At 36.9% G+C, this 72,089-nt stretch overlaps 4 protein-coding genes and 1 long non-coding RNA gene across 9 annotated transcripts in view; 3 read left to right on the top strand and 2 right to left on the bottom strand.

Annotated features, from left to right (window-relative positions):
- The window catches only part of LOC132118415 (F-box only protein 25-like), a 6,173-nt gene extending 3,628 nt beyond the window's left edge, over positions 1-2,545 (top strand). The window contains exons 9-11 of one of the 2 annotated variants that reach the window (XM_059528243.1): positions 228-371; positions 1,422-1,448; positions 2,138-2,545. In XM_059528243.1, the coding sequence (XP_059384226.1) occupies positions 228-371; positions 1,422-1,448; positions 2,138-2,227 (261 nt within the window). In that variant the 3' untranslated portion in view covers positions 2,228-2,545. The remainder of the gene's footprint in view (positions 1-227; positions 372-1,421; positions 1,449-2,137) is intronic. The other variant, XM_059528244.1, reaches the window with a different exon arrangement.
- Positions 2,546-5,432: 2,887 nt separating this feature from the next.
- Positions 5,433-16,443, bottom strand: LOC132118414 (testis development-related protein-like). Its single transcript, XM_059528242.1, has 4 exons — positions 16,129-16,443; positions 11,830-11,877; positions 8,857-8,972; positions 5,433-6,039 (listed from the first exon to the last, which is right to left on the bottom strand). Exons 1-4 carry the CDS (start codon positions 16,216-16,218, stop codon positions 5,607-5,609), a joined length of 687 nt encoding a protein of 228 aa, XP_059384225.1. The 5' UTR covers positions 16,219-16,443; the 3' UTR covers positions 5,433-5,606.
- A 6,516-nt stretch (positions 16,444-22,959) lies between these two features.
- LOC132117761 (uncharacterized) lies at positions 22,960-24,873 on the bottom strand. The gene is made up of 2 exons (XR_009425840.1): positions 24,770-24,873; positions 22,960-23,525 (listed from the first exon to the last, which is right to left on the bottom strand). It is a non-coding gene; the product is annotated as an uncharacterized LOC132117761 (long non-coding RNA).
- Positions 24,874-26,566: 1,693 nt separating this feature from the next.
- LOC132118413 (cap-specific mRNA (nucleoside-2'-O-)-methyltransferase 1) lies at positions 26,567-45,740 on the top strand. 2 transcript variants are annotated; one of them, XM_059528240.1, is made up of 24 exons: positions 26,567-26,608; positions 27,943-28,081; positions 28,189-28,328; positions 28,414-28,572; positions 28,671-28,763; positions 31,701-31,772; positions 31,873-31,967; positions 32,045-32,117; positions 32,189-32,387; positions 38,575-38,693; positions 38,783-38,879; positions 39,792-39,924; positions 40,558-40,737; positions 40,827-40,883; positions 41,007-41,064; positions 41,235-41,303; positions 42,124-42,255; positions 42,381-42,506; positions 42,639-42,730; positions 43,917-43,985; positions 44,213-44,260; positions 44,330-44,442; positions 44,520-44,628; positions 45,041-45,740. In XM_059528240.1, exons 2-24 carry the CDS (start codon positions 27,967-27,969, stop codon positions 45,174-45,176), a joined length of 2,484 nt encoding a protein of 827 aa, XP_059384223.1. In that variant the 5' UTR covers positions 26,567-26,608; positions 27,943-27,966; the 3' UTR covers positions 45,177-45,740. The 2 variants fall into 2 exon arrangements, with proteins under 2 accessions (XP_059384223.1, XP_059384222.1); XM_059528239.1 differs by lacking the exon at positions 26,567-26,608 and adding an exon at positions 26,615-26,759.
- A 2,536-nt stretch (positions 45,741-48,276) lies between these two features.
- LOC132118412 (copine-8-like) lies at positions 48,277-65,208 on the top strand. Of its 3 annotated transcripts, none has more exons than XM_059528237.1 (7): positions 48,277-48,998; positions 53,938-53,978; positions 56,753-56,799; positions 64,294-64,397; positions 64,513-64,552; positions 64,956-65,011; positions 65,131-65,208. In XM_059528237.1, exons 1-7 carry the CDS (start codon positions 48,922-48,924, stop codon positions 65,159-65,161), a joined length of 396 nt encoding a protein of 131 aa, XP_059384220.1. In that variant the 5' UTR covers positions 48,277-48,921; the 3' UTR covers positions 65,162-65,208. The 3 variants fall into 3 exon arrangements, 2 of the variants coding, with proteins under 2 accessions (XP_059384220.1, XP_059384221.1); XR_009425895.1 differs by having other exon boundaries at positions 48,311-48,998; positions 64,513-64,673; XM_059528238.1 differs by lacking the exons at positions 64,956-65,011; positions 65,131-65,208 and adding an exon at positions 64,671-64,946 and having other exon boundaries at positions 48,278-48,998.
- The last annotated feature ends 6,881 nt before the right edge of the window (positions 65,209-72,089 follow it).

Genomic DNA, 72,089 nt, shown 5'->3' with positions numbered 1-72,089 from the left:
AATCCACATATACTATATCAATATTTCAAGTAGTTGTGCTTCAAATTGATGAATTGCCCATATATAATTGTCTGTTGAAGCACTTAATAATAATCATTTATCTGAGATTGTTTAATATGAATCTCTTTTGAGATTAAAAATAAGTGTAAGTTGGGTCAGTGACCTAATTTGACCACGAGATGGCAGTCAGACTCGTTCCTCACAGAGCACTCTGTTCGTGTGTTCAGTTCTGCAGGCACTTGATTCTGTCAGAGAAGGGCCATGTGGACTGGAAGCTGATGTTTTTCACACTTCAGAAGTACTACCCTCAGAGAGAACAGTACGGAGACACGCTGCAGTTCTGCAAGCACTGTAGCATCCTCTTCTGGAATGTAAGAAATCCTTATGTAAATGTCAGACATTCTGGACTGTGAATAAACAGCAAGACATCCCTCTTTATTACTATTTAGATTTAAGTGCTCTTCTCAAACGCTTCCCTTGTTGAAGCCCTGTACAGTATGTGCACACTTGATTGCTTCCACCCTTGCATGATTTTTTTTGTGTGTGCAAATATCTTCTATAATTGCAGTTTATGGGCAGAAAACCTTATAGCCACAATTATCAACATACAAGCATCAGTTTGTTCCAGTCATCTTTATCTAAAATATAGGGGACCGGTATATTTTCTACTGTTAAAACATTTGGGGTCAGTAAGATTTGTTAAATGGTTTTGAAATGTCTCTTATGCTTAGCAAGACTGAGCAAATGTTCATTTTTTTGGTGAACTATTCCTTTAAGGCCTCAGTCTCTATAAGCCTTTTTACTGGGCACAAAAAAAGTGAAGTAGTATTGTGCAAAGTTTAAATTAATTTTAAAATAAGGGTTGATTTATATTTTCAAATGTCATTTATTTATGTGATGTCAAAGCAAAATCAGTCATTGCTTCAGTCATAAATGTCAGAAATCCTTCTGATATGCTGATTTGCTGCTTAAGAAACTTTTTGTATTATTATCAGTGTTGAAAACATTATATATTTCTGTTGTGATACATGTTTTTCAGGATTCCTTGATGAATACAGCTCAAACGAAAGGCCTTTATTTGAAATAGAAATCTTTTGTAACATTGTAAATGTCAGTACTGTCACTATTGATCAAATGAATGCATTTCTTGTTGAAAAAAGAATTAGTTTGTTGAAAAAAATATTTCTTCTTGCCCCAAACGTTTGAACAGTAGGGTATTTAAAAGATTAGCTCATTAACATAAATGACAGAAGTTGAGAAAATGAAGGCTCACTTTTAACATACTTATGTTCATTTCGAAAAAGTTGAATTTCAACGGGTTATTTCTATTCAGTTTACACTCTGTAATATCAGCCCTCTACCTGTACCCTTTGACCTTTTATTTTTTTCCTGTTCTCCTCCTGGTCCCTTATCTCCTAAAGGACAGACACCTGGCTTTGATCTTTAAGGTACATGCTAAATCTTATATGAGTGTGCCAGCGTTTTGTCATATTTTTCTATTTTTTCTCACTCCAGTCCATTCAAATCAGCTGCACTTTATCTGTCTTTTGTGTGGACCTATTTATCTAAATGTGTTCTTTTTTTCCATTTGCTTTTTTTATGTCATCAGTATGTTCCACAACGTTATACACTAATGCTAATCACATGAACATACATACAGTGACCATTATTCTTGCTAATACTTATTATGAATGTAAACAAACCTCTCACGTATTACATTGCGGTGTGTAATTTACAGTGCTAGATAGTAACTGGTTATATGTAATCTGGATTTTGTTACGGTGTCTGTAAAATAATATAAAGTAATTTGTCAAAAATAATCTAAAAGTAGGCCAAATACATGATCTAAAATGTAATACTTACTACAATTTTACTAAGCACAAATCAGTAATGGGCTACAATTTGTGAGGAATTTACCAAGCACTGGTAACTCATCTTCTAGATTAAGATGTTTGTCACACTAAGAAAAAAAGGTTATTTTAAGAACTGTTCACTGAAAGCCTCTTCGGGAAACCCAAACTGGTTCTTCACTGGAACTGTTTATTTTTAAGAGGGAAGAAGGGACATTAGCAACCAACCAATGTGAGAGCGACTTCCTCAGAAAATGTTTTTAACTGATTCTCTCTTTCCATCTCAGGACTCGGGACATCCTTGCACAGCGAACGATCCAGACAGCTGCCTCACCCCCGTCTCTCCTCAGCACTTCATAGACCTCTTCAAGTTCTGAAATTCAGAATGTTCTCAGACATCTGACCTTCTGATCACCTCTAAGCAAGACTCTGAACTGATCAAATGTTTTCGACCTTTCAACTCTGTGCTCCAAACCATGTGCTTTCCTTTTTACGTTGCCCAGACAGTCATCGTTCAAATATCCAAAAATTTAACTAATAATTGAATTTTCTGTTGCCTCACCCAAACTTTAAGGGCTTATGGAAAGATGTCATAATATTAATGTTTATTTTGTATTGTCATCTTTTCTTTTTTTTTTGTTCCTCATTGCGTTTCATTCATTTGTTCTTTAAGCACAGAAAGATGAACAGCAAAGAGGTGGCATATGTGAAAGATTGTTTGTCAAAAAAGAAAAACAAACTTGCTTTTGGGAAAGACGAACTGAAGCGAAAAGTGGGAGATCCTAAGCAGAGGTTATCTTGTCTATTCATGTATGTGTTTTCATTTCTATACCAATGAAATGAACGTCAGAAGTAGTCGTACGTTACATGTTTACGTGGGTTCTCGTGGTTTTTTGTCATGCTGTGCGTATATATTTGATCCGTTAACACTAAAGTGTACATTTTCTGCACAAAACAACTTTTTACGATACACTTTTGTCAAATCTGTTGCGAGGGCAGACGTAAAATCTAATGTAGGCTTTGCTATTTATGAACAAATGTATTTTATATCCTTTCTCTGAACTTTGTAATATTCCTTTACTATTCCAGTAATATAAATGTCGCTGAAATGGGTTACATGTAGGATGTGTTTGGTACTATCAAGCCTTTGCAAGAAACATCGTTACCTAAAATAATTAAAACTTTTGGGAAATAGCCTCGATCTTGTGATTTTTTTTTTATTTTTATTTTTTTTTGGTGCCCAGAAAAAATGCTGATAGAAACCAAGGTCTGGAAATAGTTCACCAAAAATGAACATTTGCTTAACATTTATAAATCCACAGGCCATCCGAGATGTGAGTTTGTTTTTTCACCAGAACAGATTGAATGGGAGCCGTCAGAACGAGAGTCTGGACAGCTGATAAAAACATCATGATAGTCCACATCAGTACAGTCTATCAATGAATGTCTTGTTGTGAAAAGTTGTTTGTTTGTACAATACAAATCCATCAAGACGCTGTTACTTCCAGTTAAATTACAAGTTATCCAAAATATTGCTTTCTTCAGTGAAAAGTTCATGTCTGAATCAGGAGAGAAATATAAACAGACCGTGCTTGATTTAACTGGGAAAACAGTCCAAAGTAGCTCTAAATAAAATAAGTGGATTTTGTTCTTCAAAAACATTTTAAACAATCTTACCGACCAACATTTTTTATGTGGGGAAAAAGGGTTGAGTACAAAGTAACTTTTTATTCAGATTCACCAACTTATCTGAACCCCTGGAACAACATTTTATTATTTACATTTAAATCGTAATACAGAAAAAATAAATCATTCAGTAGTATCAAGATAATAAGATTCTTGCAAAGGCCCAAAATATAAAGAGCAAAATCTGAAACTAACAATTTGTATCATCTTTCAAAGTTAAACACACTGGTAGACTAATTATTTAAAGCTACTATGAACAACTAAGAGCAGCAAACACACTTACTGTACTTTCAGAATCCGATTATAAATAATCTTCTAAAATCAGCAATAAGACACTCAGGCATGTTCCTCTAGCAAACCAAAGACCTTAGGCAGTTCAATGGCATCAGCCAAAGGGTTATAAAATACATTTAAAACTGGACTTCTAAATGAGGATTGTCATTTTTATCATGTTGGGGGGTGTTAATAGAGAATAAGTGGTTAACATGTTGTGATCACACTACAAAATGAATTTTAAGTCGAGGCACAGCAAAGAAGAATTGCCTTCTTCATGATAAAATGGCACAGCTCTTGAGGTCTTTGGAAGGATTCAAATATTAAGGTTTGTAACAGTAATCGTTACCATAAGAAATCTGGATCCTCAAGCCAACCGGCTTCAGAACTTAGTTTTAATCCTATGTCTTTCCCAAATAAATCCAATAGCTATAATCTGTTTGATTAAAGCTCAAAATCTCCAGCGTCAGGACAGGACCGAGCACACACACATTCAATTTATAGCTGTTCCCTGTATGTCTCAAGTCACAGTAATTCTTCTTGTGACTGAATAGTGGCTTAAATTGTAAGCATGATGTTTAGGATTATAGTAAGAAAATCATTGCATAGAGTAATTACAGTACATTATGATGTGAAACAGCAGGCAGTAAATCTACACTGAGCAGTGGAAGGCGTTTCTACATTTCACATTCACCCTTCAACTACATCGCGGAATAAATTAACCACAAGTCACAAGTGAATCGAAGATTCAAGCACTTCATACAAAGCATCGCTCTCTTGTCAGGAGTGAGTTACTCTGTCTGTGACGATGGGTACTGCAGTGTGCACTAATAAAACATGGATTTAAAGAGACAGAGTTCCCCTAAAAAATGTATGTTCTGTCGTCTATTCACCCGTATGTCAACCAAAACCAGTTTGATTTTATTCTGTGAGAAAGAGAAGTTTGGCAGAATGTCCTGACTGACTTTTCATACAATGACTGGAGAAGGATGAATGGGGACTTATTGCTGTTTCTCACATAATATTTGAACTGTAATTTGGAATATGTATTATGATACTTTATTGTAATTTTGGCAGCTACCATGTCTACTGAATGGACAATAGACATTGGTCAGGTTAGTGCCATATTTATTTTTTTAACGGGGATAAAAACGGGGTTGTGAGGGTTAGAAGTAGCACGGTGCGTTCAATGAATTGTACCGCTATTTAAAAACATGCCGATTGTTAAGCCTTCAAAATGTCTTTCTGAAAAACTTTTGGTTGACAAAAATGTAATAAACAAGTTCTGAAAGATGTGAAATTAATGTGATTAGGACCTGTATACAGTACATACCATTGTAATGACTGCAAAGTCTATCCCTCACAGCCTCATCATCATCTGCATTAAATTGAATATGGCGTCTGACTTAGGTTTATGGTTCTTGGGACATTCTGCTATTCTTCATCTTTTGTGTTCAACATGACAGGTTTAAAGAACATTAAAAAAGTTTGGAATGAGGGTGAATAAATGATTTTTACGTTTTTGGTTGAACTCTCCCTTTGAGTGTTTAAATGTCTTTTATAGCCTTTAAAGGTAATGGGTGGTGATTAACTGAGTACATCCAGTGATTTTTCCAAAGGAGCTCCATTCAAAAGTTGGACACGTATTTTATATCAAATGAAAAAGTGACAATAAATCATTGACGCAGGCACTCTTGGTCTGAGGGTCCTACTCTTCACATCTTCACATCGGTGGGCTGTCCAATTAGAGTTGGTATACACGGGGCGTGGCCATCCTCACATACATTAATATGTAAATCATTTCAGCCCCTCCCAATTATTTTCTGATAGGCTGGCTGGACTTCGGCGACGAACGGCTGCTAATTTATCTCGCGCCCGAGCCGCCCACTGGGCAGGGCCACCCGTCTGTGATTCAGTCAGACTAGCGTAACGAGACGAGTCCTCCTCCGAACCCAAACCAACCCAGGACGGCAGACCCAGAGAATGTGGCAGAGACAGCGTCAGAGGGGAGGACAGCGGGGTCGAGTCGCTCCTCTTCTTCTCCGGCTCATTGTTTTCTTCCTCCATTCCGTCGTTCAGCTGAGGCGGTTCCCAGCCCTCAATCTTGTCGATCTTCTTTGTGGGTGTGATTTGCTTCATCGTCATTGTGATGCTGTCCCACAGACAGTGTGCTTTGTCTTTTTCTGGGTGCACTTTACTCTTGTCGTCCTCCCAGTTTTTCTTAGCAGACCTGAGAGACAATGAAGAATCCTGATTTATTATAGGTGAAAATGTTTTACCATAAAAAGTATTAACACCTCTGGTGCTGCTTGGATGACTTAAAAAAAAAAAAGAATCTATAATTAAACAAATTAAACGAATTCCAAGAAATTTCGGCAAATACATATTTGCATATATTTATATAATATATAATCGGTCAACCATTATCTTACTAGTAATTTTAAAATAATAATAATTTATAATTAATTTATAATTAAAATATAATTATAATTTATAATTAATTGCTGAATAAATTGATATTATTTTCTTTGCGCACATAGTATTCTCCTAGCTGCGTAAAATTATGTTTGAACCACTGATGTCACATGGATAATTTTACTGATGTCCTTGCTACGTTTCTAGATCTGGGAACATTGCAGTTGCATTTTTATCCAGGGTCAGAGAGCTCTCAGATTTTATCAAAAATATCTTAATTTGTGTTCCGAAGACGAACAAAGGTCTTACAGGTTTGGAACAACATTCCTAACTCCACTGTTGTTTTGGGTGAACTAACCCTTTCAGATTTGTACACATGGAATATACCAAAGTAGTCAAACCTGTTCATTAGAAGGGGGTGTCCCGAAACCTTTGGCAATATAGTTTATATACATATATTTATTTATTTTGCTTATATGAAAAGATATGAATTTATTATCCGTACGTATATTATGGTGTTTAGTTTTGTGTCATAATGCACAATGCAGTCACATGTGCTTCAGCGGGAAGGACAGAGGCCGGGCCACAGGGTGTGGTGTCCATTTCAGACACTTACTTGATGGTTGACTTGCTTATTTAAAGTTACACTATATTTATGTACAAAAACATATATGCGAGATATTCCATTGCTATGTAAATATATATTTATCTCAATTTTTATGGCAGAAAGTATGGATATGTTCATTTCTAGGCACTCAAAGGTGCAGTGTGTGGATCTCTGGTGTTAAAATACTTTTTCCTAAACTAACTTTAATATGCAGAGTCAACTATAAGCAAGCTATTGGTTTCCCCCAAAAGACTGACTGTAAACACCACGGCCCTGTGCTGCTCTTACAACATGGCTTTGTTTGTTTCAGCAGCCCAAAATGGCAATTTCTGGCTCAACTAATGGCATGAACTTGAGGCAGACCAAAAGATTTGGACAATGTGGTTTTGAATTTTCCCACTAGACCAGTGGTTCCCAACCTTTTTCCTTGGGGCCCCCCCATGTACATATTTAACAATCCGTGACCCCCCCATATATATATATATATATATATATATATATATATATATTAGTGCTGGGAAAAAATTAATTGCATCCAAAATAAAAGTTTGTGTTTGCATAATATATATGTGTGTACTAAATATATATGTATATATATATATATATATATGTATATATATATATATATATATATATATATATATATATATATATATATATATAAGGGGTGTAACGGTTCACAAAATTCACGGTTCGGTTCGATACGATACACCTGTGTCACGGTACGGTTCAGTACGTTTTTGATACAGCAAAAAGAAAGAAATGCAAGAGAAATTTCCCTGATTTCTTTTTTTTATATTAAAACTAACATAATAAAGTGTGATATTTTTTACTTTGAGTAATTCTGGAGCTATAATTGATTCTTCTTATGAGCATATAAAACAAAACAGCTTCTTGGAAAAAATTAAATATTGTAGTAGTTATAAACCAAGGTTTATTTTATTTCAGATTAACATTTGAGGGCAGCAATTGTATTCATAATGTCAAAATAAAACCGACGTAATGTTACTTGAAGGCATTATAGCCTACTATTCGATGCAGCGATGTTATTACTTCTGTGGCAAATTCAAATGCGTTCATTCCTGGATCTCTTATTAGCGCTGTGTAGTAACAGCGTCGCATGATAACGATCGGCTCGCGCTGCACTGGTCCAAACTGATAAACGGTCCATCAACCACACAAGGATTATGTTTGCCATTTGATGTTGGGCACTGCACTGTTGTGGTCGCGCCGGCATCTTACATTATGAGCGCGCTTGCCACGCGCAACGCGCCTACATTTGAAATAACGAAATTGTATTTGAAATCGGCATTATTAGCATATGATTTTTTAAAAACTTTGAAAAAATATTTTTATATAATATTATTAGTAGAACATTTTATGCATCTTTATTCACCTCAAAGCATATCCGCTCCCGCGCCCCCCCTGTGAACTCTGGCGCACCCCTGAGGGGGGCGCGGACCCCAGGTTGGGAACCAATGCACTAGACACAACCAATGCAGAGGCACATAAGCTAGAAACCATTATGTTCTATTTGAACGCCTTTGTGTGTGTGTGTGATAATCATCTCAAAACATTGAAATGACTTACATTCGATCTCTTAAACATCATTAAAACACCAACGGGTCATATTTAAGCTACTAAAAATTACTAGAAGTAAATAATAATAATAATAATTAATTTAAAATAATTTAATAATAATTCACCCATGTCTATATTATCAATTGGAAGGTGTAATGAAGCAAAAAAAAAAAACTTATAATAACAACAACAACAAAAAGCAATCAATACATGATTAAGTATAAAAAAAAAAAAAATGTAGGTTAACCTTTCAGAAAAGATAACTATGGCATAGCATATACTGCTACTGTAATAAAAATTACTCATACATTTAAATTATATGATTTTGGTTGTCCCACCTAGCCCTACTTACTGGGTATCATCTAAAATTATTGTAATCATCTAAAAAATACATATTGGAATTCTAAAGGCTTGCAAAACATGCTTCATTTAGCTTAAGCTTACCCTCTTCTGTGAGAGACCGTGACTCCTGTCAGCAAGATGTGTTCATCGTCCTGAGATGGAAACAACTTCTTGTCTCCTTTTTCTCGCTTTGATTTAACCTTCTTTAATTTTGAATCCTACAAAAGGTCAAAAACAGAGTCAGAAACCATACTGAAATCACTTGCTTATTCATAAGACGGGCTCTGCACACAGTAAAACAACTGTTAGTGTGTTATGTGTCAGAAAGACTCTCAGTGAGACAGAAATACCATCTGTGGTATAAGAGATGATTGCAGGTTTAGGCCTGGCACAAACTAAGAAAACTAATCACAAAGACACACTTCATCTTGAACGCAGGAGCAAAAAGCTGTTTCTGATGGACAGAAGGCATCACGCAGTAAAAACAGGAAAAGTCCATGTTGATTACAGATGGCTGCATGGACGGATCCCTGAGCAGTGTGTGTGTGTGTGTGTGTGTGCGCGCATGTTTTGGGTCATTTGGCAATCTGACACATTCCTTCAGACTCCCTCCTGCCTGCGTTCAGTGTGACCCTCAGGATTTGAAATACCGGCCCAGCTTTGCAGCTTATTATATAGGAGAGAACCTTTGACACAATTTCTTGCTCCCTTTCATAAGTTGTTCTTTTTTTCTGACCTGCCTCATACAGAATGTTCTCCCTTGATTTAAATAGAAAACAAAATGTAAATAATATTTGATCACACCATATATTGGGCCATATTTGACTCCACAATCAAAATGAAAAAAAAATTAAGAGGATACGTAGGTTAAGACATTTTTTTTTTTTTGCATATGATATACTTTTAAATGACAATTACTTTAGTTCATTAAAAAAAATTTTTGCACTCAATTATTATTTTACAGAAATAAGAGTTTTTTTTCTGCATTATGGTAAAACAAGTTTCAAATGTTTATATGGTAAATCATAAACTTCTTAAAAAAAAAAAAACATAAAATAACAAAAAATATAAATCATTCAAACATACAAAGGAGAATATTTTAACAACTTACTAAAATTGACTAAAATGATTACTTTCTTAAATGTTTCCAAAACATTCCCTGTCAGATTAAAAAAAAAAAATTCCCCCATGTTTATAATTTAGGATTTAAACTGTATTGTAGTATAAAAATAGCTACAAATTGTTTATGTTAATTAAAAAAAAATGATTTGATTCTGAAATATAACCCAGAAAATGTTTGTAAAGATCTACAAGTGATATTGCATTCATTTGTATATGATCCAGATATTCAGTAGTTGTTGCTGCTTGTCTGGAAGAATTAAAATGTACCAAACATAAAAAAAAGGTAAAAGCACGTGGTTGTTTTTATTCGGCACTCCCTGTCTTTGTGCTCAGTCACTCCGCTGTGCTAAAACATGCCATCTGATTATGCACCAACACATAAACGCTTGTTGTGTTGGGACCAGTTCTTATAATGAGTTCCAGCACATTTGCACATTTATTTAGCATTTATGAACATTAGGACTCTTAGGGCACATTATTCGTTCCATCGGATAAACAGAAGTTACTATCCGACTCGTCTTTGACCTCAAATAAAGCACAACACTCGCTCCATCGGTCTTGTCCTCCTCTCTCTCTGCTTGGTTAGGTAAAGCACGCAGTGGAAATAAACAACTGTCGCTTTAACTTGAGATGGAGCTCCTGCCGTCGCTGGAGGAAACACCAAAGCTCTCTGCAAAGCTAACTGTGAAATTCTCTATCTCTTATCCTCTATAAAGTGTTCATATCAAGGAAAACTGATTTCTCATGATCTACTGGCAATAAAAGAGTTCATTGTGCTGTGAAAACATACTGTAACTTTCAGAACACAAAACTGACAAAAAGAGCTATTACTTTAGCCATCTTAACTCCTGTATAATGTATAGTATTATAATAATAATAATAATAAAATCTTCTTTGGGAAAACATCTCTATATGTTGTCAAGCTCAATAAACAAACCAAAAATGTATCAACATTACAACCTTTGACTTTAAGGGGAAAAGTATATTAAAAATCAAGAAAAAAATATTTTATGAAGGAATGAACTACAATCATATGACTTGCATATATATACAGTATATATATTTATTTACAGTCATTGGTTGTGAATAAACTAATATATTTAAAATGCAACATAAACAATTTTTTTAATTAGACTAACATACTACTATATATAATGATAGTATGTTCATCGAACACTTAAATACTTCAGAAATCAGTTTTTTCTTTGGGAAAAACTAATGGAAATTCAAAAAATAAAAATAAAATAAAACAATTTAAATAAATTAAAATAAATAAATAAACACTCACTGTAACATAAATTAAATATTTGGTATTTATGTTGCATGGAACAAATAGTAGACCTAGACCTGATAGACCTGAGACACTATTGACTTTTACGTGGGGTAAATGTACACACATTTTCACAACACAAAACTTTCAATCCTCCTCTGTGGAGTTCTTGCCTACTGTAAGTTATTTTTGGAAAGATGTTTTGTCAGCCGAACAACTGGTATGTTGTTAAACAACAGTATAATCCATTGAACGTGTCTCATTTTCATTCCTGTCAGAAATCAAATACGGGTAGGGTCTACAGTGGAGCTTTTTACACTGCAAAAATGTGGATTTCGTTGCATTTACCAGCTGCTCATGCTAACAATACAAAGGTTAACCCCTGATTACACAACTGTTTAATTCTACTGTTCACAGAATAGTTCAGATATTTATTTGACAATTCAAAATATGAGATGACAGCAGCAGTCCACTGAAGGAAAGCACGCCACTGAATGTTTGCTAGTCTCAAGACGGCTTTTGCTATTGTCCAGATTGTTCTGAAAGAATATCAGGCTTTTCGCGTCACATCCTAACCATGCTGCAATGGTTTTATTTCTGACACTGTCAATAAATTTAGGCATTTCTGTTCAAAGCAAAAAAATGCGTGTGTGTTATGCGTGTGTGTATAGGTGTGTGTTTACCTTTGTTGAGGGACTCAGAACTTCCTCTGTTCCCTCAGAGTCTTTATCCTGAAAAGCAAAGGCCAAGGAGAACAAAACAATGAGAACATGCGCACACACTTAAACACATGATAATGTATACACACACACACACACACACAAATGCAATGAATATTTTTAGCACGCTAACTTTAACAAGGTCTTGCACATTTGAGGAGGAACTTAAAAATTATCTTGTTTTCTGTCATAACACAAATATGGTGAGGAATTATAAACTCCTCGTATGGATGTCCCACTAATAATCCGATCTATTAGTGTTAATGTAATCATAGATGTTGTCTATTTTGGGTGATCAATCAGAACTGCTCTGGCATTCAACTTCCTGTTAAGGGTCTAACCTCTTCCCCTTCCTTCCTGCCCCACCTGCACTACTGCCACCTTTTGGAAAGTTCTTACTCACTTCACATTTTCACTGCCCTACAAACCCATGAGCAAAGCATGCACATTAGGTGTGTAAATGATGCTTTATCCCCATAGGGAATTATGGGAAATGTAGTTGTCACAATACTTTCCCCCTCATGAACTGATGTATATTTTGGTAATGTTTTAATCACTATTCTTCATTAACAGTACACAAAATACAAACACACATTCATGATGAAAACCTAATTATGACTATATGGATATTTAATAATATATCTGACTACTTTTTAAGCCAATAATAAAAATACTAAGCAGCACAACTGTTTTCATCATTGATAATAATAAGAAGTGTTTTATGAGCACCAAATCAGTATATTAGAATGATTTCTGAAAGATCACGTGACACTGAAAACTGGAGTAATAGCTGCTGAAATTCATGTTAATATATATTAAGACAGAAAACATTATTTTATTTTATTTAAATTGCTTTATTTTCCAAATGTTTTAAAATGTAAAATATATACCCCTTGATTATGGCCAACACTTATGCCAATAAGACAAGGTTTAAAGAGCAAATCCAGAGTAAACACTTTTATTCTGAAATGGCTTGAAGGCAGAATATTATTCATACAAACAGAGAGAAAGAGAGAAAGATCAACCTCTGTTCTGCAATGTCCATGTCATTCCTCCCTCTACCCACAACCCTCTACCTCCTTCATTTCGACTCCCCCTCACTGCCACACACCTCCACCCCATCTTACCAAAGCGCTTGGCCTGATTACAGTGCGAATACTCTCTCGAGTGCTCATTTATAAATGAAGGAGTGAAGCTGAGACTGAGCAAAGAGCAATATATGGGATAATTGAAGTCTTTTACCCTCTGGACTATGACTGTGGCATATTAGAGACACTCAGACCTGACTTTACTGAAAACAAGCCTGTGATTGAAGAACACAGGGTCATAGGAGTCCATTCATTCTGCCATCAGTTGATTTATGAAGGAACTAACCAAAATATCAACAAGACTGTACCTCAGAATAAAGATGTTTACCTACTGGCAACCTGGCATGGTTTAAAATACAACCGACATTCATGAAATAGCTTCATATAAACCAGAGAGGATATTCATCTTGAGGAAACCTTGTTTATCAAAGGAAAATCAAAACTTTTTACTAAATTTAAATTCCTGAGACGACCTGAGCAGAACTGGAACTGACTGTAAGTGCAGGTCCGTTTGTCCTCATCCGTCGGGCTTCCTGCTCTACATACCAAGTTCTGGGTGAACAAACTGACTAGCAGCTGAAGGAAGCGGTCGGATCTCACTGAAATATCTCTTTGTAGACCGAATCAGAACATTCCTTTCCCTCTCCAACACACAATCCACAAGCCTATTACCACTGTTAGAATGAGCTAGAAGCTTCACTAACAAAATTACCATAGAAATAATAGTTTACAACAGCCATATCATGATTTTGTACTTTGATAGTACACAATGGTATTCTCTGTACCTTGCATAAACTACAAAAAAAGTACTGTGATAGAACATGGAACAGTATCAAATGGTAATGCTATGGTACTTTGACATATTTTAAGGTCCATAAGTTAATGTACCCTGGTATTTGCACAATGGTATTCCATGGTAGTTCCAACAATACCAATTATGATGGTATTTTTCGTACTTTTTTACTGTGTAAATACTAATTCAGAACCATGGTATTTTTTGGAAAGTACAATATGTTTGGAAATTGTAATAATGGTTATTTGAATATTTACTTCAGTAATACTGTGTTTTAGTGGACAGGTACTATGATAATACCATGATGTTTTTTTGAAGAACCTGTACCATGTACCATGGTGGTACATTTGATGCTATCAAGTGAAATTTAAGTACCATAGAATGATGGTACTCCAAGGTAAAACCATGGTACACATCCGAATAACATGATAGTACCATGGTAGGTTTCCAGTACTTTTTAAAAAGTGTGTAAATACCAATGGTAAACATTCAGTATAAACACCAAAATACCAAGATATTTGAATATCTTTGGAAATGTACAATTTTTTTTGACACTATCTTGGTAATAGTGTGTTTTTAGATATTGATATGGTTTAATACTACTAAAAATGATATTTTCCTTTATATAATAGTACAATGGAGTTCCTTGAAGCTCTTTCCTTTACTTACGTTAGTGTCGCAATGCCATGGTACAGAGATGGTATCAGATGTTATCAAATATTTATAAAATGTATATCAAATACTATGAAACTTTGAAAATTCCATGGTATTTTTGGTATGTTTGATAGTCATCCCATCATTAATTTTTGCATAAATTAATTAAATAAGAACATGAGTGTTCTTATTCAATCAAGGCCGTCTAAAACCACACTTGCCACAGAACGCAGTGGGAACTGGGAATCTTTAACATTTTAGTGCAAGTTTCTAAAATACATTTAAAAAAAGGGTGAGGGGGAGAGAAAGAACGCTTATCTGCAACCGTCTCCTGCTGTTACGCTGTAGAAACCTTATCTGACTCCTGAAGTCATACAGCTGACAGAACATTAGATCTTAAATGCCATGAATCTGTATTTAAACTCAGCCACAGCAAAGCCACATTTAATCCACCACAATCAAACTACATGATCATTAATATCGCAGCACTGGCTCAGAAAAATAGGGAAACATTAATATAAAACTCAAAGTATGATATGATATGTCATGCACTCACTTCTCATGACTGATCTGAACTCCAGTGGGAACCAATAAATACACTTCTAATGTGATCCTCACATTCTGCCATTCTCAGACTCTTGTAGACTCTAATTCTGCTGGTATATTACATATATTTTCATTGCCATTCTTTCATTCCACACTCATATTGCTCAACAGATATTAATGGTCGATGACATAAGCAGATGATGCATATGCAAATAAGGTGTTTACATGACCGAAATTTCTGATTAAAACAGGCCAGCTGATTCTATTCTAATTTCTAAAACCAAAAACTATGGCCTAATCGGTGTATGGTAATCTGGTTAATACACATGCCATTTAAATAACCAAAATATAACCCAAAACAGATTGTAAACACAGATACCATACCACAGGCTCAGTCCCTCAGTTCTCTTATTGTAATATTCCAATTTATATTCTCATTCTCCTATATCTGCATAACTCATTTTCCTATATTGTCATTGTCCATTTCTCTCCTTCCATATTCATACTGGTCAACAGATATGGGTTTATCAATAGCCGATGACGTAAGCAAAAACTAAGGAACATTCAGCTATGGTGTATATTCCAAAAATACACTTGTGTTCTCTACACTTATCACATTCTGACATTCTCAGAATGCGTTTCCATGACCCAAATTCGGATTAAAACGGGCCATCTGATTCTATTCTAATTTATAAAACCAAAATGTGGCCTTATCTAGATACGGAAATCTGGTTATGGCAAATTACATTTAAATAACCAAAATATGACCCCAAAAAGCTTTTAAATAAAGTTATTTTTAATCACACATTCCTATGTATAATCTCATTCATCCATACTATAAATACTGTCTTTTTTCCTCTACTTGCATAATCAAAATATTCCAATTTTCCGTTCATCGCATGATCCATATGCTTCATACTTGAATACCTCCAGAACTTCATACTGTCAAACCGGCGCGATTTCAAAAGTAGGGTGACACATTAATAAGGGGATTAAATTATAGGGGGAGATAATTATTATTTCGCTGCTGTTTTTATTATATCACTCACTGACTCGGGAGCGCATCCGCTTTGTAAACAATACAGTTACTGTAACGTTACAGGCTGCGACACAGCCAAACTATTCGACTCAAGCATATCTGATCTCTCAGGTTTGAAGCCCACGGGCAACATCCCAGCTTACCTTCCTCGCGTGATCGTGATGCCACGACACGTCTTCCTCCTCTTCTGACGCTTCATCCACCAGAACTTTGCTCTTGCTCTTCTTGAACATTATGCGCCTAGGGAGTTCAGCTGTATCTCGGAAGCACGGGGTTTTCCAAGCTCATGGGATGCGAGTGAAGACTGAGGGCGAGGAGATCGCGAAGAGGCAGCGGTTAAATCAGAACAATGACCCGTCTGTAATCGCGATACCCCACAGTCACACACACTTTCCTCCCGGCCACTGTCTTCTTCTGATGAACGGCTGAGCACACGGTTGGCTGGAGCACCTGGACCGCGGCTCCTCCTATCGTGGATCAGATTGCCGCTGATCAGATGGTTGTCATGGTAATGTGGGCGGGGCGATGGCCCCCTCGGACCCTCCCACCCGGACAGGAGGCTTAACAGCAGCAGTCAAATATGTCTTTAGAGGTTCAGTCAGTGTGGAAGCTTTTCATAAGCAGACTTCAGTGAGCCTGCAAAATTAGACACTTTACCCAGAGTTCAAAAGCTAGGTATAGCATAAATGATAAAATATCAAATTAGGTGGCTATTTAAGTAAAAAAATAAAAACATTTAATAAAACTAATTTCAAAAATCACAAGGATTTGTTTTAGTAGCCACAGGTTGGTTTGGTATCTTGTATTTTTTGTAATAGTGCACTGAATGCATTCATTTAAAGTGTGGCAAATACTTTTATAGGGCACTTTGTATAAATGTGTTTTATGGGCCACACACACACACACACACACACACACACACACACACACACACACACACACACACACACATATATATATATATATATATATATATATATATATATATATATATATATATATATATATATACCCTTCAACATTTCTCAGATTATCAAAGTTTATTCACTAGTTTAGAAATTGGTAATAAAATGTCAAGAACTCAGAGTTACACTGTGTCAGAACAAATCATCATCTTTATAATGTCAGATAACTTTGATAGAAAGGTATGTAATGAATAAGTAAATGTAAGGTAATGCAGGTTATGAAATGAACATAATTCTAATGAATTATTGTATAGCTGTCACCTATTAAGTTTAAGAACTCAATTAGATAATACCAATTTAGGTCAACCAATTACCGAGTACTGCTTAATTTTGTTCAGTCTGTGGTGTAAAAATGTTGCAATAGCAATAAAAAAAAAATATATATATATATATACATATACACTACAGACCAAAAGTTTGGAAACATTACTATTTTTAATGTTTTTGAAAGAAGTTTCTTCTGCTCATCAAGCCTGCATTTATTTGATCAAAAATACAGAAAAAACAGTAATATTGTGAAATATTATTACAACTTAAAATAATAGTTTTTTTATTTGAATATACTTTTAAAAAAAATAATTTATTCCTGTGATGCAAAGCTGAATTTTCAGCATTATTACTCCAGCCTTCAGTGTCACATGTAACATCCAGTCTATCACACGATCATTTAGAAATCATTCTAATATTCTGATTTATTATGAGTGTTGGAAACAGTTCTGCTGTCTAATATATTTGATGAATAAAAGGTTAAAAAGAACTGCATTTATTAAAAAAAAAAAATTCTAATAATATGTATTCTAATAATATATTTTCTTTACTATCACTTTTTATCAATTTAACACATCCTTGCTGAATAAAAGTATTGATTTTATTTAAAAAGAAGAAAGAAAAAAAATTACTGACCCCAAATTACTGACCAGTAGTGTATATTGTTATTACAAAATATTTATATTTTAAAACATAGCTTTTTTTTTTTTACTTTTTATTCATCAAAGTATCCTAAAAAAGTATCACATGTTCTGAAAAAATATTAAGCAGCAGAACTGTTTCCAACTTTGATAATGAATCAGCATATTAGAACGATTTCTAAAGGATCATGTGATAATGAAACAAAAAAATCAGCTTTGCATCACAGAAATAAATGATAATTTAAAGTATAATAAATTTAAAAACAATTATTTTAAATTGTAATAATATATCACAATATTACATTTTTTTTTCTGTATTTTTGATCAAATACATGCAGGCTTTATGAGCAGAAGAAACTTCTTTCAAAAACATTAAAAATAGGAATGTTTCCAAACTTTTGGTCTGTACTATATATATATATATATATATATATATATATATATATATATATATATATATTTATTTATTTTTATTTTTTTATTTTACCGGTAGTCCACTGTACGAAGAATTTTTGGGTATAAAATGTCACAATTCACTTTATTTTTCTATACTCACTTACATAAATGAAATATAGTGTCATGCATCCACTAGTAAAAAAATATAACAAATTATATCTGGCGTCTGAATAATTTTTGGTTTGACTGTATGTCAAAATTACAACTTGATTACAATTAGAAATTACACAATAAAAATACTGTATTCAAGTGACATTAACATTGATTTTTCTTTGTTGTGTCTCATATTTCATCTCAAGCACTTCAATGACATTGTTAATCAAGTACAAAAATCTTTTCATTAAATATTATTGGGGTAAAATTGTTAATCGTGTTGGAAACGTGAGGGATGGTTGTTATTTGGGATTTAATCGACTATTAAACAAGACATATTAAAACAAACATTGCACTTTTAATAGAACCTCTATTTAACAAAAATAAACTTTTCTATAAAAAATGATTCTTTGGACAATAAAAATGCCCCAAAATTGAAGAAACATCCATAAATGTTTTGCGTATAGATACTTTAGATGTGTTCACTCTAAATGGGAAGAATACACTACTGTGCAGTATATCCATGTGACTTCAATGTAAAGTTTTCCATTTTATAAGCCTGTTTAATCAATAATCTTGCGTATAACACATTACTTGGATGTATATGTATAAATGTGCTCATGTGATGTGAATGTTCCCATGCTTTAAATGTAAAGAATATACTCTTTGTTAACTGCTTGAAGAATTTAAACACATGCAGAGCACTTCTAACGTCTCCTCAGGGTCTTCATTAAGGAGATTATGAACTCGAGGGTTATGAAGCTGTTTAAGAAGTTGACCGTGTTTCCCTCTGTGAGTTCTGGCAGATTTGAAGAATAGCTTGGAAACAGCAGCTTACGCTATAATATTACAATTTACACACAACAAACAAGTCAGAAAAGCTGACCTTATCTGAGAAAACACAAAAAACGACAGATCAGAAGGGTCATCAGACATCATCTTTATACAGGCATGTTTACAGTAAATACATAAACAGAAGAGCGCTTGTGTGATAAGAGTCCTGTCTGATTTAAGATGTGAACAGAACTGATCTGAGAGGTGTAAAGGTGTTAAACCAAACATATGCATCTGTATATACTACCCCTCAAAAGTTTGTGTTCAGTAAGATTTTTTTTTTTTTTTTTTAAATCTGTACTTTTTTTCAGCAATAATTTTTATCAAGAACATTTATCAAATGGGATTAAAATTCATTTATGTTACGAAAAACATAATAATAATAATAATAATAATGATGGGACTAAAATGGGAAGTCGTGGCTTAGTGGTTAGAGAATTTGACTCCTAACACTAGGGTTGTGGGTTTGAGTCTTGGGCTGGCAATACCATGACTTAGGTGCCCTTGAGCAAGGCACCAAGCCCCCACTGCTCCCCAGGTGCTGCAGCATAAATGGCTGCCCACTGCTCCGGGTGTGTGTTCACTGCTGTGTGTGTGTGTTCACTGCTGTTTGTGCACTTTGGATGGGTTAAATGCAGAACAGGAATTCTGAGTATGCGTCACCAAACTTGGCTGTATGTCATGTCACATTATATATATATTTCAAATACAATGATATTTTCCTAAAAAGATTTGCACAAAAATTAAGAGGCTTAATCATTTTCAACATTAATAACAATAAAAATCAGCTGATATTTGAAGGATCATGTGACATTGAAGACTGCTGAAAATTCAGCCTTGTCATCATGACATTTTACAATATATTACAACAAAACAGTTAAATAGAAAAATAGTTCACAATATTATGGTTTTGTATTTTTAATAAACAATTTAATTTTATAAATACAGCCATGAAGCGACCATAAGGAACTCTTAGATTTTTTTCTCTTTTGACTTTTATTTTCAGAAATTAAAACAGGATATTCAACAAGACAACAAGTAGGTTTGGATCGGATTTTATTCACTGGCAAATGACAGAATCATTAATATAAGAACGATTAGCGCTAGCAGCTGTATTTAGTTTTAATGTATTTTGCGACTTTGAAGTCGTATGTTCACTGTCGTAAATACAGTGGATATCTGTTCATGTGCACGTTGCTGCCGTAAACCAATCCGCTCTATTCGTGGAATTTCATACCCGCAAATTACGCAGAACATGTTTTGGGAAAGAAACGGAAGTCTTTCGCTTTATTAGAATGCAGTCCTTCATAATGATTTGAAAACTGATATTTCAAGGTAAAAAAAACGTACATACAGTTGCTTTAACATTCATTTTGACTTCTAAACCTAATGTAGGCCCATGAATCTGCATTTTATTTTGAGAGAGAGTCGTGAGAGAAAGCTCTCTATTAATTTATAAATCTTCTTTCCGGCCACCAACACCCATATCAAGGATTCAAGTCTGATCACATGCTGACTCATCCTGAGGATATTACCCCTATTCTCTCTTTCTGCATACACAGCCGCTTATTTACACACATAAAGTGCAAAGGCAAAAGACCAGTTATCTTTAACGACCGGCAAACTAACATAATCAGATTGCCTTCGAGAAATTTGCACTGTTAACCTAACACACATTTGTGTGTGCAAACACGAAAGAGACACACACAGAGTTTAGGCACACATTTATGTAGGTTTGTGTATCCCTTTATTTGCTGTATGTGGTTACATGTATAAAGGAGAAGTAATTCGGACAGGCTGATCCTGGTTTGGATTTGAAGAGCTTAGTAACTAAAGTGGGTCAGTGCATTTGCAACATAGCTACGAAAGACCACAGGTGATTGTCTGGAAGATCAGACATTCATAAACAACTCTTATTTAGCGTTTTCTTTGTCTTACATAAACACAAGCATAAACAGTTTAGTAGGTTTAATCATATTTTAATGGATAGGTGTTTAATGCCTACTTTTAAAGTTGAAGTTATTGCTATTTTTAGAGGTTTTGGTGCAGTGCTGCCCCCTAATGCATGAATATGGAGTTTTGATTTTTGGACTATCAGTTGTGTGCATATTTTGTGCATACAGTATGAATGCGTTCACTTAAACTTACCAATAAATAAATAAGGTTCGAAATCATATCTCTGTTTTTAATTAGCTTTACATCAAATTAACAGAAATCGATACTGTGTTTATTTATATAGGTAGGCTACGTAACCATGCAAAGTCTCTTTAAGTGATTGAATATTTTATTTTGTAAATAAATACAGATATATTACAACATAACATATTCTCTCTTCTTTAAAAAAGAGCATTGAAAATACAATCGATCCTGCTGTCAAAGTGCAAAAATAGTCACAATCATAACAATCATTGTAGACAATCAACAATAAAACAAATCACTGCAAATCAGTCAGAGCGTTCACAAAGAATCTAAACCACACAATGTCCCTATTTGAGTGGCCAACTGTTTGTTTGCTAAATAAAAGTCTTTGACCTTACATTAACAGCCAACTGTAATTGGATGAGCTGATTAGACCCTTTTAAGAACATAAGCTCTTCTTCTTCTTGAGTGTCTGTCTGAGATGCCATGACATCATTACACTCATCACTCAAGTTCAAATCAATCCTGTCCCATTCACAAAACCAATGACATTTCGCTGTCGGTGAGACATTCATTACATACATCAATGCCAAAAAACACTTTTTTCCCCTCCATAAATAAACACTTTTATGAGATTGTTTTGATCAGATGTCTAGTTAGGAGAGAGTTTTCTGATAGGTCAGTGTCCTTCATGGGCTATTTTGGTGGTGCAAATTCACGCCTGCTGTCTGGGTGACACTGAGGTTGGCAGACCAGAATGCCAGACCCAAATTGGAAGAGAAAAGCCAGGTGAGGATTTCTGTACACGCTTGTGAATGGAAAGCCTGGAGGCCCATCAAAAAACACTGTCCTACTCTCAAAGCTAAAGAACTCATAAATATGTGACCCTGGACCACAAAACCAGTCAGAAGGGTTCATTTATTTATTTATTTTTAAATTAGATGTATACATCATCTGAATAAATAAGCTTTCCATTGATGTATGGTTTTTCTAGAATAGGACAATGTTTGGATGAGATAAAAAAAGAAAGAAAGAAAAGAATTGCCTTTAAAGTTGTCCAAATGAAGTTAGCAATGCATATTACTATTCAAAAATAAAATTTTGATATTTTTACAGGAGGTATATTTACAAAATATATTCATGGAATGGCATGTATATACACACACACACACACACCTAAAATGTATATAATTTATGCATTTTTAATTATATAAAGCGTTTAATTTTATATATATATATATATATATATATATATATATATATATATATATATATATATATATATATATATATATATATATATATATAAATAATCATTTCCTGACAGCCAAAAAGAAATTGTTTGCTTTAGACAAATGGGGTATTAAATTCTCAGTGTATTTTAAGGATGGCACCCTGTCCTGTAAATAGTGACTCATAGCTATGAAGGTGACCTGCAGATATCGCTCTCTTCATTAGAGCAATATGTATTTTAAAATGACTGAAGAAAATCAATAAACTGAAGTCATACTTCTGCATAATGTTTGCGCTGTGACAGCTGTGCTAGTTTTGTTGGCTGCTGGATTTTGGCTGGTTTGCCTTTACTGTGGAGCCTGTGGTGGTCTATGAACTTAAGGTGCACAAATGGGATTATATCAAAAATATAACCCAGTGCTAAGTGGACCCCTGTCCCAAATGGTGAACTGAAGAAGCCTTTGAGACATCCTTGAGGTCCACAAAGGCAATATAATATCCCCTCTGTCATTTTATGATTCAGAAGGATGCTCACTAAATAATTAGAAGTAAAAGCATTTAATTCACTCCATTGTTGCCAGAGAACAAGTTTGGTAGAGCTTGGCTGAGGATCGGCCATCCTCGCACCAAAAGCAAGACCAAGAGCTTCAGCATGATTTGGTAAAACTATAATGATGATATTTGGGTTGTTCAGTCCGTTTAAGAAAGAACGCACCTCTGAACAAAAGCAATGCGTTTTCTCTCCGTTTCCTGCATTGTGTTTCACCGCAGGAGATGTGGCGATGGCTTGTGGTATAAGGTCAGCTGGCGAGAGCTGTATCCTGACATCCCAATACCCACAAGGCCCAGCAACATGGCAAAGCGAGGTACAACGGGCCCCTCCCTCTGCAGGCCGGACCGCGCCGCTTGAGTCTAAAAGCAAAAGGTCAGAGGTCAGTGTTCATGGCCCTTCTATGAGCATGAGATGAGAGAAGATCCATCCAGGAAGTAGTTCTCAGAAACACTTGGTACATCAGACAAGTTTGAAAAGTATTAGTGAAATTCCTAGATCAAGATTAAGACCGGTAAGAAGCTTATCATGATAAACAAAAAAACGTGTGTGTGTGTGTGTGTGTGTGTGTGTATGTGTGTGTATATATATATATATATATATATATATATATATATATATATATATATAATTATAGTGCTTCTACTTTGAATCTTTCCTTGAAAAAGGAAAGAATCATTTTATATCATGTAAAAACATATTTGATGGAAACAAACACCAAAATGCCAAAGGAGATTAATTGCAGCTGAATCTGTTTCCAAAAATAGTAACAAAGTGAGATTTAGAGCAAGCATCTCATGTCATTGGGCTTGGTATCCAATTTTCTGTGGATACCACGATTCTGATCCAAAATCCCACAGTTAAACAACTGGAAGAATATTATCAGAATATTGCAAATATTGTATTTCAGTTTTTTTTTTAAATATATTATTATTGATTTTAAATCACGTAATAGTTAAACATTTGCTTTATAAATTAATAACAAATATTATTTGTATTTGTAAAAACTTAATACATTTTACTTGGTCTAATTTGCTCTGTTCTTTGCCTGCTTTACTGTTATTCATTTGTACCCTATATCTTTTACATGCTCAGTCACTTAAATTTTTTAATGTTTACTTGCATATCAAACTACAACCATTACAAAAAATACAACGCATACATGCTGGATGTTTGTTTATGGTCTAAGAGGTGCAAGGCCTTTTAAAAAAAAGAAAATTCATTAAAGAACACAGAAATTCTCTTTTAGGAGATTTTATTATAACAAAAGCATTTTTAGAATTTCAGACTCCATAGAAAATTTTTCTTGGAGTCCTAGAATCCCCATAAAACATGAATCAATACAATAAATTGTTTTATTGTGTTATTCTACAAAATATTTTTGCTAGAGTATGCTTTCTATAGACAAAGGTAATGTCACTAACTATCTTTCTGATATACTTAATGGATAAAAAAATATATAAACATGCATACATACACACAGTCAAACCATTAGGGGTTTGTAAGTGGTTTTGGACTAGCATTATTATATTTGCATAAACAGTAATCACCATTTTGGAGAACTGAGAACTCGTTTATTTTGCTCAGTTAGAAACTGGACACTCACCTGCAGGTATCGAATGTATCCAGGCGTCAGGAGAGGAATGCGGAAGAACATCTCAGCTGCCAGAGAAGCTCCCGTCCACACACACTCACACACACACACACACCAGACTGATCTGCCACTGCTCTTCAGACACTTGCAGACTTATAAAGCTTTGGGTGCTTATATAACTGGTCACGTGTCTCCATGAAATCCTGGCTATCTTTTTGTGAAGGGCCAGTGTGTGTGTACCCAATTCTTGGAAAAAAACCGGAGGGCAGATATTTCAGTTAAATTTACTGGTTTGGCCTACATAAATTGCAATTAGTAAATTGCATAAAATGCTGTTACTGTACTTGAGCCAACTTGAACTAACAAAAATATGTCATAAGAATATGTTGCTAATGTTCCCATTAAGTTATGTACACATCATTTCTCAATGTTATCTAAGAGTTCAAAATGTTGATTATTAAACATTTTACACATTTATTTTCTTGGTTATGCAAACATTAGAGAAGCATAGGAAAAGTTCAATTTGTTCACATTTATTTTCTTGGTTATGCCAACGTTAGAGAAACATAGGAAATGTTCAATTTGAAATTTTTCAAACGTAATGTTACTTTTGAATGTTTTAACATCAGTAATAACATTTAAAGAAAAAAACATTTCATGACCGATGAATAATTATATTTTTGTTATAATAGAACATTATTAAACACCTGACAACTTTGAACAAATGTTAATGTTACTGGAAGAACATTTGTTCATAACTTTGAGAGAACCTTAGCAGAACATTCTGAGCCAAAGTTCTGAAAACATTCGTTGTTAGCTGAGAGAAGCTTACTTTATCAGTTTATTTTCATTTTGGAGAACATTCTCACTTGTATGTCACTTGTAATTAATTTGTAAACGTGACGATTCTTTTGAAAGAATATTGAATGAGGTCTCAAATCATGTTTAACGTTTTATTTTAACCGAGGCCCACAGCTTCATCTTGGTGCCCCACATACCTCAGCTGACCCTGGATACAACTAATGAGTTTGGGGCACATCTTCTCTTATTGACAGGTATAATGCAGGGTTCCCAACTCTCACACATCTGGCGTGACACTCACGCTTTCAGCATCAATCTCACACTGAAGTCCAAGCGTGAGTGTCACGCCAGATGCGTGAGAATTGGCAACCCTAATGTGACGTCCCACCCTAATAATGGTTAAGCAGAGTCTAAACAATCTAAAGGCTAAATGATACTTTAAACAGTTCACAGAAGGGCAGCTTAGTACTGACAACTAGTCATGTTTGTGCCTCGTAGACTGGAAAATAACTCTCTGGACATCATAAACCCTGACCTAATGGACCACTGGAGCAAAAGAGAGGAACAAGAGGAAGAAATATAGGCTGTAAGAGAGAGAACAAAAGGGCTTAAAATCATAGGATAGCAAGTAAAAGAAACATGTACACACAGTATCACACTATCAATACAAACGTAACAATTTTTGGCCAATTGATATACAGGTATATACACACACACACACACACACACACACACACACACACACACACACACACACACACACACACACACACACGGGTACATATTCTGAAATATATGAAAATAATATAAAGAAAATAGTTGAGCAAATTATTTTCACGGTAAACAAATAAACAAAAAGCCAAGCCTGACTAAGCGACGATTGCAAATTTATTATTAATGAAGTAAACTTTAGCCATAAGAATTTTTTTTCGGCACAACCCATAGACCGTATAAAAAACAGGCGAAACCTTATTAATATTAATAATTAAGCTTTCACGCATTTGTTGTCCAACCCCATTGGTGACGTAAATATCATGCGCCAGAAACACGGTAAGACCCACTGAAAGTGGAACGCGGGCCAGATTTGACATTTGAAGTAGAACCTAAAGCAGAATTTGTCAAGAAATCGTACAGATTGGAGACAAATATGAGTTTCCATTTCAGAGGTGACTCGGGATTATAACTGCGTGTTTCCTTCTCGGTATGTTTACGAGTGCCGCAGCATTTCTTGTGAAATCGAAACCTAAAATTTCACTTTGTTTTTATGTGCCACACAGTTAGGTTTCTAAGACCATTAACTGTAAAATCCCCCAATGAATCTGAACATTTACGTTACAGAAATGCGATAGTAAGGACGATAGATCTAGCTTAATCATTTTATGGCACATTTGAAGCCGAAATAGACAATATCTTCATATTGTTGGAGCAGCTGAATAAAGCTTAATATTTAATTATAGCTTAATTTTTATATAAAGGAAGAAATAAATGATAAATGCCCTGCTTGCTGCCTGCTTACTATTAATTCTACTTATAGTTAAAAGATTAATAGAATAAAAAAAAATCCAGCTCATCTTTATTCACTTATATGTATAGTTGACGTAGGTGAGAAACTGTACTCAATGTAAAACTATATTAGATCGCATGTATTTCATCATTATTATGTTTATATTTATGATCTTTTTAACTATTTTGAGATATTTTGTTTTCATAACGTTTTCTTTCAGACTTGTATAGAAATTATGCAACGTATCTAAGTGTTTATTTTATTCGAGTTTATCTGCTACTGTTAATCATAAGACGTTTTAGTAGTCTTATTCTGATGCGCAAGTGTCTGAAATTTCAGTTGCACTTACACCATACTTTCTATTTTATTCCTATCTCTATTCTGAAGGTTTCTATCAAGGGATTTGTTCATTTAACTTTTCTGCTTGTTGACATTTATAGAGTGTGATATATAGAGATAGCCAAAACCTCTCTGTTAAAACCTTTTATATCTAATGCCAACAAAATGAAACCAGAATATTGAACATGGCTTTTATCCGATGTTCAAATTTCAGTTCTGGAAATGCATACAAATTTAATTTGATAATGTCTTTTTTTTCATATATGAATTTGACATTTCAGAAACAAGTAATACTTAATGATCTGTAATTAAACTGGGAGAGTATGATGAGGTCTAAAAGAGTGTATATTTTGGGTGCTATAAGTGTTGTTTTATATATATATATATATATATATATATATATATATATATATAAACAACTCTTATAGCACTTTTATATATTAATAGGAATGTTAACCTAAAATCTTGATGTTATGTGTCATGTTATGCATCTTTGTTATACGTTTTAATCCACTGATGTTGTGTTTTTGAATGAGTGCAGGTTCTTGGAGCTCTTGAATTTAAGATGAAGAGAGGGGCACAACAAGCATTGGGCGAGCCTCTGAAGAAGAGGAAGGCTGTCCGTGAGGACTCCTCTGATGAAGATGAGGAGGAGTCTTCTCAAAGAACCACTAGTCAGGGTTAGAGAGGAGTTTCCTTACGACACTTTACACTGTTCACACGGCCATATTCTTTTGCTGGTATAAGTTTTTGTAAGCATATTTTTTTTTTCTTTTTTGGCTCCCAGACTCAAGTCAGAGCGAGTCTCTCAGCGATGTTGAAGATCACAAACCCAGTTTTTCCAGACCTTCTGATTCCCAGAATGCCGAGGGCAATGATGCCTCTGCCAAATTTCCCATGTATAACAGAGTCTCTCAGAAACTCATGGTAAAATATTCACCTCCTGTCATTCTTTTACTCATGCCTATGATTTAACACATATTAAAATGGTCTCCTCCTCTGTTTCCTTAAGGCCAAAATGGGTTTCAGAGAAGGCGAGGGTTTGGGAAAGTTCGGTCAAGGACGGAGAGAGATCGTAGAAGCATCCACCCAGCGTGGGAGGCGAGGTTTGGGTCTGACCCTGAAGGGCTTCCAGGGTGACCTGAACGTAGACTGGCAAGATGAGCCAGAGGTACAGCAACACTTCCAGAATGTTTCCTTAATGTTAAAACCAAAACAATAGTAGTCCAGGACCTTTATATCTCCCTTATTTCTCATTTTTACTCTCAGCCAAGTGCTATAGAATCAGTGACGTGGTTTCCAGAAAGTTCTCCAGAGATCCCAGATGCAGATGAGCTGCAGGATTGGATGACTTTGGGCCAGGTATTGCAGCACATATTACCTGATGAACTGAAAGGATTAGTTTAGTTCTTTTACTTTCTATGGTAAAAGTTGTTTTTGCTCAGCTGTTTGTTGTCTCTTGTTCACATGGGTCTACTGTGCAAACAGTGTTTTATAATAATTAGCTTTACTAATAAACCTTTGGATCTCATAATTGGCTTATATAATGATCAAATGTTTCACCAACTTCAAATATTGTATAATTCTTGTAAAGTTATTATTTGCTGGGTTTCCTTCCAGATTTTGTCGATTTTTGTATTTCCATCTTGTTTATGTGCATTTTGACATTTCACCTTAGTGTAGTGCATAAACACTGTTTCTATGTGCATTTAAATGCATATCAAGTACTGCCATTCATGTTTTCTCAAGTGAAATGTAAAATTTGCATAAAAACAATTTCGATTGAAACCCACTTCTTCATGCTGCTTTTATGACCTTAGTAGATTAAATTAAATATTTGTTCTTTTATAAATGAACTTCTCATACTGTAGTACTTTTTGACATTTTGCAAAAAAGACACAATTAAAAGGCAAAAGAAAAGTGACAAGTTTCATTCGTATAGTCTGTATTTATTTTTAGCTTATGTATAGGTAAACATTTATTTATAGTACAACCCGAATTCCGGAAAAGTTGGGACGTTTTTTAAATTTTAATAAAATGAAAACTAAAAGACTTTCAAATCACATGAGCCAATATTTTATTCACAATAGAACATAGATAACATAGCAAATGTTTAAACTGAGAAAGTTTACAATTTTATGCACAAAATGAGCTCATTTCAATTTTGATTTCTGCTACAGGTCTCAAAATAGTTGGGACGGGGCATGTTTACCATGGTGTAGCATCTCCTTTTCTTTTCAAAACAGTTTGAAGACGTCTGGGCATTGAGGCTATGAGTTGCTGGAGTTTTGCGGTTGGAATTTGGTCCCATTCTTGCCTTATATAGATTTCCAGCTGCTGAAGAGTTCGTGGTCGTCTTTGACGTATTTTTCGTTTAATGATGCGCCAAATGTTCTCTATAGGTGAAAGATCTGGACTGCAGGCAGGCCAGGTTAGCAACCGGACTCTTCTACGACGAAGCCATGCTGTTGTTATAGCTGCAGTATGTGGTTTTGCATTGTCCTGCTGAAATAAACAAGGCCTTCCCTGAAATAGACGTTGTTTGGAGGGAAGAATATGTTGCTCTAAAACCTTTATATACCTTTCAGCATTCACAGAGCCTTCCAAAACATGCAAGCTGCCCATACCGTATGCACTTATGCACCCCCATACCATCAGAGATGCTGGCTTTTGAACTGAACGCTGATAACATGCTGGAAGGTCTCCCTCCTCTTTAGCCCGGAGGACACGGCGTCCGTGATTTCCAACAAGAATGTCAAATTTGGACTCGTCTGACCATAAAACACTATTCCACTTTGAAATAGTCCATTTTAAATGAGCCTTGGCCCACAGGACACGACGGCACTTCTGGACCATGTTCACATATGGCTTCCTTTTTGCATGATAGAGCTTTAGTTGGCATCTGCTGATGGCACGGCGGATTGTGTTTACCGACAGTGGTTTCTGAAAGTATTCCTGGGCCCATTTAGTAATGTCATTGACACAATCATGCTGATGAGTGATGCAGTGTCGTCTGAGAGCCCGAAGACCACGGGCATCCAATAAAGGTCTCCGGCCTTGTCCCTTACGCACAGAGATTTCTCCAGTTTCTCTGAATCTTTTGATGATGTTATGCACTGTAGATGATGAGATTTGCAAAACCTTTGCAATTTGACGTTGAGGAACATTGTTTTTAAAGTTTTCCACAATTTTTTTACGCAGTCTTTCACAGATTGGAGAGCCTCTGCCCATCTTTACTTCTGAGAGACTCTGCTTCTCTAAGACAAAGCTTTTATAGCTAATCATGTTACAGACCTGATATCAATTAACTTAATTAATCACTAGATGTTCTCCCAGCTGAATCTTTTCAAAACTGCTTGCTTTTTTAGCCATTTGTTGCCCCCGTGCCAACTTTTTTGAGACCTGTAGCAGGCATTACATTTTAAATGAGCTAATTAAGTGGATAAAAGTGTAAAATTTCTCAGTTTAAACATTTGCTACGTTATCTATGTTCTATTGTGAATAAAATATTGGCTCATGTGATTTGAAATTCCTTTAGTTTTCATTTTATTAAAATTTAAAAAACGTCCCAACTTTTCCGGAATTCGGGTTGTATATTTATAGTCAAAATTTGTCAGTAGGTTAGTTGTGTATAGGTTTATACTGTTTTACTAAATTGTTGTATGTCTGTACTTATGTAGCACCGTGGTCCTGTGAGGCACTGTATGTCCACACATGTAGCTGAATGACAATAAAGCTCAACTTGAACTTGAAATTATAGACCTTACACATTAAAAAATTAATATAAATTCCCTTATGCTTTGTCAAAAGTTGGGGTTTAGTAAATCGTTTTTTTATGTTTTTTAAAGTAGTCTCTTTAGTGTAAAAATACACTAAAAACAGTAATACTGTGAAATCGTTTAAATTTAAAATACGGTTTACAAAGCTAAAGACTAGTTTTCAATGATCCTTCAAAAGTCATTCTAATATGGTGATTTGTTGCTGTTTTTTTATTTTATTATTATTCATGTAGAAAACAATTAAATGTTGCTTAATATTTTTGTATAGACTGATGGATTTATCATTCCTTGATGAATAAAAAAATCAGCATTTGTTTGAGAGAATATTTTTGTAAAATTATCTCCGTTCTCTTTTCTGATTATTTGGAAGTCTTTTCGTATTAAAAGTATAAATTTCAAATAAAAGTATTAATTTCTTTTACAAAAATCCTTTGAATGGTAGTGTACGTTCATATAAAACATTTTATTTATCAGCTTCCAATGTTTATATGTATGACTGTACCTTTGCTTATATTTTTAGAAAAAATTAAAAATTGATGATGAAACTGAATTTTGCTCAGAGAATCTACTGCATCTCCTTCTTCGCTGCAAAGTGAGTGTCAAACATCTCTTATGTTTATTCCCGTTCTTACATAAGACCAGACACATTGTGCTCTGTGTCCTGTAATAATGTAACATGCATTTCTTTTCAGACTGTGTTTGATGACTTAGAGGGCGAGGAGATGAGGCGAGCACGTACTCGATCAAACCCTTATGAAACGATCCGAGGGGCTTTTTTTCTCAACAGGTGGGTGGCGTCTCCACATGCATGTAATAACAGAAGCATATCTTTTCTAAATTTCTTTCTCTCTGTTTTGTCCTCAGAGCTGCTATGAAGATGGCGAACATGGATCATGTTTTTGACTATATGTTCACTAACCCAAAGGATTCTCAAGGGGTGAGACCACAGTCACACAAGCTAGATATATGTGCTGTGATTATGTTTTTGAACTGGATGTCTGTGTGCAGAGGCCCCAGACGCGTGATAAGGATGGTGAGTTGCTGTATTTTGGAGACGTGTGCGCAGGACCGGGAGGATTCTCCGAGTATGTGTTGTGGCGGCGGCGCTGGCATGCGAAAGGTTTTGGGATGACGCTCAAAGGAGGCAACGATTTCAAACTGGAAGATTTCTATGCTGCTCCCAGCGAGCTCTTTGAGGCCTACTATGGTATGAGTTTCAACCATTTAAACATGAAAAAACCAACAATTGAACATTTGTACTGTACTGTACTGAGAAATATTAATGTAATAATGTGATATAATGTAATACCTACACTACTGTTCAGAAGTTTGGAATAATTAAGATTTTTCAGATTTTTTATTTTTATTTTTTTTAAATAAGTCTCTTATGCTTAACAATACTACTTTTATATATGAATTTTGTGAAATATTATGACAATATAAAATAGCTGTTTTCTTTTTAATGTATTTCTTCAGTGTCACGTGATCCTTCAAATCGTTCATGATTGTTCTGGTATGCTGATTTATTGGTGCTTAATTATTATTGGTACTTAATGGTTCTTCTTCTTATTATTAAATATTTTGAGCTTTTGCTTCTTAATATTTCATATCAAATTTGGAAATCATGATAGAATAGAAAAAGACCATTTGAATTTGAGATAAAAAAATATTTTGTAGCGTAATTAATGTCATATTTGAACAATTTCATAATTTCAGGCGGCGGAGAGGAACGAACCAATGGGGGCGCTTCGCGCCCATTGGACGTCAGAGCGCGCCAAAATAGGCGTGGCTGGAACTATATAAGCCACCGCTTCGCCATAGGGATCAGATTTCATCTCCTTCAGCGATCTCACCTGCACTTCGCTGTCTTCTCCGGAGAAGCCTCTACACGCCGTCGAAAAGCCTCTCAGCGGGATAGCACTGCAACGCAGATCTGAGGACGTCGGCTCGTGCTTCATCTCGATGCCGCCTTCAGCACTCGCTTCCTGCTGCGCCATCCGGCGTGACTATATCCTTTATAAAGCTAGTGTGTTTGCCGCTGCATCACACTTTTTTCTCCAAAATTCGAGGCGTTGTTTCAAATGCCTCGGGCCTGCGCTTCCTGCCGAGGCCCTCTGCCCAGCGAGGACCGCCACATCCTCTGTGTCTCCTGCCTGGGCCGCGAGCATGCTGAGAACGCACTCTCCAAGGGCGGCTGCCCTGAGTGCGACAACATGGCTATATCGACCCTGCGGGCTCGATTAGCTCAAACCAGCCACGATGCTCCACCCGCTCCGCCTCTTCTCTCTCAAGTGCCGTGTAAGAAACGTCGCGATCAGAGAATGCCTGAGCACACTGCTACACGCGAGCTCACGCCGGAACACTCCCCGCGTGCCTCGCCCGCTCTCTCTCCTTCGCCTGTCCTCTTCGTGGACGAGCAGCGCCAGTCTCTGCTCACCAGCGCCCCCTTCTCCTTCGGAGTGCCTGAGGTGGAAGAGGACAGACACGACAGCCTTTCTCTCGCCGCGTCCAGTAGTGAGGAATGGTCGGGCTCCATTGCGGACCCCCCCCCCCTCTACAGCCCCCAGCTGCACCGGACAACGCGCTGATATCGACGCGGAGCTTACTCGCGTGCTTACAAGGGCTGTCAGCGACCTTCAGCTCGACTGGTCTCCTCCAGACGAGCCCGCTAAAAGCAGGCTGGACGAATGGTTCTTGCAGGGGCGCCCTTCGGCCCCTCCGCAAAGAAACGCCCCCTTCTTCCCGGAAGTTCACGATGAACTCACGAAGTCGTGGAAAGCCCCATTCTCCGCACGCTTGAAAACTTCTGTCTCGTCAGCGCTCTCCTCTGTCGACGGCGCCCGAGACCATGGTTACGAGAGCCTCCCCCCTCTCGAGGAGGCAATTGCTGCACACCTCTGCCCGCCCTCAGCCGCAGGATGGCGGTCGAAGCCTGTGCATCCATCCAAACTGTGCCGCACCACCTCAGCTCTCGCTGGCCGAGCATACACCTCCGCTGGTCAAGCTGCTTCGGCTCTACACACCATGGCTGTGCTGCAGGTTTTTCAGGCCAGACTTCTCCGTAACCTGGACGAGTCTGCCCCAGATACCTATGACTTTAAAGATCTCCGCAGCGCTACTGATCTAGCCCTGCGTGCGACAAAGACCACAGCACAAGCGATCGGCCGAAGCATGGCAAGCCTCGCTGTTTTAGAGCGACACCTCTGGCTCACGCTCACGGAGATGAAAGACGCCGACAAATCCGCCTTTCTTGACTCTCCTATCTCGCCTTCCGGCCTCTTTGGCCAGTCGGTTAAGTCTCGAGACTTACAGTCTCGCCCAGCGACCAAAACCCAGCACCGCTCTTGCTCTACGAGCCGCAAACCGTCAGAGAGACGGGGACCTCGGCCCAGGATTGTGCTGAAACCCGAGCCTCCGAAGCCCTCCTGACCTTCGTGCTGAAAAGACCGTTGTTAAGTCCCGCTGCGGCCGGACCACCACACAAGAAACCTCACATACTTCCTCCAATCCCCTCACTAAAGGCGGTTGGAGATGTCTATACTGCAGTAAACGAGCCTGTTACAATGCACGCACGCCTGCACACAAACGCTGTTTTCACGGCGACCTCAATAAAGCACAAAAAGAGCTTTTTCTATGTAGGCAGTGTGCCCACTACACAGTACTCACCCCCTACATGTATACACACTCCCCCAAGTGTCACAAAAACACACTCGGGTCCCCTTTCATGCCCACCTTCCCGCTCGCGCCGGAGGTGCTCTAAATGTAGCGCGCGTGCCCACTTCTCAGTGCGCAACCCTACAAATAAGCGCTGTCACCACAGTGTCCCAAGCACAGCATACTCGAGCTACTGGTCCCCTCATAACAGGCGGCCAGTGCCCGAAGCACATTCAACCCATAGCCGCACGAGCCGCTGCATGGCAGGCCATCCCCGGCATATCAAATTGGGTTTTGAATATAATAAAACGAGGTTACTCGCTCCAGTTTGCTCGCAGACCGCAGCGCTTTCGCGCCGTGGTCGAAAACGAAAGTGAAAAACGAAATGACACATGTCCTTCGCGCCGAACTGATAAACCTTCTTGCAAAAGGGGCGATAGAAACTGACCCCCCTGCGCAGCGCGAGTCAGGCTTTTACAGCCGCTACTTCCTCGTACCAAAAAAGGATGGCGGTCTCAGACCCATCCTAGATCTCAGACGTTTGAACAAAGCGCTTATGGCGCGATCGTTCAAAATGTTAACTACCAAACAAATACTCGTGCAAATTCGCCCGAGGGATTGGTTTTTCTCAGTGGATCTGAAAGACGCTTACTTTCACATTCAAATAGCACCTCATCACAGGCCATTCTTGAGATTCGCCTTCGAGGGGCAGACTTATCAGTACATGGTTCTTCCATTCGGCCTCTCCGTAGCGCCCCGTACGTTTACACGGTGCATGGATGCCGTTCTCGCACCCCTGAGAATGCGGGGAGTGCGAGTATTGAACTACCTCGACGACTGGCTAGTTTTAGCCCATTCCGAGGAACTACTGACGACACACAGATCCTGGATCCTCAGCCATTTAGAATGCCTGGGTCTCACGATCAACACTGTCAAGAGCGCTCTGTCTCCCAGCCAGAGGATTTCCTTTTTGGGGATAGACATAGACTCTGTGACGTGTACAGCGTGTCTGACGTCACAGCGCGACCGGTGGGAAGAGCCCGGAGCGACTGTGGTCGAGCCCGGAGCGACTGTTACACATAAACTGTCTGGAGATGATAGCGGTCGAACTATCCCTGAAAGCTTTCCTCCCATTTTTAAAGGGCCACCACGTTCTGGTCAGATCAGACAGCATGTCAGTGGTGGCCTACATAAATCGCCAGGGTGGTGTCAGGTCAAAAACCTTGCACACCCTGACCGAACGTCTTCTGACATGGGCACATTACAATCTGCGCTCGCTAAAGGCAGCGCATGTACCTGGCATCCTGAACCGGGCCCGGACATGCTTTCCAGGGCGAATGTTCCCCCTGGGGAGTGGTCTCTTCACCCACAAACGGTTCAGTTGATGTGGAGCATCTTCGGCAGGGCAGAGGTCGACCTCTTCGCCTCAGAAGACAACGCTCATTGCCCAATATATTTTTCAAAGAGCAGGGACGCGCTGGCCCTCGATTGGCCCAGACGCCCGCTTTATGCCTTCCCACCGGTCGCGATGCTACCGCAGGTCATCGATCGGGTCAGGAAGAGCAGATGTGCTATGCTGCTAGTAGCCCCACTCTGGACGACCCAACCTTGGTTCTCCGAGCTGATGCAGCGGTCCAGTACAGCCCCATGGCCAATACCGCTGCGGAAAGATCTCCTCACGCAGCTGAAGGGCGCGCTCTGGCATCCCCACCCCGAACTTTGGGCCCTTCATGTATGGCCCCTCAACGGGTACCCGGGAACCTCCCTGAGGGAGTGTTAAAGACCATTACGGAAGCCAGAGCGCCCTCAACCAGGCGCCTTTACGCGCAGAAATGGTCAGTGTTCTCCACCTGGTGCGGGACACGGAACCTAGACCCTCACTTATGTGACGTGACGGAGATACTCTCCTTCCTACAGGAGCGTTTAGATGCGGGCAGATCCCCGTCTACGCTCAAAGTGTATGTGGCAGCCATTGCAGCTTCTCATGCTCCGGTGGCCGGCCTATCACTGGGAAAAAACAAACTGGTCATTCGTTTCCTTAAGGGAGCTCGTCGGATGAACCCTCCCCGACCTGTCTACGGTCCTAGAGGCCTTAAAGGGCCCCCCTTTTGAACCGCTTCAGTCTGTCGATATGAAGCTTCTTTCGTTCAAAACCGCTTTTCTACTGGCTCTGGCCTCAGTCAAGCGAGTGGGGGATTTACATGCGCTATCTGTAAGCGCTGACTGTCTCGAGTTTGGGCCTAATGACTCCAGAGTCATTCTCAGACCAAGACACGGCTATGTCCCCAAGGTGCTCTCAACACCGTTCAGAGCACAGGTCATCTCGCTGTCAGCCCTTTCCTCGCAAAGCGACGAAAGCAACGCGAGCTTCATCTGCCCCGTCAGGGCTCTCAAAACCTATATTGCGCGCTCCGCCTCATTCAGGAGGTCGGACCAGCTCTTCATATGCTTTGGTGGGCGCACCCGAGGTCTCGCCACCACGAAGCAGAGCCTATCGCGATGGATAGTAGACACTATCTCGCTGGCTTACAAATCTAAAGGCCTTCACTGCCCGTTCGGCATCAGAGCCCATTCCACCCGAGGTATGGCCTCGTCATGGGCGTGGTACTGCGGGATACCACTGGATGATATCAGTGCGGCGGCAGGCTGGGCCTCTCCGTCCACATTTATTAGATTCTATAATCTGCAAGTCCCTGCCCTGCAGGCCAGGGTACTTTCTATATAGACGTGCTAAGCCTTATCACGTCCCCCTTTTTTCGTTTCCTATATAAAGCTCACTAAGGTTGGCTGTTGGGACTGGGATTTCTCCTGCTATAAAGCCCCGGGCTCTCGCCTCGGGCTGTGACAGGTCGAAGTTCCCGAGCACGCACTGCGTTTTACATTGTGTTCCCATAGCGTAAGCTAGCTTACGCAGTACGAGAGTACTCTCGAAAGGGAACGTACTCGGTTACTAACGTAACCTCGGTTCCCTGAGATGAGGGAACGAGTACTGCGTAACCTGCCGTGCTATGTGCTCGGACCGGGTGATCGCTTCAGTCGATTTAAAACCTGATCCCTATGGCGAAGCGGTGGCTTATATAGTTCCAGCCACGCCTATTTTGGCGCGCTCTGACGTCCAATGGGCGCGAAGCGCCCCCATTGGTTCGTTCCTCTCCGCCGCCTCACCATAGGTTGCTGCAGTTGCCACAGCACAGCCAATAAGCGCGCGAGCCGCTTCACTTAGGTCTGCTGTGCTGCAGCACTGCGTTTTACATTATTTAAAAATTAAGGATAATTTTTGGCTTCATATTCTCGAGAAAAGGGGACCTTTTCCCATAGCGTAAGCTAGCTTACGCAGTACTCGTTCCCTCATCTCAGGGAACCGAGGTTACGTTAGTAACCGAGTACGTTCTTGAGCATAAAATCAGCATATTAAAATTATTTCTGATGGATCATGTGAAGAACTGAAGACTGGAGTAATGATGCTGAAAATAACCAGCTTTACCATCATAGGAATAAAAATATATTAAAATAGAAATCAGTTATATTATATTGTAATAATATTTAACAGTATTACAGTTTTTACTCTTTTTACCTATCATGTAAATGCAGCCTTGGTGACTCTTTTAACCACTTTAAAATTGGTTATTATTTCAATTCCACTTACCCCGGTGATGGAAATGTTTAATCTAGTAATAGAAAAAAAAAAAAGTAAATTAAAATATGAGTTTCTTTTGATTTTCTCACTACCGGTGTTTCAGGTGAGGGTGGGATTGATGGCGATGGTGACATCACGCGTCCGGAAAACATCACTGCATTTCGTAACTTTGTCTTAGACAGCACTGAAGGGCGGGGCCTGCACTTCTTAATGGCAGATGGAGTAAGACATGCTCTTCTCTGATTGGTTAAAATATGAATATTGCTGGTGTGTGATTGGTCGATATATTATGATGGTGTGTTGCTTGTCAGGGTTTTTCTGTGGAGGGCCAAGAGAACATTCAGGAGATCCTGAGTAAACAGCTCCTTCTGTGTCAGTTCCTCACTGCCATGTCTGTCGTCAGACCAGGTATCTTCTGCGATTTTGTTTGTATGCATGTAAAAAATAGGTACACTTAGAAAAGCTCAACAATCTTAACATCTCTTGTTTTCATGGGCCTTCAGTTGTTTGGACTTCTTGCATATGATTTGGCCATTTTCTTATTGGAAGATGCGTAGTCTTCCTGGTTAAATCACTCAAAATCCTTGTTTTCCTTGAGGATGTTTTTCATTTTCACTCAGTCTGTTTTTTTCTTCCTCTTTGCGAGTCTTCATTCCCTTAATGTTGAAGAAGTATCATTAAAGCTTGATCATGCTCTGCTCTAGGGACGATCAACATCAATAGTGCGTCCTCCATCTCTGTCATGACACACAGTATCCTCTTTTGGGTTACCATAGCTCTCACAGTCCCAGACATTCAGTTTTGGAGGACAGCCAGTTCTTTAACAGCGGTTCCAAATGATTTCATCTCTTTAATGATGTCTCTCTCAAGGCTTTGAAGATTATTTAATGCTCTTTCTTGCCTTGGTATTATTGTACAGCCTTGTCTCAGATCTGTTTGGATTTTATCTGGGGGTGCGCCCAGACACGAGTCTATTTATTCTGAAATCCTGTAATTAGGAACGTTATTATGTGACTACTGTATGTGAGAGAAGACTTGGCTACTTGAGAGCTAATTTTAGGTGTATCAAATCAATGGTAATACGTTTTATGGTTCTAGCATTGAAGAGCCATATTTTAAAACTTCTCTAGAATACATTGTTTTTCTTTTTCTGAAGTCCACCTTTTCAGTCAAAAAGATTCTCTTACCTTTTTATTTTAATAGGGTTTTTTTTTGTTACTGTGCTTTTAAGATTATGTAAATGACTTATGTTGTGATTGGTTGTTTTCTAATTTATGGTCACTTTTGCTTCCATTTCTCACAAAATCTTGTGTTTTACAGGTGGCCATTTTGTGTGTAAGACGTTTGACCTGTTCACACCGTTCAGTGTGGGCTTGATTTATTTGGTGTACCTCTGCTTTGAGAGGGTCTCGCTCTTCAAACCCGTCACCAGCCGGCCTGCCAATTCAGAGAGGTGTGTGTTCATTGTCCATTACTCATTTTGAAAGAGTGAGAGACCTTTGGGGATATGAGAGAGCTGCTGGCAGTGGACACTGAAACTATACCTTTATACTTTATTTTCACAGGATGAATTTTGAGTGTATCACGGCTTCCGAAAAATATTGACTGTTTTTTTTTAACATTGGTAATAAATTAATATTTCTTGAGCATCAAATCAGTATATTAGAATGATTTCTGAAGGATCATGTGACACTGCAGACTGGGGCAATGATGCTGAAAATTCAGCTTTGGATGACAAGAATAAATTGTAAAATATATTATAACATATATAGAAAATAGTTATTTTTATATCATTTATAATTAAATAAATGCAGCGTTAGTGAGCTCGAGAAGCCTTTTTCAACATAAAAACCCTATTTATTCGAAGAATTTCACTAGTAGTGTGTGAATATTATTATTATTATTTTTTATAATCAGTTATTTTTGTACTGGGTCTTTTTTTTAATAATAAGACTATAAAATAATAATTTAACCCTACTTATTAATGCACATCCCTGATTATATTACGCATGCTGTTATTATTGTTAAAAATCATTATTGGTTAATGAGCATGTGGTACTGATTTTCAATGTCGGTCTGCATGCAGATATGTGGTGTGCAAGAGTTTAAAGCCAGGCACTGATGCTGTCAGAGAATATATGTTCACCCTCAACCTGAAACTGAATCAGTTTCGACACTCAGACAGAGACGTTACCGAAGTCGTCCCTCTGGACATCATTAAAGGAGACACTGACTTCTTCCAATTCATGATCAACTCCAACGAAAGGTATCTTCATCGCCTCTTTTGTCTCGCTCTCTCGATGCATTCATTCATTCTTAGGTTTATTTATTGAACTCTGATCCCTTGTTTTGCAGCCATTGTGCAGTACAGATAAAAGCGCTGGGTAAGATCCACGCATACGTCAGAGATACGTGAGTCACACATTCTTCCTCTGGTGTGTTTCAGGGCATTCATCTCATACTCTCTTTTATTTGTTTGTGCGCACGTGCCTGAGTCTGTATGAGGGTCATTGACAAGGCTGTGTGTCTTTCTAGGACACTGTTTGAGGCCAAGCAAGCAGACATCCGCAAAGAATGTCTCAAACTGTGGGGGGTGAGTCCAAAAACTATAGCCACGAGCTTCATAGTGGACTGAGGTTTAGTTTAGTGCTTTGTGGTCCTGTTTGAAAGATTTAAATAACATTGTTTTGCATGGTTATCTGTAAGGAGAAAATGATGCTCATTTGAATGATTGAGACCTTGAACCTCTTTATCTTTGTGCAGATTCCTGATAAAGCCAGAGTCACTCCTTCAACATCAGATCCGAAAACAAAGTTCTATGAGCTTGTGAAGGTAAGAGTATGTGTGGGCTTTGAAAAGTTAGCTAGGAATGTGGTAATGCTCTTGTGGACGTGATGTTCTATAATAGAAGAGCTAAGTGGGTGAAGCAAATGGAGCCTATAATGTCAGGGTCATAATTCACCTTAAAAAAAAAAAAACATTCCAAATTAACAAAAACTTTTTCAAACTTTTTTTTGGATGTTTTCCAGTGAGATTATTGATTATATTATTTAAATTGTAAAATTTGATACTGTAAAGAAAATGTACTGTACAAGTTTGTTTTGTTTTATTTAAAATAAATGTTTTACAAAAAAAAGGAATCTAAAGTAGCTGTAAAATCAAATGATACTGTATATGATAAATTACATAAAGTGAGTTATGTTCCAAATTTGAAGTTGATATCACAAAAATCTCTTCCTGAGTTGTTTTTTTTTTCTGTCACAGTATTTCTTCTATCACTAAATAGTCACTAAATGTAACACTAAGTGTACTGTAAAAATTAGAAAAAAGGTTTGGTTATAAAATATTTTTTAAAAAATAGTAAATTTTGTAATATGACACGTGATGGGAGGAGCCTGGTAAATTGATTTTAAGTGCCATTTCTATGGTTAAACAATGCTCAACTTTAAATTGGGTTCCACAGGATGAATTATGAGTCTTTAGGCTTTTTAAATGATATATAACTTGGAATAATTACATAAATGTGTGATAAGAAAAAAAAAGGTTATAAAAAAACAGTGCCAAGCTGACAATTAACAGTTTAAAATAAAGTTTATTTTTTATATAAATAAACTTTAACTATATTTCTCTGCTTACTGTCTTTTTATGTCAGGGCTCAGATATGGACAGTTTTAATTCCAGACCAACTGCACTGAACTCAGGAAATCTGGAAAAACTACAGCACGTACTGGACTACAGGTGCATTGTGGGAGGAGGAGAGCAGCTCTTTCTCCTGGGACTTGGGGTAAGGAATATGTCTGTGTCTATGAATGTTATATTTATATAGCCTATATTTATATTGTGTTGTGTTGATGTATATCCTTATATACTACTTAAAGAGTGAAAAACCTAAACTGTGGGTGTATGCAGAGATCTCAGATCTACACGTGGGACGGCAGAGCCCCGTTACGCTGGAAGAAGCTGGAGAACTTCAAACTGGAGCTGCCCAGAGACACACTACTGAGCGCAGAGATCGTCCAGGAGCTGAAGGGAGAGGTGAACAGAGAGAATTAGTGTTGAGAGATAATTATTTAATGACAGCTTTACATTAATACTGTAAGGGGAAAGAGATTGTGTTATTTCAGTATGCTTTTTGTTAGAAGTTTTATTTTGAGTCTGTGCTTGTAGGGAAAAGCCCAGAGAAGAATCAACGCTGTGCACGTTCTTGATGCTCTTGTTCTCAACGGCACTGACGTCAGACATCAGCACTTTAACCAGAGGTCTTTGACTGAACCTATTCCCAAATTATTACATATAGAATTAATTTTTTATATATATTTTTCCTGTCTTTCACTAACTACAAAATCAAAAAAGAGGAGTTTTTCATTAAGAAGTTATTTTATTAATCAGGTTTATAAAGTGCAATCTTTCCACCAAGATACAGTTTGTGTCATGTAAACAATAACGGAATATTTCTGTGCATTGCTGTTTTGATTTAAATACATTGCTGTAATTCATTATTATTTAAAATACTTCAAAAGTTCTTAAACTTGAGTATAAAGTCCTAAATTCATAAAGTCATGGAATTAATATCGGCATGCACTGCAAACTTTTGTTTTCCAGTATAAATATCTGAGCATCCTTAAATCAACATTTACTTGAGATGCAAATTGAAGATCTGATGCAGTGTTTTCTGAGAAATGTAACAAAATTGAGCTTATGCTTAAAACGAGAACAAATATCTGTCAATGGGTAATGGGACTGTACAATTAATCAAAACACCTCCAGCGATTATGAAAATACATTAATCTAGTTATTTTAAATGATTATTGTGCCCCAGGCATTTTCAGCAGTGTGCTTTTGCACCTCCATATAAGCCCAATTTTATGTGCAAATCAGTAAAATCGTGTAACGTGACTTTTGCAAAATGGAACGAGCTTGATTTATTTAGGTTAATTAGATGTATTCATGTTTTTAACAGCACTAAAAAGAACTTGCTCTGGTCCTCAGGAGGAGGCTCCTGCTGCCAACTGTTTGCTTAATATTAATCCAACAACAAAAGACAGAAAAAATCATTCACTGCTCTTGACTGAAGGACTTTTTGTAGCTTTAATAAGAAGCATAGGAAGTTTAATTCTTACAACGAAGACTATGTTGTTTATTGGAAATTATATGTATTGATCGCTATCTTTAAATAAATCATTCATTTAAAGTTTTGTTTATGTAGCCTACTCATAATCATGTTAAATAATTGTGATTACAGTATTGACCAAAATAAATGTGTTTATGATTTTGTCATAATCGAGTAGCCCTTGTCTTTTGACAGATATTTGTTTTTGTTTTATTCATAAACTCGCTTCGTCTTGATCAGTTTCTCCACAAATAAGCTTTTAGTTTTTTTAATAGATATGATTGGTGTTTTGACCTCACAAATCAGAAAAAAAAAGAATCTTGTTCTTGGTGCAGAATCCAGATGGCCGAGAAGTTTGTGAAAGCTGTGTCCAAACCCAGCAGGCCAGACATGAACCCCATCCGGTAATATTCCTTTCTCTTTGCGGTTGTGCTAATTGCATGTCAGTGACAGCCCTGGGGGCCAGGAAGTCCTGTGAACACCGGAGGGTGCAGTATGCCAGATTAATGAAGATACTGTGTTTTACTAGAGCCTAGACAGGATCTTTCATGTTTATGATGATACTGCAAATCAGTCCGCTTGCTGTTTCAGCCACATTCATTCATTCATTCATTCTCTCTCTGTTTTTTAGAGTAAAGGAAGTCTATAGGTTAGAAGAGATGGAGAAGATCTTTGTGAGGTGCGTTTAACCACAGCATGTAGATTATAAAAAAATATATATATTAGATATTTTAATTGTTTCCCTCAGGTTGGAAATGAAGGTAACCAAGAGTTCAGGAGGGATGCCAAGACTGTCGTACACAGGCAGAGATGACCGTCACTTCCTCCCTAGCGGCCTTTATATCGTCAAAACAGTGAATGGTGAGAGAGAGAGAAAGGCGAAGTAACTGGATAAAATCTAGTGAGGTGCCTTGTTAAAGTCTGTCTCTTTTTGACAGACCCATGGACCATGGCGTTCAGCAAAAGCTCTAAAAGAAAGTTTTTCTACAATAAGCAGACCAAAGAATCAACTTATGAACTGCCACCTGGTTCTGTGGCACCTTTCCAGTAAGTATAATGTGCCAGCATGTAGCAATCCTGCATGACTGGCTCTATAATGGCAACCAATTTTGGATTGAAGCCCCTGAGCAAGAAAAATTGCATTATATAGCTAATATTTTCAAGAAGATTTTGCATAATCTGCTCTGCTCATAATTCTGCTCTCATTTGGTGCTCAAGAAATATTTCTTATTATCATCAACGTTGAAAACATTGGATATGTTGTTAACAGTTAATATTTTTGTGTAAACTATGATGCAGGATTCTTTAATTAAGTTCAAAAGTATTAATTGCTTAAAAAAATTGTACCGACCCCAACTTGTGTGTAATGTAATGCACTCTCATTCATAGATCACCTGTATGCTTTCTTACTTCATAACTTTTTCTAAAACGTGTTTCTCTCTTTTCTCCTGTTTCTCAGTGCATGTCATCAAGACAGGCTGTTTTGGGCTTGGGAGGAGGGCGTCCGAGTTCATGACTCCCAGACACGGGTCAACCCTGACAAACTGTCTAAAGAAGACGTGCTTTCCTTTATCCATCAGCACTGTCAACATTAAAAACACATGTACACATCACAATCATGCAGCACCACCGAACATAGCATATACTGTACGTTCTCCTCACCACCAGGGGGCACTGTAGCTTTCACCAGAATCTGCTGAGAAACATTCAATCCCGGTTTCTACACACTTCAAGGCTCTCTCCAAAATAGCCCATGTGAGTTATACGACAGGCCGTGTTGGTGCTCGGTGGTGTTTATCTGCGTGTGTCCATTATCTTCTGAGGAGAAAGAAACTCTTGTCCACATGTTTTTCTCCTGAACTTCAAAACTTACTTCCTCACATGAATTATTCCTCCACCCATCGATCAGATGTATAGCTGCAGATTCTATTCATCAGTGCACACCGTTAGATAACCATGTAAAACAGCATGACAGTGTGCATTCGCTCTACTGTGTGCATGTGTTGCCTTGTTTTGCTCAATTCGTTTTTTCATTGTTCAAAAACATTAGACTGGGTATTACTTGGCATTTCTGGTGGTTCTGGAAAAGTATTTGAATTTTAAACCTGTTCGTGATGTTGATTACATTAAACCACTGAGGAAGTTTATTCCTTGAGTAATCGTGGTCCACTTCATCATTTGTCTCTATTGGGTTTAATGTCACAATGAAATGGAAGCAGTGACAGCTGTTTTTGTGCATGTGAAAAAGAAAAAAAGAAGAGTGGTGGGACTACGTTCTTTTCATTGGTTGTTGATTGGATTTTGAGATGTGGGTGTGCCACTCAAAAGCGTTTTTTTTGTTGTTAACAAAAGCTGAGAGATCACGAAGAGCATAACACTTGAGTTTATGCTCCATTGTAGGAAAAGAAAACTCTGACTGAAGATTTGGAGCTGGGACCTCTGCTGATTTGTTTCTGCTTGATTGAGAATCCACACAATCTGGAAGAACAGACTGTCTGAATGAAGTGTTTGACCAATGAAAACTTACAAATGCAAGAAGAGAACTAGATATTTTTTATTTATTTTTACTTTGTTTCTTAGTCAGAACAGATTGGGTGAAATTTAGCTTTGCATCACTTGCTCATCAATGAATCCTTTGCAGTGAATGGGTACCGTCAGAATAAGAGTCTAAACAGCTGTCACAATAATTAGCAAGTAATCCACACAACTACAGTCCATCAATTAATGTCTTGTAAAGCAAAAAGCTGTGTTTGTAAGAAATACATATATGAAGATGTGAAAAAAATGATCTCGTTTTGAATCAGGAGAGAAATATTCACAGATCAAACACGGCTCACAAAAACTGTTCAAAATAAAATACACATTTTTCTTTAAACCTGTTCAGAAGAAGAAACATCATCATCTACATCTTGGATGGCCCGAGGGTGAGTAAATTCTGAACAAATTTAAATTTTGGGGAGATCTATTCCATTGTTTATTTAATCAAAAAAATGTCATGCTTTACAGTTGCACATAGTTTTGTGATGATACATGCATTTATACACTAGCGATTGGTGATATAGTATAAGTCACTTTTGTTGCAGTGCAATAATATAAATAAATAAAAAATTGTATTTTGTGGTTATGGGATTTGGGTGGTTTGGGTGGTTGCAGATATTCTGGTCCCTAGATGTCCCTTCTTTAATAATAAGTCCATGGGACCCCCCCCCCCCCCCATTTCATCCACCACCGGTCTGGTTGTGTTTTTCATGTCAAACGTAGTACTTTAAGCTTAGGAGTTTCTTCACATCTGAACCCCAGGTTTTATGATTCAGGACAGCGATGCTGCCTTCGCAGGAGGAGGGAAAGATGGAGCATTGTTAAGGCAGGTTCAATTTATTTTGTCATGTCATATTCAGTAGACTTTTATATCTGTATTTTGCATCTCTAGAACAACAATCCACGAACTGTCACCATGACTGACACATCACTAATGAGCATATTGTGTATATTCCTGTGTATTTTCATTTCTTCTCTGAAGCTGTAGGTTTCTGGCATCTCAAGGACAGTGGGACACAGGCGGTCTTTTGTATGCAGGTGTAATGAGAGTCGCCCACACCCTGTTTCCCTATCCATCTCTTGCATTGAGTTTGTGACTGGAAGGCTAAGCAGAGATTCACCTCAAAGGACAATTAAATTTCCCTTTAGATGGCTTCCGTTAGAGAGGTTCCTCTCAGCCGAGGGCTCACTTGCTCGGTAACCAAATGGGAACGTATACAAACTGTTTTTCCTCCCTCCCCATCTCCATTCACACACTCTCTTTCTTTTCTGGCCAAGAGGTTCAATGTGCCATCTCCCGAAGGCAATTGAGCAGCGCCGCAGCAGTACTGCCCATCACTAGCCGGTGGGGAAAGCATCCAGAGGATATAACCGTATTCTATCTACTCTGGGCACCAGAGTTTTATTAAAATTAAGGTTAAGTCTGGTCATTTCGAAGATGGCTGGAAACTCAAATTAAATTGACCGAAGGGGATTTAATTACAAAAAAAAAGAATAAAAATACCATGACACTAGCAAGGCTTTGATTCGAAAGTGGCACTAATATATATATATATATATATATATATATATATACACACACACACACACACACACACATACATATTTAGAGATGTTCTATAATATTACCATAGAAGTTGCAACATGGTATCATAGTAATGATATGTTTTTTATAAATATGTTATTATTATTTTATGATAATGCATAGTCCACAGTTGGTTATTTGTTAGTTTACCATGTTTGGGCAATGTAAGTGCATTTAGACATTTGAATCAGTCATTTTGAAAGTTTAAATGTTTGGTAAACTTCTCTTTACGAAAAGCATTGTAGTGGTATATCCTGCTATGGTAATGATAATATTTTGTAATGTGACTGATATATATCAAGTTACTAAGATTTCCTAATTTTTATTCATGTCATTCCATTTTAAGTAGTTTAGACTGTATTTTTGAGCAACTTAAGCCAAGATTTAATCATATGATACCATATATATATATATATATATATATATATATATATATATATATATATATATATATATATATATATATACACAACATACTGATGTGTCAGCAAAACAATAGCCTACTAATTGATAAAAATAGAAAACATTTGTGTTTTTGGTAAATTTAGACAGCATTTATAAACATCATAGATGGGCTTAGATGTTTAAATCGAGCATTTGATGAGCAAAAATGCTGTTTATGCAGACAGCTCACTACATTTTGAGACCGCCATAATGCTTTTCGATTTATCAGCAGATTCAGAACTCGTGTATTGACTTGTGGTGCTGAAGAGTAGGCTACTTGAGTATTTTTGCTATTTATATTGCGCAACATCGACGTTTAACCACAGCTCAGCCGGATTTTAAAAGCCGTGGGCTTTTGGAGGACTGAATATTTGAAAATAGTTTCCCCACTTTCCCCAATAGATTAAACGTCCTCAAAGGTTTCAGATCCATATCTGACACCACGCCTCATAAATATTGGATGGCTTCTGTAATATTAACAATTGATGTCCTCAGTTTAAGTTTTCAAAGCGGAGTCGGAGTGTTCTCGCTGAGGGAGGGCAAGAGGAGGTCCAGTCAGACTCTACCTGCCGATCAAACGCGCGCTGTCTCCTCAGGTGCGCGAGGGGGTCAGACTCAAACGGACCGACGATGCTCGCTCTGCCAAAATTGTAAGGAAAGCCAGATTTCTGCGCCGGTTTGCTGGGTTATATTAAACGTGTGACGCCTGAGACGAGTGAGACACAGGTTTTGGAGTCATTTGAAGACTTATCTCAAACTCCAGAGGAGCTGCAATGGCATCGATCGGGGAGTTTGATCCGTTAAACAGCAGCGTACCTGCCACCAAAATAGAGATTACCGTCTCGTGCAGGTAAGAGCGAATATATCTTATTATAATATCCATAATTCGGTACGTCTTAAAAGCGGTGTGTCTTTTCTCTCTTTGCTTTCGCTGTGAAGGTTTTTTTTTCGTTGGAAAAATGTTAGTAACTATTCAAATGCGTTTGAATTTGGCCATTTAGAAGATGTCAATATACCAAGTGTCTTAAAAAAATACACAAAGCAGCGACTGAGGAGTTGAGCAAAAAAATAAAGTATTGGAAATGAGGAGTAGACTATGCATTTGCGAGACACGTATCATTCTTGCTTGAGGGGAATTTGAGTTTCGTATAAATACCATGGTACATGAATATGGTAATCTTTCAGCACCGTGTTAGGCTATATAGGGCAGCAACAACCATACTCTTACAAAACAGTACTGTGGCAGTACTATGGTACAGTCAGGTAATACCATGATACATGTCAGAAAAACGTGTCAGTACCATGTTACTTCTTCTTTTACATAACCAATAAAAGGGACATGTCCAATATTCAAAATAGTGGTCACTCCATTTTCCGTCCATGTTCCATGTCATTAACTTTGACATATGGTCAATTTAGAATTTTTGATTAGGTCTATATATAGATGCTATATATTGACAGCCATGGGATTACCACATTTTATTTTTTGTAAGGGTTTTAGGTGAATCTGTTTGTCTGAGTCGTCTGTTTGCATTCATGACTTGCATGCTGTGTCTCAAAATCTAGTTCCCTATGTAGACAGCATTTTTTGGCATTGTGCGTAGGTGCATTTCGACCGCCTTTCTTGGTCATATGTGATTTGTGGAGTTAGATGTCATAATTATGTTGATCTTTGAGTCATATTTCATTTTTGTTGTCTATTTTTGCTTAACTTTCATGTTGAAAATAGCTCGTCATTTTCTTCTGCTGCACGTCAAGTCTTTGCTGCCAGAAGAAATTATTGTTTAGAGGCATGTTTAGAGTATTTTGCATTTTATGATTTTTTGCCTTTCATAGAATGTAAATTAAACAAACAGTTATAAAATTCAAAAAACAGTTTAATCTGTGTTAATAAAGGGCAACCTTTTTCAATGCCTGGCTGACCTCTTCCCTTGCTGTGTCCCTCTGGACCGTTCTCTCCTTGTTGGACAGACACCACTGGCAACAAACAACAGCACAGACTCTTTCCTGAATAATGAATGTGTTGACTGCTGATGCTGTCTGTGTGTTTGCATAAAGCCTTCACTTCAGACACTGCTTGCCCAAATATCCAAGGGAGGTCTCTTTATACATGAGACACATCTGCGGCTGCCAGGCTCTGCCCGCTGAGCCTTCAGCGGTAATTTGGCTGAGGTGGAAGATGGGGGCAAGAAAATAGAGCAAGTGGTACCTCATGGTACATATTTCATAGTAGCCTACTGGGATATGAATGCAACAGATCAGGATTTATGAAAAATGAAATACAGCAACGAAATAAACTCCGCTTCTAGATGCCCAGTGGGTTTCTGCTTCACTTTGAGGCAGTGTCTGGTGGCATGACAACTCAGTGGTAAAAGAAAGTGTATCCGGACACAGAGTACAAATGACTTGAGTTTGTGGACTTAATACACTACGTGGCTGAAAGTATATGGACGTCCTGTTCAAATTCTACTGAAGGGAAATATTAAACGAACCAAAAAAACTAAAATGTAAATTTACTGGAATTTTAGGGGCCATCAGGCCGTTCACGATGTGTAGGAGTTTATTATTCATTGCAACAGGTTTGGAGAAATTTAGCATTACATCACATGCTCATCCAATGGCAGTGAATGGGTGCTGTCAGAATGCCGTCCAAACACCTGATGGAAAAACATCACAGTAATTACCAGTAATCTGTAAACTCCAGTCCATCAATGTCTTATGAAGCAATAAACTTGTTTTTCTAAGAAACAAGTTCAAATAATTGCTTCCGGTTAAAGTATGAGTCTTGTATCCATAATATTGCTTTGTTCAGTGAATAATTTGTCTCATCTGTATTTGAAGAGAGATTTGCACAGATCAAGCACTGTTTACAAGCGAAAATAGTCCAAAACAGTTCTAAACATACAGAGGATAACAGGAGATTGATTTTTTTTCACTGTAGAAAGTGTTGTTATGGATTATGGTTTATTATGGATATTTTGGCCGGAAGTGATGGTTTAAGCAACAAACAATTTTTTTTCCAAATATCCTCTAGTGTTCAGCAGAAAAAAATATAGCAAGTTTTTTAATTAGGGTGAGTAACTGATGACCATATTTTCTTTTTGGGTGAATTAATAATTTATTTTACATTTTTAAAAACGTTATTCTACCTACATTTTTGCAGAACTCCAAAAATGAAGTGATGTTTAATTCACTGCATGAAATGCCTGCTAGTAGCAGTAAAACACCAACAATGTTTATTCCTTATCACACAAATTATGTTTACAGGGACAGATTATTATTTAATATACTTACTTTCACATTTTATTGTGCAATAATGTGTTATCAGTTTAAAATACTTTTACTATATATTGCACGATTTGTAAACTAATACATGTTGGCGTGTACATAATCGGCTCCATATGTAAGGCTCTTCTGATTTAGTAAACTTGCTGGGTAGCTCACCTGGTACAGCATTGCACTTGCGATGTGGGGCATCCCACAGAAAATGAGTAATAATCTGGGTTCTGAACTGACATTCTAACTTTGTTGTAATAGTTTGTTGCCCACCAAGGTCCTCAATGGTGTAGGCTACTCATAGAGCCTTCAAGAGAAGCAGACCACTCATTAAAATGATATCTCGAGCCCTTGTGAATTTTAGCGTCAGCTCTTTATACTTGGGGTCCACATACCTTTGGCCATTTTTAATTAGTATTTGGCATGCTAACTGTGCTTTTCTCTAGGAATTAGCGATGAAAGCAACCAGCACTTACAGTTTTGATGGCTTTGAGTTAGTTACCCATATTCAAAACTCCACAGGAAACTATTATGAAGTCACATATGAGCATTCCAAACTGATAACACTTTGCAAGGCAACAAGTTAGTGAAAGAGTGTCGTTCTGTCACCGCATTATGCCGACAAATTGTGGAAGCTGTTCACAGGGGAAGCCAATTCATCAAGGTTGTTTGTCACTGTCAACACAGATTGCAGCAGATGCCGTTGTGTCACTCGATAAGGGAGCGTCTGGAGGGAAACCAGAACAAGGGAATGTGTTGAAGACTCTCAGACCTGGAGATCTTAAAGGATCTGTTGCGTTTGTCAAGAAAAGCCTGTAAATTCCTGTCTTCCCTATCATATTTCATGAAGCAAAGGAAAACATTTTCTCTGTATATTTTTTGAACGTATGACTCAAGCCTGGCAGCATCAGAAAGGAAATTCTATACTGTACTGTCAGGCTGTTTTCCTTTGAGTGAAGATTTCATGGTGTCTTGTTTTAAACAAAGACAGATATGTAGGTCTACTGGGCTGTTTTTGAGTGCGTCAAAGTTTGAATTATATATCAACTGATCTTCATAACTTGATTTGGAGGTTGCTGGCTGACTAGGTGATTTGATTACATCCCATAATAAAATTCTAATATTTGACTAACGTGATGAATGTGCCCAACCATAATGGATGTGAATGCGTAAGTAGAAAGTTTTGCGGTGTGTTATTCCGGTGATCAAGGTCATCACCTAAAACCCAATGACCGAAGCCACACGGTATGTTAAGGGATCCCCCTCAGTAAGGTGCACGTGAAAGCGCTCCCTGTTGAGATGCCAGAGCTTCAGGACCTGTTTATTCGGGGTTAAAACGTCACAGCTGGCGTCACACCAGATGTCAGGCAATACCTCCTCTTGCTCCGAGCCGCATCCTGCAGACTAGAGATGGAATCGATTCTCTGCTCAGTCGGATGGATTAATGTGCTCTCTGTTGTACTTCCCTAGCCTTTTTTCTATTCCTCTATCTATTTATTCCACAAACACAATTCTCCTGTGCGAGAGTATCTATGGGTTCCTGTTACTGGCCATCCATCATGTCCTTTTTAACGTGGTCTGGTCTTTAAATTTAAATGCACCGTCAGAGACCAATAACAGACTGATGGATGGAAACTCAAAAGTGAAATAGATGTTGTTGCCGTCGGAACAGTTATGAAACATTACTTTTGATCAACAGTCTTTGTTAAAAGATATTTCTTTTGACAGAGTTGAGGTCCATTTAAAAAAGCCAATTAACTTCTGTAGCGTGATTCATTTTGAATCGAAACAAGATATGGAATGAGAAAAATGTGGGACGAGACTTGATTTTATCTGGCTGTTATATGCCAGAGTCGTGTGATTGAAAAGGAAGAATTAATCTGCAACGGAAAGTCATTTTGGAGAACTCCAAATTATTACATTTGGATAAAAGATTATAAAGACAGATACATTTTTCTTTATAATGGCATACCTAATGAATCATCAAGACCACGAGAATGCATTAAAAAGTAAAAAAATCCACGTAAAGTTCCTTATATATGCTGATAATTATAAATATATATATATATAATGTTTAATTTCTCATAAATTATTTCCATTTAAATAAATTCATAATAATAAAAATAAAATCTTATTTATTATCAAAGGAACTACTGTTTTCAAGTCTCTATATCTGTTTTCAACTAAAAGGCCACAAGGCAGCTGTATTATTAATTAGAATAAAAACATAAATGGGTCAGTTTGGATTTCATGTGTTCTTGTAATGTTCCTGACCTTCATTATTGATGTTTGTCAGGAGAAACCTCAAGCCTGATCCGACCTGAGCATCAACGAGTCTCTTTGTTCACACAGGACAAACATAGAAGCTGCTTTTGTTTCTGTGTAACCATCTGTTCTAACTAAGCACAATAAAACAATCTCCTCTAGCTAGGTTTTGTTGGTTTATTATTGCCAGCAATTATTTTGTTCTGTCTGCGTTGTGCTTGAGAATCTCTGTGTTTCTGTTTCTCCAGGAATTTGCTGGATGTGGATACGTTCTCAAGGTCAGCGCCAGGTAAGTCCTGCTCCTTGATTATGTGAGGCTTGACACAAGTAGTCTGTGTGAATAATACATTATCATAATAATCATACTGTTTATGCATTAGATATGCACAGTATGCCGATTTTCTGTATTATGCATGAAATACCTGCTTTTTTGCCAAAAATATTGACATGTACAACAAAGGTGCTGTGTACTGTATCCCACATTGCAGTATGCTTAACAGTGTGATGGACTGAAACTATATATCTTATTGCTTCCTTGATCTATTATTAAATAGGAGCTTACAAGAAATTGTATTTAATATTTAAAAATAAAATTAATTTGTAGTATTATATGTATTTTAAAAAAAACATTTTGCTGTGCTAAAAATGAAATGTGATCAGGTCATATGACAACATTGTCATGCACTATGAATTTCTTCTTGTTTTAAAATGTGTTCTAACTATTTTGAAAGAATATTGTGTACTGCACAGTAGGAAAAATTTTTATTAAAACTTGTCTGGTGTCTCAAACATCTGCATGCATAAGCTTTAATATAACTCAGATTTTGCATTTACATATTCATTTAGAGCTTTTTGATTTTCTTGATGGACTAATGAGCATATAATAATTCTGACTGAGTTGTATTTACTATTCTTAAGGGTAATAAAATAGTCAACTTGCATGATAATATAAACATGGCCAAATTTTATTACTGCATTATTCAAAGTTTTTTTTTCTCTCTGTCTCTCAGAGGGTCAACCACTGAGCAGAAACACAAAGCATTTTCCCTTCCCAAATGATGTCAGTAGCCATGAATGCTATTCACATGAATTATTTTGCTGTTGCCTTGAAAACAAGTGGGAAGGTTTTGGATGAGTTATTCATGGCTATTTGGTATGTGAAGCTATTGCTGAAAGTGTTGTACCCTTAGGGCACATCTTTTTTTTCCTACTGCTTTTTCAAGTAGTATCAAAGGGACTACTTTCCTTCCAAAGTAATCTCTGAGTTGAAAAAAAGCTTGCCATTTTAAACCTGCCTTAGTCAGAGAAGCCAAAATTATAACATTTATTAATCCTTCACCCTAATGCTCACAGCAATCAAATGCTTGACTGACATCTGAGTTGCCATAATTTGCACTGAGAGTTATTCTAAATCAGTTCCTCTGTTTATCTGGCAAAGGTCATACCTGAATAGGTGTCTCTACTCTTCCTGAAATGCTTTTTGTGCTGTCCATGTAATTTATGTAAAATCGTTAAACATTAGCCGTCCCAGTGTAGTTAGTGCAGATTTTTCGAGGAGTTGAAAATAATGAATGTGGTCCGTCTCATCTCGTTTATTCGTAATGCCCTACTTCGAGTAACATTTGCATCTTGAAAAACAAGAAATGATATTTTGGAGTAATTTTGTTTTGCTAGTTATGTCAAAATTCCTGGGCCATGAATTCTCAGGGGAAAAAGACAATTGTGTCTATTGAGTGTTAACTGATATAATTAACAGGATACTTATTTGCATACAGGATACTTATTTTGAACTTGTTTACAATACATGGCCTAATTTACTGCATAATACTAAATACATAAACATCCATTTTGTTTTTATAATTAGAATTTCAGCCAATTCACATATCCCCATTCATAACCATTACATTTCAATAAAGATTATATATAGTAATTTAAATATATAATATTTATGATTTAATTATTATTCTAAAAATATAATATAATGCATGTATATATATATATATAGAACAAAATTATAAACGCAACACTTTAGTTTTTGCCCCCATTTTTCATGAGCTGAACTCAAAGATCAAAGACATTTTCTATGTCCACAAAAGGCCTATTTCTCTCAAATATTGTTCACAAATCTGTCTAAATCTGTGTTAGTGAGCACTTCTACTTTGCCGAGATAATTCATCCACCTCACAGGTGTGGCATATTAGGATACTGATTAGACAGCATGATTATTGCACAGTTGTGCCTTAGACTGGCCACAATAAAAGGTCACTCTAAAATGGCATATGATATAATATATTATATATATATATATATATATATATATATATATTAAAAATATGAAATAATTCAGAACATAAATTTAAATCAAAATTAAAATATTCTTTCACTTTCAACCTTATGAAGTGGTTTTCATTTTAATGCAGATTTTATTAATATCCTGATCCTCACATTTTAGCCAGAAACAATAATGGTTTAATTTGAGAAGGATCATTTTCGAATGAATGAATGAATAAATAAATATTAATTCAGACACAAATAACAGTTTTTCTGAGAATGAATCTCATGTTACAATTTTTCTCAGTGAGATTCATAACTGATTGCTCTTTAACAAATCTTTTGACGATAGCAGGAGGTCTGCGAGCAGATTGCAGAGCAAATGTTCAAGTCCAAATTCTTAGGCTCGAATTTTAATATTTTCGCCAAAAGCCAGGAGACATTTCGGACATTTCCTCAAACTACCTCCAACAGTCCATTTGTTGGTCAGAGCATTTCCTGTTTGGACTCCTCTTGATTTAGTGGAGTAATTGATGAGTTAGATTCTCACATCTGCTGCTCCACACTTAGACTTAACAGGCCTGGAATTTTACTAATACTCCATACTGGTCACAGGTAGGCACTTCTCCAAGCCATTTTCTAATTTAGATGGTAAGATGAAGCGCTCAGTGAAGCACCTCCATTAGCTTCATTTAAGGGAACTCACTGTGCACATGCTGCAAGTGCTTTTTATCAATTTATTGATTGTTTCCCTCAGTGTTTGACCATTATTTTTCCTTTTTCTCTTTACAGTGGTTGTGTTGTATGTTCAAGGAATTGGTACTAAGGAGTGGAGAGAGGTTAGTATGCTTTTTATAGGTTATACAGTATGAGCAGAACATATAGTGCTCAGCATGTTCATTTTTAACCTTTTGAAAAACTGTATTATCAATTAATATGGTCCATTGGCCACAACTATAGAAGCTGCAATCAGGAAACAATTTGCAGTTATATTGATGTGATCCATTGCTGTACCTTTAGATCCACCATTAAGTTTTCTTTTCTTTTCTTCAGTTCTGTGTATTATCAGATTGTAGTGTCTATCAGTCGGTGTTTTCCTCCATCTCCCTCCTCTATCTGTTCTTGTGTGGATGTTCTGTTTTTCTTTTTCTTTTCTTATGTGCATTCTTTTATATTCCTTCCAGATAAATCTCACAAGTATGTTTCTTTTAGAAACAATATCCATAAACTTGCAAAAGCTTTTAATTACAAAACATGAAATATTACTATTGTTATTTTCTAAGTTGGATTTTTTTCTATATATACACACACTACCCTTCAAAACTTTAAGAAATTTTTCACTCATTGTTATATTGCATTCATTTGCTAAAATCATTTAAGTTCATTTTTTCCTCATTAATGTACACACAGCACCCCATATTGACAGGAAAACACAGAATTGTTGACATTTTTGCACATTTGTTAAAAAAGAAAAACTAAAATATCACATGGTCCTAAGTATTCAGACCCTTTGCTCAGTATTTAGTAGAAGCACACTTTTGATCTAATACAGCCATGAGTCTTTTTGGGAAAGATGCAACAAGTTTTTCACACCTGGATTTGGGGATCCTCTGCCACTCCTCCTTGCAGATCCTCTCCAGTTCTGTCAGGTTGGATGGTAAACGTTGGTGGACAGGTCTCTCCAGAAATGCTCAATTAGGTTTAAGTCAGGGCTCTGGCTGGGCCATTCAAGAACGGTCACGGAGTTGTTGTGAAGCCACTCCTTCGTTATTTTAGCTGTGTGCTTGGGGTCATTGTCTTGTTGGAAGGTGAACCTTTGGCCCAGTATGAGTTCCTGAGCACTCTGGATAAGGTTTTCATCCAGGATATCCCTGTACTTGGCCGTATTCATCTTTCCCTCGATTGCAACCAGTCGTCCTATCCCTGCAGCTGAAAAACACCCCCGCAGCATGATGCTGCCACCTCCATGCTTCACTGGGTGGGACTGTATTTGGACAGGTGATGAGCAGTGCCTGGTTTTCTCCACACATACCACTTAGAATTAAGGCCAAAAAGTTCTATCTTGGTCTCATCAGACCTGGGGGCTTTCGTGTGTCTTCCATCAGGCCACTCAGCCATAAAGCCCCGATTGGTGGAGGGCTGCATTGATGGTTGACTTTCTACAACTTTCTCCCACCTCCCGACTGCATCTCTGGAGCTCAGCCACAGTGATCTTTGGGTTCTTCTTTACCTCTCTCACCAATGCTCTTCTCCCCCGATAGCTCAGTTTGGCCGGACGGCCAGCTCTAGGAAGGGTTCTGGTCATCCCAAACGTCTCCAATTTAAGGATTATGATGGCCACTGTGCTCTTAGGAACCTAAAGTGCAGCAGAATTTTTTTTGTAACCTTGGCCAGATCTGTGCCTTGCCACAATTCTGTCTCTGAGCTCTTCGTGCAGTTCCTTTGACCTCATGATTTTCATTTGCTCTGACAAGCACTGTAAGCTGTAAGGTCTTATATAGACAGGTGTGTGGCTTTCCTAATCAAGTCCAATCAGTATAATCAATCACAGCTGGACTCAAATGACGGTGTAGAACCATCTCAAGGATGATCAGAAGACATGGACAGCACCTGAGTTAAAAATATGAGTGTCACAGCAAGGGTCTGATACTTAGGACCATGTGATATTTCAGTTTTTCTTTTTTAATAAATGTGCAAACATATCAACAATTCTGTGTTTTTCTATCAATATGGGGTGCTGTGTGTACATTAATGAGAAAAAAAAGAGAACTTAAATGATTTTAGCAAATGAATGCAATATAACAATGAGTGAAAAATTTAAGGGGGTCTGAATACTTTCCGTACCCACTGTAAGTACATTAGTATGATTTGATGAAAAATTAATTAAAAGTATTTTTCAGGTGTTCTTCTACTGAAATGCTGTATTTATTAATTGAAAATTATAAAGTAAAAACTAAACTAAACTAAACAAAAATGCATGTGGTGCTTTATTTTTTATAGTACAAAGTTACAAATTTGTTCCATTTTATTGACCACTTTGAATTTACTGAAGAAAAAAAATCTTGAAGGAAATCACATTGAAAAGTTCACTGTCAAAAAGAAAGAAAAAAATCTGTATTGTGGATCTGATTGCAGAAGCTTTATTAAACAAAAGGAATATGGTCAAAAACACAGGGCAAAACATGCAAACTGAAACAGATATCACACAATAAGCACAGATGAGCTGACACTACCAAACTGAAAACACAAGGAAAGTAAGACATCAAACAAGGTACAGGTGAACATAATCAACCATTGATCAATTATTACAAACTGGCAAATGAAACTAAGGAAACCGGATCGAAATACAGGAAGAGAGATTAACACAGAATGACACTCATAAAATTAGTAGAAATTACAGAAATTGTTATGCCATGTTAAATGGATAAAAACAAAGAATTTGTTTCCAGTGCTGAACTGTCCCATTGGCTGTGCTTTTGGGTGTTTTATTGCCTCCCAGTGTTCTAAAATCATCATGACCCTTTTGGCAGAATTGTAAATCCAGCTATTAATTGTATCCCACCGCATCGACAGGGTTTGACTATACAGTATATATATATATATATATATATATATATATATATATATATATATATATAGTACAGACCAAAAGTTTGGACACACCTTCTCATTCAAAGAGTTTTCTTTATTTTCATGACTATGAAAATTGTAGATTCACACCGAAGGCATCAAAACTATGAATTAACACATGTGGAATTATATATGGTATTATATACATAACAAAAAAGTGTGAAACAACTGAAAATATGTCATATTCTAGGTTCTTCCACCTTTTGCTTTGATTACTGCTTTGCACACTCTTGGCATTCTCTTGATGAGCTTCAAGAGGTAGTCACCCTAACTGGTCTTCCAACAGTCTTGAAGGAGTTCCCCCGAGAGATGCTTAGCACTTGTTGGCCCTTTTGCCTTCTGTCTGCGGTCCAGCTCACCCCTAAACCATCTCGATTGGGTTCAGGTCCGGTGACTGTGGAGGCCAGGTCTTCTGGCGCAGCACCCCATGGTCAAATAGCCTTTCATGCCTTCAGTGTGACTCTACAATTTTCATAGTCATGAAAATAAAGAAAACTCTTTGAATGAGAAGGTGTGTCCAAACTTTTGGTCTGTACTGTATATATATATATATATACAGTTCGCTATGTCATTTGTGTGGAAGTATTTCGAAATCTGTGAGTAAGACACGGGCAGCCCAGGGCCGGATTAACCATACGGGCAACTGGGCAATTGCCCAGGGGCCCAAGACCTCTAAAGGGCCCAGGGCAGCAAGGGCACGAGCAAAATACTGTATCTGGTAATCTCCCGCTTTACATTAAACAAACTGTCAACACGGGCTTTTGCGCTGCACAGAGAGACGCTGCGCTGCCTATGACTTTGAACGTGAGTTGAGAGCGGTTGAGAGTCAGTCTCATGCGGAATGACCAATGAAGAGAGGGCCTCAAGTTAAGACCCTCTCCTCATTGGTCAGTCCGCATGAGGTTGGTCAAATGTTACGCCGAGCGGGTTACGTCAGGCGTTGCTACAACAGAAAAAAATCTGACATGGAGAAGCTAAATGGGAGCGCGAAGCGGAAATTAAAAAAGGAAAAGGACATCAGAAACGCAGAAAATGTAAAGTATATACCTATAATAGGTAATTTCTTCACTCCTGTTAATGTTGCCGACAGTTCTTTTAAGTCAGCTTCCGTCAACGACGAGGACAACTCAGCTAGCCAGGACTTTTCTACAAGATGCCAAATGAAAGCAAACATGCACTTCCTCATTATTTAGGATTAAAATTGTGTGTTTTGCCAGGTTTTGTAGTATTTATTTTTATCTTGTCTTCTAGAGAGAAATTGTGTCACAGACACGGCTCTGCACTTTCTGTTTTAGCTATTGGACATGAACTTGTTAGTGGCCTTGATTTTGAAGATGTTATACTGTACACCAGTTTGCACAGTCAAAGTCCAGAAAAAAGCCATTGTAAGATGTGTTTGCCAAATGAAGGCATTTCAAATTCAAACATGCACTTCCTCATTATTTAGGACTAAAATTGTGTGTTTTGCCAGATTATGTAGCATTTATTTCTGTCTTGTCTTCTTCAGAGAAATTGACAGATTTCTAAATGTTTATGTAGCACTACAATGTTTAACTGGTTAATTGTGCTGTGATATGTTGTTGTTCTATTTTAAAACAAGTTAAAATGAGCTTAGGATAAAAATGTTTATGAGCAGATAACAGTGATACTGCATTTTATTTATTTATTTTTTCCTTGAGGTGCCAGCTTTATTAAAATGCTGTATATTGTTGTGGATGGAAAACTGGCAGATTTCAAATTGTTTGTGTTGGACTAATAACTTGATTGCCTTGTTGAATTCTGAGGAAACAGGGTCACCCTGTCAGGGTGATTTCTGCTTAAAATGAGCTGAGGACCAAAATGTTTCTTGATGTGTTGTCTGTGGTCTTCTGTTATAGCTATATCAATTCAATGCATTTCTATTGGGAATAAATGTTGTTAAATAAACAATGGTTTGAAAGTGGTTGCTTATTTATTCATTTTTGTGAAAATGGAGGATATTTCCCTCCCTCTCAATGTAGTGGGTCAATTTTACCAGATTATACAGATGCTGATGTGTTTTGTTTTCATAGCATCATATGTGAGTGAATGTCTTTGATAGGGGACATAGTAGTGCATTTTGTAGTTCTATGAGCATTTAAATATTTGTAAATCAAAATACACCTGATGACAGTTAGAATTTGAAGTATTGAGTATATTTACAGTATATTACAGTAATATATTCTGTATATGACCATATTATGGTGATCCTGGGGTCGTGATGATGGGGCCCTTGAATATTGTTGCCCAGGGTACAACAAAGTGTTAATCTGGCCCTGGGGCAGCCGATCAGCTCTGGAAAATGCTGGGCTTCATGTCTGAGGCACAGATAGCAGGAAGCGATCAGCCGTTGGTGTACTGGCGCACAAATAAGAGTCCCTTTTCTGTGCACTGCACACTAAAGCTGCGCGAGCATATACTGTACCGGTCCGCACCCTGAACACGAGTAGACCGTGAAGAGATGTTCAGATCAACTTCTGACGTGTTGGATGAGAAACGAAACGGACTAAACTGAGACACAACTTTTTTTTTTTTTCTGTAAATTAGAACATACACGTTTGAAAAGCCAGAAATAAACGTCAGTTCTGTATAAGATGATTATTTTTATTTTACCTTAAAATTACATCGACTTAATTTGATTTAAAAATCACCTGCTGTAGCACACTGAGAAAAAAGTGTTTCATTCATCCAATTAAAAAAATTTAGGGTAATGATTCACATCTATATTTTTTTACTTGAGACAATAGTTATTTATTTTTCATTGGCTCAAGTTAAAAAAAATATAGATGTGAATCATTAACCTAATTTTTTTTTTTAATTGGATGAATGAAAACACTTTGCATCTTTGTTTTATTCGCACCAACATTGTTTGATTTTAACATTTTGGAATCATCTATTTATATAGCATACTTTTATCTAGTCTCACTGGTAAAGACCTTTTTTTTTTATTTAAAACCAAATTTAAAAACTAAAATACTGAATGCTGATTAAGAAACATTGAATGTGTGTTGATTGTGTTGTTTGGACTGTAGAACAATGCAGTTATTGCCTTAAATTTCACATGGTTACAGTTAATCTTTAAATTTAAGGCCAGTTCTCTGTAGTTTCAGCCCAATTAAAAAACAAAAGTTAATGTCTGTACCATCTATGTTTGTATTGAATGTAGGCTACTTACTGCAGTTACTGCTGTTAATTTCAGATGGTTGCAGTTATTGTTTTCAATAGCCAAAAGCCAGTTTGGCCTATTAAATACAAAATAAACATCTTGTTTATGCACACTTTCCTTCTTTCTTGTTTGTTGCTTAAAGATAAAAAAAAAAAAAAATCGGTATCGGAATCGGCCATGAAAAATCATGATCGGTGCATCCCTAATTGGAAGTTTGAGGAATGCAGCGAGCACTCTGGGCTTCTCTAGAGATATCTCGCTCTCCAGATGGCATCATGAAATATTCACTGTACTTTTATATAGCTGCCATGTATCTGGACCAGTGGCTTTCTCTGCATGCATATCAACACTTAAGTGCCCACTCACATTACAAGTACCTCCAAAAGCAAGCATAGCAACTGCATTATAAACAGCCAGCTTCCCTAAAAAGATAATGCAGCAATCAACGGTCAAGGACCGATCGGCTCCAGGAACTTCTCCAGGAGCAGATAATAGAAAGCGTGGTTACTAAGTTGATAGGTGGGATTATGTGTCTGGGGTGTTGAGAACATGATCTTGGGTCTGAATCTGAGTCAGGAATCAATAGTTCATTACTCAGTGCCGTCGGTGAGCTCCAGCAAGGACTCCTGCCCAATGGGAATTACTGTCTGATTGCTTCAGGGATGTGTACGTTGGCAGGAAGCTGTAGGAGCTCACACTGAGCTGCTATTCCTGCCCCACATTCATGCAGAGCTCAGGCTGCTGTTGAGTCTGCCGAGAGAAGGGAAGTCTGAGGGCTGATTTTACCTCTGATAATGAAAATATGATCATAGCAACTGTTATTATGCTTTGGCACATCAGTAATTCCTTCTGTGCAGATTTTACATGCTGCTGAGTGATTAACATCAACTTCTTTTATGCTTTTCTGTTCTATTAATCTCAAATGTCAAGTGGCATTTATTATATTATTCTTTACTGTATACAAGTTTTGTCAAGAAAAATGTGTTTACTACATTAACTGTAACTACATTATAGTGTTGAGTGTGTCAGATCAGTGGGAACCAGATTCCTCCACGAAATAAAAAAATAAAAGAGGATATTTTGACTTTTTTTTTTAACAATTCTGAGTTCATATCACAGAATTCTAACTTTGATTCTTGCATTTTTGAGAAGAGAAAAAACTAACAAACAGTTGCGAAATGTATAGTCAGAAAAAAAAATAGGACCAGAATGCTCAATTATTGGGAAAAAAAATAGGTCATTTGTAACTTTTATTTCACAATTTTGACTTTGATTCTTGCATTTTTAAGAAATAGAAAAGGGGGCAAAAAATCTTTAAGGGAAACAAAAACAATTAGAAAAATATTACATAAAAAAGGCCAAGCATATTCTTTCACTAATATATTGGGCTGAGAAAAATTGACTTCACCTTCAAAGCCTGTTTTGCACCCAATTTGTGGAGAATAAATTATATATTATGTTTTTATTATCTAGCCAAGGAAACATTTAATCTAATGATGCATCTTTCATTCTTATTTAGTTTGGTCGAACAGAAGTGATTGACAACACTCTCAACCCGGACTTTGTGAGGAAGTTTGTCCTGGATTACTTCTTTGAAGAAAAGCAGAACCTTCGGTTTGATGTGTAAGTGGATGACAACACTTTTCTGCCTTTAGTTTCAGAAAATAAATAAATAAATTAGACAGTGATAAAATGCTTTTTAGACATTCACTTTCAATCTTTTGCTTATTTGACATAGTTACAATGTGGACTCCAGAAGCTCAAACATCTCAAAGCATGTAAGTAAACACTAAAGTTCCACATGCTGTGCTAATGGATAGACAAGTCACGATGCAGTGCCTGCAAGTTTTACTCTGTTGATTTAATCTTCTCTGCTACAATGGACGTGGATGACAGAAGGTACAAGCTGTAAATGAGTGTAATTTATCCATTGCTTGTTTTCTGTCATGCCAAAAATAGTTACAAAGAGAATGCAATTTGTTTTTTGAGTTCTCATTCTTTGAAAAAAAAAGAAAAAAAAGCCCAGACCCTCTGCATCTTTTAAATCTGCATGAAAGAGTCTGTCGTAGTCCTCAAAGTCTCGTCTTGTTTTTCTGTTGTTTTTCTCTCTCTCTTTTTTTTTTTTTGCTCGCTTTTTTGTATGCATTTCCATGTCATTGATTCACCCCTTCCATTGCTTAGAGTTTCATCAGCCAGGCCTCACCTGTCTTTATACTCAGTGACATACAGTATCCAAGGTGAGTCCTCATACCATCTTTCTGAGATTTTCCAGACGGGACTGCCACTGCTGATTTGTGTCTTCTGGAGCAGGAACCCCACAGTACTGTGATTACCTTCATTGTTTTGTCTCCCACAGTCCTTCCTCGGCCAGACCTTCTGCACTCTAGGAGAGATTATTGGGTCCTCTGGGTCAAGACTGGAGCGGGTGCTTTCGTAAGTCTTTGATTATTTTCCACCCTTGATACGACGTTGAAGAAGAAACAGTACCATGGAAACAGTTCTTTAAAAGTTCTCCAAATCCTATGGGGCCTCTATTCAGGCCACAGATTTAACCACATGGAAGACATAAGTTCATCTGGCATTGCATGGTCCAGCTGAGCTCATTTATATAGCAAGTGCTCTCATGACGATTATAAGACAAAAGGGTTGATAAATTGGTCTTTTTCGTGCAGCTCACGGTTTGAAATCCTTTTACGCTCTTCAGCTCTTTGACGGCGCTTCTAAAGTCAATGCTTTTAACCGCAGTCGAGGTGCTTGTTTGGGGTTTCTCAGTGTAGCAGACCTTCTGTGTCCATATCAATCCAGAGTAGGTCTGTGTATGAATAGATCCCAAAGCTTTGGCGAGGGGTTAAAAAGGGAAACTAATTAAGCTTCGGCTCGAGTAAGGACGGCACTCTGGTGACTGGGGCATTTTAACATTAAGATACAGGCTTCCACTGTCCAGCATATCTGGGTCACATCAATGATCTATTTCAGTAGCACAAAATAGGGTGTCTGGATGATGCTTGCATTTGGTCTTGCAGAAGAAGCACATTTTTCTTGTCATTTTACAGAATCATGTGTGATTTTGCCAAATGACATGCCATTTACAGAAAGCCTCAAATGTTGTTTTATATGATGACATGAGTGTTTTTGAAGTATTATTTATATACAATTATAGTATTTATTAGTATCTTGAATGAATTCCTTTTTAAATTTTTTGAAAGTTCAGTTTAGTAATTTTTTATGTGCTTTTATTTTTTATATTTTTTTTGTTTCAAGTTTTAACTTTACATTTAAATGTATATGTTTTTATGTTTTTCATCTAATATTTGTTTTATTCATTTATTTATATTTTATTTTATTTCAAGTTTATTTTAGTTACTGTTTTTTATACGTTTAGTTAAAAACAACAACCTTTGATATGAAATAAAAATGTATGATTGAAGCAGTTTTTAACTGCTTTGTTTCAGTTGTAAATTTCGTTTAGGGTTTTTAGGTTTTTCAATGTAATATTAATATTTTACTTAACAGCTTTACTTTAGTTACTGAAAATGTTTTTATAAGTTAACAATAACAATACTGGATATGAAAACACGATTAATGCTGCTTGTACAAGTGAAATCTGAATATATAAAAAAGTTTCAAGTCACTTTATTTCAGTTGTAATTTTTGCCTTCATTTTTTTACTTTCTTTACAGCTTTACAGAAATTAATGAAAATTATTTCCAGTAGTTTTAGTTAACAATAACAATACTAGATATGAAGTAAAATTTAATCTGAAATCTGAATATATGAAAGGTTTTAAGTCACTTTATTTCAGTTGCTATTTCCATTAAGGTTTTTTTTTTTACTTATGTTACTTATGTATAATTTGTTTATATATATATATTTTTTTTACTTACTTTACAGCTTTACGTCAATTACATCAATTTTTAATAGTCAACAATAAAGACAATGGATTACATGCTGTATAAAGCAAAAACATGCAATTAAAGTGTTGAAATTCAAAATTTATATGCTTTTCCATAATGGGGCTCAAGTGATTGGAATATAAGCTGTTTTAAGTCACTTTTAATAAGAAAGCAAACTGAAAAACATTGAAGATATGGCTAGACAGTGTGACTAAACCCCTTAAGAACATTAAAAAATAGTTTGTAAGTCCCTTCCATCAGCTGTTTTTACCCCCGAAGAACATGACAGGCGCTGTGCACGCGCTCTGTATCGCAGCATGGTCGACGGGGAGCTTTTTGCGAATGCGTCTGATGGTGACTCGGCATGGGGCAAAAAACACTAAATGGGCCGTCTCCTTTTGGCCTTTGTGTCACGCTTTCTGCTGTGCTGTGCAAGCGGCGAGCAGCGGATTAGGAAAAAGGTTGGCGGCAATAGGCATATTTTAGTAGGTCAGCCCGTCTCTCTAAAGAGCTAGTGGGCAGATACTGTAACACACTGGGCTGGAAGTGTGGAGGAAGAGGTACTACTCTATTACCTGCTGGTTTCTATGGCAACCCACCAAGACTAGTGGCTTTTCAATTACATAGCACTGCATTTGGGCAAATACATCTAATTCCCTCTGTTTTCGCAAGATAAGGCCAGGGAGTCCTAAGGACAAGAGATGCCATGGGAGGTTCGGAGATGGGGATTTGAGGTTCCGTGCCACATTCGGGGACCCTTCGGGCTAGATTTTTCTCCAGCCTCATTTCCACATGTGAGCGTGATGGATTTGTGGAGAAAATGTGCTTGGATAGAAGAGAGCCATATACTGTCAGGCTGAGCAAAATATTTTTAGACAACCTGGTTTCGGTCCAGGAATGTTTGAGATGAGAGAATGTAAAATGCTTTACAATAACAAGACCGAGTGTCAATATTTCAGCTCTGGCTTCTATTTGCCACATGTGAGTTTTGAAAATATGTCAGATAAGCTCCAAAAATAAATCATGCCATGCAGGTAGGAAGGTGGGTAATTTGTCATTGGTCACTGTTGAAAAACAAATTACCTAATGTTACGCCCATGCGTTTTTCTACACACTCTATCAATCTATTTCATACGTAATTCGCTATTTAACTCTCTACCCACCACACACACACACACACACACACACACACACACACACACACACACACACACACACACACACACACACACACACACACACACACAGAGACAAACTGAGCTTCTAATTAGTTAAAAAGAAAGCAATATCACTGAAAATACCCTCAGTGTTGGAGACATTCATCATAGTTGCAGCGCTGTCACAGGTTTACAATGAGATGTATGAGGGTGAAGTGTGTCCAGATAAACTGCCAAACACACTACTGTCAGTGTACTGATGGCTATCACACTTACACATCACTAGCTCAAATGGATTTTCACACTCCATTGCATGGAAAACAATTACATGTTCAGTACACTACGGATTTTTGACACATTAGACATCTGTTGTGCATTAAAAATATATTATATAAATTAACATTACTTAAAATAAATATATACAATTTATATGTTATGTATGTATTGTCTACTCTAGTCAACAACCAGTACATTGGATATATAGGCCAACTTTTGGCTCATATTTAGCTATTTTATAGGTGACATTCATGTGGCTCGGTATGATGAGTCACTGATGGTCAGTACACACAGTAATTAGTGGTAAATACTCTATGAACAAACCAATAACTAAGTATTATAAGTTGTGCTGTACTGTTTATGCTATAAATGAGATGTTAGATGTCCTTGAGGAGAGGACCATTACAGTTGCATTGAAGAATGGATCTGAGCCATCTTTAGAGACCAGAATATCATAGAGTCTTGCTCTTTTGACTTAAACAATATAGTAAAACCCTAGCAGGGCTGTACGTTAACTTATTTATGCACATAGCACTGGTGTTACAAATGTTGAAAGTTTTGTAGCACAGGCCAAACAGTTGAAGCACAAGAAAATGTCTATTATTGTGTCTGAAAACAAACACAAGTGAACAAGTTTTTTCATAATTTGCTATAAATGTAAGAGTGCAGAAACACAACACCTCCCCCCCCCCAACAAAATATAAAATAAAAAAGAATGGCAGATATTTAGGCCAAAGTGGGAGGAGATAAAAAATCAAAAATCACAGGAATATCTCATTGTTTACTTTGTATTCTAGTGATGCTATTTTAGTGGATGAGGTTAAGGGTATCTCAAGATCTTTTGATCTGTGGACACAGCTGTTGTGTTTGACCTTCAGATGAGTCTCTGGCTTATTAAGAGGGAACCATGGGCTTAGAACTTAAGCACAGCTCCTGATTCCTGCGACAGATGTGTGTACGCCGAATCCGTATGCCAGCAGACCTGTAAACACAGTGTGGCCTTTAAAATTCATTATGCATAATCGAGTTAACCATCACATGATCACTGTCCTTATCTGGATCAGGCTCTTCAGATACAGTATGTATTTGCATTTCTCTACAATACTTCTTCCCTGACAGACATTTATTGGCTGCTTAATTGCTCAGATATGCACCTCTACAATCTGTGTTTTGAGTGCTGTTGGGAGCAGGGCATTTTTGACAGCTATTAACCTGCCCTGACCGAACAGTGAGATCAGTTAATGCATGCTCACTAAAATCCCCACCATCATCGTCTAATTGGCCGCCTTACTCATTCTCTGCAGTCTGTTCCCACGGCTGAACCTGCAGTGTACTTCAGCAACACAATGTGCTGGTTTCTCCAACTGTATTTTTAGAAGCTCGAGTAATTTAAAATTCATGTAATTCACCTTTATGAGGCACCATTATACTGATGATGCCATTTTATCTACATGAACAACAATGCTTGGCTGCATGATCTTGCCACATTTACATGCCAGCTGAAGAGCTGTGTGACAAATTAAAGCAATAAGCCACAAGAGGCTGTGCATTGAACTGGTTTATCACCATTTAGAGTTGATGTTATGGATGATACAAAGCAACAACAGCGATATGATAAAAACACAGATGTGCAGTAAATAATTAGTGGTATAGTCAATAACCTGAAGTATTATAAGCTGTGCTGTACTGTTTGTGTTATAAACGAGACCTTAGATAGTGAAGCTTTTTGAGGAGAGTTGTGCTATTATTTTTCTAAATGACTTGAATAAAATTAAAGGCATAGTTCACCAAAAATGAGAATTCATTATTTACTTACCATCAAGTTGTTCCAAACCTCTATGCATTTCTTTCTTCTGTTGAAGCTCTCCTTCTGTTTGAAGCTCTCTGATAAAATCTTGAGACGCTTTTGTTCTGTCTGTCAGATATGCTGTGTTAGAGAGGTGACAGCCCAGCTGGAAAAGAGTGTATTCTTTGCCTGTGACCATGAATATTTTCATATCACAATGTGGTTTAACTGAAGGCGAGGTATGAGTGCAATAACTCTTAATCCAAAGATGTATCTTATCGAAATGTTAAATGTCATTCATTAAATGTTATTAATTTTTTTCCTTATTCATTTCCCGCCTGTCAGTCAGTGTGTATATATATATATATATATATATATATATATATATATATATATATATATATATATATATATATATATATATATATATATATATATATAGCTCTCTTTCTGTAGACTGCAGTATTACTTACACTAATGGCACTTCCTGTTCTTTTGTGCACGGTAGCAGTGATGGAGCCCTCATTCGCAGCAAAAGTTGGGATTGAAAACCTTCTCGGCTCACCTTTATAAGTTGTTTCCATAGCAGCGGGAAAGTGAATGCCAAGAGTTAGTGACACTGACAGCTGTCTTGAGTTATACATTGGCTGGTACTGAGTAATGAGAGAGTCTACGGTTATGATGAGCCACGTGTGACCTTGACCATGATGAGTTGATGCCTAGGGCAAGACGTGAACTCTTCAGGCAAGCTGAACTCTCTCCTACTTGGTCTTTGTGTTTGTACAGCAAAAAATCCTCTAGCGGTGTCCTTGGACTCCCAAACTCCCTAAGTAGCTTGCTTTTTAGTCCGGTATTGTTTGTCTTTATTTTAAATGTTACATTTGTGACCTCAGGTCATTCTGTGAAGATTTTCCATTTCAAAACTACTTTTGAAATTATTTTTTATATTTGTTGTGATTCTGTAATACTTTTCCAAAAGTAAAATGGTTGTAATCTCTCTCTCTCTCTCTCTCTCTCTCTCTCTCTCTCTCTCTATGAAATGTCTTTTACTTCTTAACTCTTATCACCAAGGCTGCATTTATTTGATCAAAATTACAGTAAAACAGAAATACTATGAAATATTATTACTATTTAAAATAATACAAACCTTTTGTTATGCAAATACATTTTAAGATGTAATTTATTCCTGTGATGCAAAGCCAAATTTTTATCAGCGTTTACTCCAGTCACATGATCCTTCAGAAATCTTTTTTTAAATTTAATTATCAATGTGGGAAAAAATTATGCTTCTTAGTATTTTTGTGGATGAATTAAAAAAATTAAAAGACTAAAGATTTTTGTAACAATATAAAAGTGTTTACTTTTGATCAATTGAATGCATCCTTGCTGAATTTTTCTTTTAAAGATAAAATCTTACTGACACAATATTTATTTAATACATATTTTCCACAAAATTTAGATTTATTCAATGCTACATCATTTGAAAGGCAGTTAATTAAATGGCATGTAATATATAAAACAATATATGTGACCTTGAACCACAAAACCAGTGTTATGTGTAAATTTTTCGAAATTGAGATTTATGCATCATCTGAAAGCTGAATAAATATTAGGATCTGACAATATTTGGCTGAGATACAACTATTTGAAAATCTGGAATCTGAGGGTGCAAAAAATAAAATAAAATGCTGAGAAAATCACCTTTGAAGTTATCCAAATGAATTCTTGCATATTACTAATCAAAAATTACGTTTTGATATATTGAAGGTATGAAATTTACAAAATATCTTCATACTACATGATCTTTTCTTAATATCCGAATTATTTTTTGGCATAAAAGACAAGAAAATACAATGTTTTTTTTTTGGCTATTGCTACTAGTTTTGTCATTCAGGGTCACAAATAGTTTTTATTTTGATATAAGTATCAAGATTAAAAAAAAAAAGAGAAAGAAACATGAAAGAAAAAATATAATAAAATAACTAAATATGTTGGTTGTTTGTTAATGAAAATGTGTAATAACACAAAACCAAAGTTATGTTATTAACTATTATTATAGTTAATAATAATAATTATTAATCAGTATTTACACATTAATTATTGACACAAAAGGCATCAGTTTTTTAAAATGATCCTCTTGGTGTTTTATTTATTTATTAAATTTAAATTGAAATTAAATTTATGCATTTGGCAGACACTTTTA

This window comes from Carassius carassius, chromosome 37 (genome assembly GCF_963082965.1).
Source record: "Carassius carassius chromosome 37, fCarCar2.1, whole genome shotgun sequence".
NCBI lineage: Eukaryota > Metazoa > Chordata > Actinopteri > Cypriniformes > Cyprinidae > Carassius > Carassius carassius.
The sequence above is the reverse complement of the archived record's forward strand: the minus strand, read 5'-3'. Positions and strand labels throughout refer to the sequence as shown.

What these genes read in the sequence shown, in the direction of transcription:
- LOC132118414 (XM_059528242.1), bottom strand. Translation starts at nt 16,218, where the DNA reads ATGTTCAAGAAGAGCAAGAGCAAAGTTCTGGTGGATGAAGCGTCAGAA. An exon ending in ATCACGATCACGCGAGGAAG is followed by an intron (nt 11,878 to 16,128) that starts GTAAGCTGGGAT and finishes TTTGCTTTTCAG; the next exon opens with GATAAAGACTCTGAGGGAAC. An exon ending in ACGGTCTCTCACAGAAGAGG is followed by an intron (nt 6,040 to 8,856) that starts GTAAGCTTAAGC and finishes ATTGTCTCTCAG; the next exon opens with GTCTGCTAAGAAAAACTGGG.
- LOC132118413 (XM_059528240.1), top strand. Translation starts at nt 27,967, where the DNA reads ATGAAGAGAGGGGCACAACAAGCATTGGGCGAGCCTCTGAAGAAGAGG. An exon ending in CATGTCTGTCGTCAGACCAG is followed by an intron (nt 38,880 to 39,791) that starts GTATCTTCTGCG and finishes TGTGTTTTACAG; the next exon opens with GTGGCCATTTTGTGTGTAAG. An exon ending in AATGTCTCAAACTGTGGGGG is followed by an intron (nt 41,065 to 41,234) that starts GTGAGTCCAAAA and finishes ATCTTTGTGCAG; the next exon opens with ATTCCTGATAAAGCCAGAGT.
- LOC132118412 (XM_059528237.1), top strand. Translation starts at nt 48,922, where the DNA reads ATGGCATCGATCGGGGAGTTTGATCCGTTAAACAGCAGCGTACCTGCC. An exon ending in GTACTAAGGAGTGGAGAGAG is followed by an intron (nt 56,800 to 64,293) that starts GTTAGTATGCTT and finishes ATTCTTATTTAG; the next exon opens with TTTGGTCGAACAGAAGTGAT. An exon ending in CAGAACCTTCGGTTTGATGT is followed by an intron (nt 64,398 to 64,512) that starts GTAAGTGGATGA and finishes TATTTGACATAG; the next exon opens with TTACAATGTGGACTCCAGAA.